At 35.9% G+C, this 72,089-nt stretch overlaps 1 long non-coding RNA gene across 1 annotated transcript; it reads right to left on the bottom strand.

The window, feature by feature from the left end:
- Positions 1–21,234: 21,234 nt before the first annotated feature.
- Positions 21,235–22,586, bottom strand: LOC144367735 (uncharacterized). The gene is made up of 2 exons (XR_013427261.1): positions 22,448–22,586; positions 21,235–22,038 (listed from the first exon to the last, which is right to left on the bottom strand). It is a non-coding gene; the product is annotated as an uncharacterized LOC144367735 (long non-coding RNA).
- Positions 22,587–72,089: the final 49,503 nt, after the last annotated feature.

Consider the following 72,089-nt stretch of genomic DNA (forward strand, 5'->3'; position numbering starts at 1 on the left):
TTCTTGACGACATTAAAAAACAGATCTCTTTACTACCACTTAGGTCTTTGACTTAATAATCGATAAGCTGACCAACTGTTAAGTGCTTAGCAAATGTGTGTCTTTTGAATCTGTTATGGGAATGCCAGATCTCTCAACCTGTAGTCTCTAATGACCCCAGATACGTTTATTCTCTGTATGCCAAAGGTTCTCCTAAAATCCTGGAGTCAGAAGGTAATACTGTGTTCTTAAGGCCGGTCAAAAACCCTACACGTTCAAGAAAAGTAATTCCACTTTTAACCAACCTACATTTCCATACACACTGCACATTTCAGTCACCTCAAACTGTTCTTGGTTCCCAAACAACTCCGTGAACTTTGACCAGACTGTGCCTGTGTTCAGACTGGCTTTTCCAGGAAACCACATCTCTGTCCTTCACATGTTTTGAAATCCAAATCATCCTAATTGCTTAAGGAACAGTTCCATTAGTCTGCTATGGCCTTATAATTTTTCAATATTACTTTGATTGAGTCTGAATTGATTGATCCCTCTTTTGCACTCCCTAAGGAATATGTTTTTCTCATTTTTATGTCCCATAGTATAAGGGCCTCCTCATATACAGCAGACATTCAGAAAACATTTAGTGAACTAGTATTGCCTAGTGATCTAACCCTATAGATGCATTTGGGTTTAACAATTCTTTCACATCTCTAAGTCAGCTAGTTTTAATGAATGATGTCTGAACTCCAAGGTGCTTTTGAAAGGAACTGTAATACCACAAATGAAGAAAAATTTTGAATCTGTGTTTTCTCTCTCTCTCTCTCTCTCTCTCTCTCTCTCTCTCTCTCTCACACACACACACACACACACACACACACACACATCTTTAAAAAAAAAAACAACTAATGCATGGGCCAGGGTTATGGTTCAGTAGTAGAGTGCTTGCCTAGTATGTGTGAGGCACTGGGTTGGATCCTTGGCATCACATAAAAATAAACAAATAAAATAAAGGTATTGTGTCCATCTACAACTAAAAAAAAAATAGTTTTAAAGACTAATGCATATTGACATATCGAATGACTACTGAGTAATTTCTCTCAAAACTAATGATCTCTGAAGGGTTTGAAAATATTTTTGCTATTATCTATAAACTTTATTTCTTTTAATGTTGTTGATATTAATAATTTGCTGGCAAACATTTTAATACATTGAAATAGTTATAAATTCCCCCAAATTGAGATTGACTCAATGATCACCTATTGTGCTTGAGATGGGAGTCCCAGGTGTGGATAGCAGTGACACACAAGCACACACATGTGCACACTCACACAGATATCCTTGCCTCATGGAGCTCACCTCGAATTGGGGAGTCAAACAACATAAAAATTAAGTCAAATATGTAGAGTTTTAGGAAGTTACAAGGACTGTGAGGAAAAATAAAACAATGAGGAGTTTAGAAGCAAATCAATCCAAATAATCTAAACTTGAATGTATGTTTCATTTTACAATTCCTTATTTATCTTCCTCTCTTGTATCATTCCAGACACATTAAGTTATAAGACAGAGCATCATTTAGAGTATATGAAGCTTATTGATATCCCACGAATATATGTTTGAATGCATCTATACAGTCAAGAGTGCTTGAAGAGTTTGGAGAAATAGTGAGGAATGTAGCACATGTATCTAAGTAAGCAAATTCATGAAGTTCATTGAAGTCAATAAAGTAGTAGCAAAAATGTTCACATCAGGATTTTTTTCTTCCTTATAGGACAAAATTAAACATTTTAGAAATAATATTTGGGTCCAGTTCCATAAGACACTTTATTACAGTATGCCTGAAATTAAATGGTACTGAAATACATTAGTTTCTCAAAGAATTTTTTTTTTTAATAATGACTATGCAAAGAGTGTTTCTTTTTCCCTTAAACCATGAATCTGTCCTGTTAATGGTGGGTATTACCTATAAGGCATGTAGAGGCACCCTAAATTTTAGAGTGAGGCTGCCACTTAAAAGTCTTTTTGGGTAAATGGTGAATTCCTGAGAAATATAATCCCGACTTTAGATCAGGCATTTCTGAGGTGAGAAAACAGTGGAGGAAGATAAAAAAAAAGGACAGAGAGAAGGAGGAAGAGAGAAAGAAGGAAAAAGAAGTGGAGAAGTGGAGAGGGACAGAAAATCAAGGAGCAAGCAAGAAAGAAAAAGAGATAGAGCCAGAAAATAAAGAGATTATCTTGTGGGATAGTGCTCCTAGTTATACCTAATCAGGATTCAGTGACCTCATCTGCCTGAGGAGGTTTGGATTCTATGAGTTTCCTCTGCCCCTTCCATCAACAGACTTCTGGTGTGTCTGACCCAGATAGGTGAGGAGACACGCTACCATTCTTGTGCCCAGCACTGAACCCTGATTAGGTATAGCTAGGAACACCATCCCACAAAATAATCTATTTTCCAGCTTTCTATCTTTTAACCACTTCATTATTTTAGGTTTTGACAGCTTTACAATTTGAGATTTCTGTTTCTTAGGAATGATACAGATTATAATCCTTTGATGCAGTAATTTTGCCACCACTTACTTGATTCCAAGAAAGCTTTTTTTTTTTTTTTTTTGAAGAAAACCTATGGATAGGTTTGAAGAAACCTATTTGAAGGAAACCTATGGATATCAATAAATTCCATGCAACTCATTTATTTCATTTCCAAGTTAATTGGTGATCGACCCATTTGATAATTGAATGTGAATTAATACTACTTGTTTGCTGTTTAATGATACTTTGTTCTGACTTTTTAACATGTTTTCACAATGGAACTGTGTCATATTACACCCAATTAGCTTTATTATTTCCATACTTAGATATAAATTATGACAAAGTGGACCTCATGTAAGAATGTGTCATTGGCCAATCTTTTCTTCTGCTAAATCCCAGCCCAGCAGGAGGCCAAAAACATGTATTAAACACATTGGATGATTGAATGAATAAATGAATACACTCATTAGTCCAGTCAAGTTTTGCTGGAGTACAGCATGATGTTGTTTATCCAGTCTTTACCCACCCCCATAATTTATTCAGACATCCCCTAAACAATTAAATTCTACAAAAAGACTTCTTCACCATTTCTACCACTTATTTATGAATACTATACAGGACCTCTTATCTGGTCCTAGCCTTATTCCTTTCTAGGAGGTGTCAAGTGTGCAAGGTGCTATTTAAAGCACCATTGAACCCCACCTGCTCCTTTGCTCCCCTTTTCTCACTGTCCTCTCACCAGTCCTCCTGGTCTGCCTTACATGCTGAGTTCTCGTGGTCATTTATTACTTTGTGCACTAACCCCCTAACTCCATTCTTTTGCTAGTATAAATTCTCTGTAAATTCTCTCATGTTGATGAGAATTTTCATAGACAAATCCACACCAATCAAATCAATCTGGGACTGCTTCTGCTTTTCTGTGGCCTCCACCCAGACAGCCTCATCCCAGAGGCAACAAGATGGAGGTTATGTGGTGATGTTTCTTAAGTGGAAACATCTTCAGTAATTAAAAAATAAAGATGTCCACTTCCTTTTCCCAGAAAAACTCGAAAACTTGAGGACATCACCTAAATGCAATATATTAATGTGTTTTATTTTTTTGAATTGTGCTTTTCCCCAACTGATGTGAGCATAAAATATCTCCCAAACTCCTGCAGAACTAGGACTAGTAGGGTTAATTTCAATTTGATTAAAAAATTTAACATGCATGTGAAAAAGCACCGAAGCTGAAATAATTGGCTTACTTCTTTGTAAAGCCCTTCTCTGCATTTGTGAATTCCTCCGAACAAAAACATGAGAATTTTCTATCCGTGTTTTTCTCCTATGTAGTTAGCTATATAGAACCATTCCTAAGCCATCAAAGAACTCTGTGGGTCCGAATTTTCTGGTAGGTTTATAAAGATTCTCCCCTAAATATCTTGAGGTGGCATTTTCCTAACACATTTTTGGATTTACAGATTTAAGTTCTGATGTCATTTTATGTCTAGAATCAGGTCTTCCCTGTTATCCCTGAGAGTAACATTTTGCAGCTCCAAACCCCATAGCATCCTGTTTATATATCTCTAATGGTACTTATCACATTGTATCTTGAATTGCATTTGTTTTCATTTATTTTATCTTGATGGCATTTCAGGGCAAACCACTACCACCTGTCAGCAAAATGCGAGGGTAATGAAGCTGAAAATCAGGGGAGGGTCAGGAGCTGGATACTGAACAATTTGATTATCAAAATGCAAAGCTACATTCATGCTCTTTTGGTGGGAGCAGGGTTGAAGATGTGGCTAATGGAACAAGAAACATTAAATCCATATGGTACATGTGAGAATGGAAGTCCATGGGGGAAAAAAAACGAGGTCGCCGTGAGAAGGTAATAAAAAGGGAAACATGGGAAGCGCTGGTGATACTCACTTGTTCTATTCAGCCTTATTTTCATGCATGGACTCCCATTGCCATTTTCAGTTCTCTTCTGAAGGCCCAGAGCCTCTCATATCATTGTCAGTCTTCAGGCAGCATCTACAAGCATGACAACTGAAGAATCCGGTTTCCATGCTATTGTAACTCCACTAACCATTGTTACATTTTTTTTTTCCACTCCATAGCATTTGACACTTACACTAGGAAGGGTTCCATCAAATTTGGATGAATAAAATATATTCACATTTTTCACCTTTAAGGGTTAATTAAATTGTTTAACAGACACTGTGTTTGGTTTTGCATACTAGTATAATTTTCTGTGGTTGAGGTAGCAAGTTCTCCAATTGTACTTTCTATTGCCTCATTAGTCTTCACCTATTAGCAAGTAAGTTTTCCTTAATGGGGTATTTAGGATCATTTTACTGATGGTCATTTATAATAAAAAGAAAAGACTACAGTAAACTCATACACTGAGCTCTAATGTATTGTTTAATTCGACTCCATCTGCAAGTGTTTATTTTCTTTTATTAACTGCATTAGAAGAGGCTAATTTGTATAGCGTTTACATGTTATTTCTCTCAGTGAGGTGTCTGCTGTCATGCTTCTATGGCTCTATTATGCCAGAAAATGATACCACATTGCTTTCAATTGCTTTAATATAAAAATCAATAAAATGAATTATATGGGGGGGTGTGTCCTTATCACAAAAAATATGTAATAAACAGGAATCTGAGTAAAATAAAAATCTTGAACATGACTGGTCAAACATTTTTTCTCTTTTCTTCTTAAAAATAAGAAGTCGATGTGTGTATATCTCGGGGGTACAAAACTGTATTATGCATGTGCCACTGCTGCATTATTTGTCGTGGTCACTGTGTGACTGTCATTTTGCACAGTGCAGTGTAGGAGAGGACCCAGCAGAAAAAGTCTGCAGCATAATTAAGAAACACTCTGCTGCTCTCCATTATCTTTTCTCCTCACCTTGCTCTGTGTTTTTCTTCTTGATGAAATGGTAGTAGTTTTCAGTCTTGGTGAGAAAATAACAATTCAGCTGACATCAAATGATAGGAAAACCTGTGCACTGAGTCACAGGTACATGGCCCGAGTAAGGGATCTAGCCTAGTCATTTCAGCCCAAATGTGAGACTGACAAAGCAGAAATAGAAATATGATACAGGTCAGAAATTGCTAGCCGAATTTGTTAAGGAAACTGTATGCTGTGGATTATTCGTCAGAGGCTCTTTAGCCCAAAAGGGTTTGTGTGTGTGTGTGTGTGTGTGTGTGTGTGTGTTTTGTTTTTTTGTTTTCCCCTTCTGCTGTTGATTTTTTCCTACTGTCATAAGAGATTTTTTTCTTCATAAGCCAAACTTTTGGTAATGCATTTTGAGTAGAGCAGTTTTGGGGGAAATATCCCTACCAAATAGTCATGATTCAAAGTAAGAACTGACCTCATCCAAACACACTTTTAAGAAACACTTCTTTGCCTAGATACATAGATACATAGATAGATGGGGGAGGAATAGGCTTACAGTTACATAGTATAACCGGTTTGAAAAATTGCTTCATGAGTTAGGATTTATCATATAAAGATGTCTTATAAAGGAATTCAAAGCATGCATGCACCTCCAAAATACTATCTTATTCTGATTCTAGATTTTATATTTAAAATAAATCTTGCAATTATAATTCACAAAGTATTAGTATATATACTTATTATATATATATATATATGCTTATATATATATACATGGATGTATAATCACAAAGATTCTTAAGGCATATGTGACTTAATAAATAAAGATTATGAGCTAAAATCAGATACTGGCAATAACTTTATAAATTATAATGTAGAAAGAATACAAGGTATTCATAATATATTTTGAAGTTTGCAATGGGACAGACATTTGTGATGTTTTCTTCCCTTAATCTCTGTTTATCAAAGCGGACTCTTTTTTTATTATTATTCATGGTTCCTAATAAATAGAATCATTTTAAAAGACAGATTTGAGAGAAGGCATTAGAAAGATTTTGTCTTGTTCAAAATAGGGCTAAAATTTGTGTTTGTTTTTTTAAAAATCAGGTTATCTTTAAAAAAAAAAAGTGGGGGAGGGAGCTTGTGCTAGGCCATTTGGGAGCCATTCATGTGGGTGGTGGCCATTTCCTCTTCAATAAAACATGACTACTTACCATAGCAACCAGAGTGGTGAACAGCACATGTGCTGCCCGAGATACAGTACTTTAATAAAGAAATACTTGCAGTGAAGAATGAGCAAACACATCGGCACTTTTTTACAATCTCATAATAGAAAACAATATCTTTTTCAAAAGCATTTATATTTTCCCCATTTTTAATACCCAGCTACTGTGTGATAATCAATACAATACGCTACAAGCCATTTGTCTTTCTTTGTGACTGGCTTGCCTTTGAAAGTGATGATTTTTATTTGGGTGCTTGTTTCAACAGGATGAGAGTTGCATTTCAGAAGGCACTAAGTTGCAATGGGAGATGGTAGTCTTTCCTCTTTAGAAAGGGGAGAATGCAATGATCAGGTGTCCCCCCTGAGGCAGCACACAGGTCCAGGAGGTTCTCTGAGGTCTTCCCAGGTACACAGCTCACATATCATCTCCTGATTTCTTGCAAGTTTCACCCGGGGAGAAGGCACACAATGGGTTTAGTAAATGTATGAGCTAAGTCCCGGTGGTCTGCTGAGGATGCTGCTGCTCACTGCTTTCAGCTGCAAATGAGATCCCCCATGCTTTTTCTAAGCTCATTTATATACTTTGGCTGCAAGTTTAGAGTTTACAACACCCTGAGCTTTGCATCTGAGAGTCTTGAATTATCTTGTTATAATACTGCTCCCTGTGAGTGGTTTCAAAATTTTACAATAATGTTTATTTTGCATGAGTGGGATTATCTATGTATAATTACTACAAGTAGGTATATTCCATATGTTATAAAAGTTAAATTTTTACTTAGAAATCATAGCCAAGGAATACTTTTTTTTTCCAATGAAAGTAATTTAAATTGAAGTAAGACCCTCTAATACCACCATCTGTACAAGTAAATTACTTTCAGAGTAATTAAATATGCATATCTGAGCCATGTACTGTACAGATGAACCAAGTTTTATTGAAGCAATATGCTTATAAATCCCCTAGGTATTAAAGATGAAGAACCAATGGCATTTTATATTCATGCAGATATAAATAAGCACAAAGATATTTGAGCAGTTTCATCTTTTTCAAAAATACACTTTATCAACTTTTCCTAGTTAATTAATAGTTTTCACCAAATAGGGTGATCATCATTTTTACTCGTCTAATGTTCTGCATTGACTTAAAGCTTCACCAGCTATTTTCATGTTGTTTGTATGCCTGGATTTATGATCGGTACCCACTCACTTATCTTCCTCGGTTCCCAGGGAGCAGAGCAATGCAGTGAAACTGGAATCATTAACTTGTCTGAATTCATAACAGTTAGACCTGCCCCTCCATGAAATAGCCCTGCACAGCCAATTGGAATTCATGGCCACGGCCCTTTATTGCATCATCATGGTTTATAGTCCAGAACAAATACAAACACAGAACTGAGCCATAACAATGTGATGCTTCTGACCTGCCAGCCCACCTTCTGGGACTTTGCCTGATGAGTTTACCTGAGCACTGCATGGGGTAAAAGCAAAGGGAACCCTCTCTGTAGTTCTCCCTTGTAAGGCCTGACCTCAAGTCCCTAGTCCATATCTTTGACCTTGTCATCACCACAGTAGGCGGCCCATCTCAACCAGGAAAAACAGTCATTTATGTAAGGTCTCCCAGAAACTCGGTCTGGTGAGGGCTCGTTGGTGTCAGTTTAAAAGTGGTTTCCCGCTGTGGTGAGACACCTCAGTTGCTTTTATAAAACATTACCGTCTTCCTTACATGAGCCCACAAGTGGGCTGGACCCTGGAAATGGTCTAATAAATTGAAGGCTACCAAAAGAAGGCTTGTTGTCAGGGAAGTTTTCATTCCAGATGGGATGTCTTTCTCTCAGATTGTTTGTAATCCTGGGGAATTTGGTAATAAATTTTCATTTCCTTCACATCGATAGTTCCCATTAAAGTCAAATTAAATGCTTATCAGAAGGTGTGGGCTTTTTCTTATTTTTAGTATCCTCTCATCTCTGTAACTATGTTCAAAGTGTATAAAACCTGCAAGGATAAGGAACATTTTCTAATTTACTCTTACCTATCCTTCAGCAAACAGACCAAGTGAATAAATGCTGTCTTAAACCAAATAAATTTCAATTGCTTTTGGAATAGAGAAACAACAGGGGATCCACTACATATTTTGCCATATTGTCTTTTTTTTTTTTTTAAGACGGGGGTGAGGGGGAAACATTTGACTTTTTTGTTTATAATAAGTTAAATGGGACACAAAAATGCAACACCTTTAAGAGTCGGATTAAAGTTCCACATAATACCATTGAGAATGCATGTAAAGCTCTGATAGAAATAGGCTGTGTTGTTCTCTATATGCAAAGGAGTCTTCTTCTCTCTTCGGGAAGAAGTCGTATTAAAACCTCTTGTTCACTGTGTTCTCATTGCAAAAGTGATTTTCAAGGAGTGTCTTTTCGCCAGTCAGAGTTTAAATGCACACTGCATCATTGGCAAAGTATGAAACAAGGGCAGGTTATATAACTTCTCTGTGCCCCAGTATTCACACCTTAAAATAGGAATAATAAAATTACCCACTTTCTAGAGTTGCTGTAGGGGTCAAATTATATACATGAAACATGCTGAAAAGGGTGGTTGACACATTGTATGTATTTTCCTAACTGATGACCATAAGGAGGATGACCATGTCTTTTCCTTCACAGTTTGTTTTAAAATAAACCAAATTAGAGTCCTTTTTGTACTTGTAAGTTTAATGATAGCATTATTTGTACCTATAGCTTTACATATCTTGTGTGTGTGTGTGTCTGGTTGATACTAATCCCCAACCAAACTCTAAAGTCATCAGGAAAGGGACTCTTCAGCCACAGCCCCAGATTGTAGCATAGCACCTGTTGGAGAGCAGACTTTCAGTAAGTACTTTCTGAATCAATAAAGTTGTATTTATTTAACATAATGACATGCAGAATATAAAGAGTTGGCAATGCTGCATCGACCTCCGTATTTCCTAAAGTTTTCCTAGGAATGAAGTCTGAACAGTTTGGGAAGCTTAGAAGCTTCCACCATTGCCTTCAGAGGTTCGTTTAACTGTTGTACTCCTTAATCACAAGCCTTTTCTTTTTAATTTAAACCCTTTCTACTATAATAGATGTTCCTTTTTGTTTCAATAAAGAAGGGGAAAGCTGTTTACTATGCTTCACAGTAACGTTCTCGCAGAGATAACTAGCATGATGTTTTGGTCTCTACAGATAAATTGAAATGTTATCCAAAACTCACTATAGATTCCAAAGACAATTGATAATATGAAGCAGGTCCAGTATATCTTGGAGAAGTTTAACCATATATCTTATTTTAAAAAATGTGTATAAAATTTGATTACCTTACTCTCATGTAGTCTGGATAATTTTTTCCCCTCCCTTTCTTTTTCTCAAGACATGTGCTTAAGGTTGTAGACACTGCTTGCAGACACTGTTTGCAGGGGTAAAGTGTGGCTTCATTGGGGATTTTCAATGAGGTTCCAAGTCCACTTAATCTGAAATTCTGACTTTAGTATCTGTGCTGCTAAAGTGAACACTCTGAAGCTCTGAATTCTCTCAGGCCTGCTAACCCAGTGCAGAAATTCCCTAAAATCTGCAATGCTCTATGAGAAAAATACCTGAGTATAATCTGTGTACTATTGACCTTGATTGGAAACCATTGTTTAGAAGGGGAGCAAGAGGTGGCTCTGGCTTTTGTTTTCCTCATTTTCTGCAATGGTTATACATGGCCTTTCTTAGGTAAAAACATTTGATAGTTCTTAAAATAGTTGACTTTGGCTTCAGGACCATCTGTGGTAAAGTTTTAGAACTCTTAGTATACCATCATACAAACAAACAACTCTCCCTAAACCTCCTAAAGGCATGACATAATTATAGTGACAATCATTTTAATTATATGCCGCGTGTGCCTCACACAGAGTTGACGTTGTGAGCTGTTGAGCTTCGAAGGTCTGGGAGGATTAGTAGGGACTGGTGAGGGGAACAGGATGGAGAATTTGCTAGAAGAGATTAAAAGCCAAACTATTACAGGAGAGTCAAGGTAGTTGAAAGAAGCAGCAGATAAGTAGCTCTCTTTAAAATGTTTGCTTTCTCCAGGCATTTCAACCAAATATGAAAGCAGCTCATATTACCTTTAGTCTCTAAATACAGAGAAGTAAGAGAATGAACATATCTCTAGTTTGCACATTTTCTCCCATCAAATTTCAAAATACCTTTCAATGAAAACCCAAGTAGTAGAAAGTTTACCCGAAAACTTGGCTCTTAAGAAAGTGCATATTTTCTTATCTTGGATTTCAAAATGTATGGTTTTGAATACACTGTGAAGTCATCTTCCAATTCTTTATGCTACTCTAAATTATGGACCCTCCAACACAATGCACTTTTGTATATTCACAGATATAAGCCTATATTTGTTTTGAATACATCTCTCACTCTCTACCATCCATCATCTAAAATTGTAGGTAAAGTCAAAAATTCATTAGTAATCAACATTATTATGAAACTTTAAAACATTTCCATGCGAGGAAAAATTTATAATTCAATGAGGAAAATGGTTTCAAAGTTTGAGCTGCTTACTTTTTAGTATTTTCTACTTTAGTTTTTTTTTTCATCTGTTTTTGTCATTATTGTATGTCTTTTTTTGTTCTATTAATGATGATAATGATTTGATGATGTTTTTACTGGGATCCTTCTGGACCATGGCTTATTATTACCAAAGGGACCCAGAAGTGGGTCCATGAATCCAGGGACTGAATCCATGAGCATATGACCCCTTAAAGAAAATGTGCTTAAGGTACCAACTCCAAGAAGCATCCAACAGCATTTGTTCTAATCTTCTGATACAAATAAGGTTTCACCACTTTGCTTCTGAGCATTATTGATCTAATTTGTGTATTTTCAATTTTGTTCAACTCCTGGAAATGAACACTATTTGATATGCATTATTTCTCAGGCTCAGAGGAACAAGGTGAGGTGTGGGGGAGATTGAAAGCTTTTTCTTATACTACAATGGGTATGTTTATGCTTGCTTGTGACCTTTGAGAGCAAAACTATGTGCACTTTCTAAAATTATTTCAAGTTCTAAAATAAAGTAGGCTTCAAAAGCAATACTTTGTAAATGCTGAGGAAAATAACAGACTGTTCTTATGTTTACAATTCTTCCCTGTTATATGGATTGAATTTTAAGATAGATTTTTGTCTATGAAATATCATAGTCATTTAAATTGTACTAGCCTGCGATTATGCCACAAGATGGTGTCTTCTATTTAAAATAGTTATTTTGTCTCCTAGGATGTTTATTTGAAAGAGTTACACTAAATTAGAGTTTCTACTAGAGAAGGATTGAAACTCCAGAATTCATTTTAAAAATTGACATGCTTCAAGACAAAGAAAACTTATACATTTTGGGGACTAGCAGAGGCAGCATCTCATGACATACTGAGGCACCATTTGGTGCTTAAAATCCAGCACCAGCTATGAACTTGGCATTAGCTTTGAGAACTCTGGAAGGATATAATGAAGAACAAATTGTAAAGTAGCATCTCACTTAACTATTTTCTCATTCTGGAAATTAAGAAATAAAATAAGAGCTACTTGTATGACAATATATGTATATTCAATTAAAAGAGAAGCTAGCGTATGTATAAAATAAACACTATTTAACTTCACTAGAGAAAGGCCTTATCAAGCTTAATCACAAATCCACTTAGAAAAAGAGAAAGTTCTGATGAAAACACATTAGGATTTCCGAGCTGAAATTAACCTCTTGTGTTAATTACCTATCTGAACCTAACCCCAAACTATGGCTGGGGAAAGGAGACTATTTCCAAATTGTCTGTGAAGCAACATTAATCAAAACAAAAATTAATATAAAACTATACCAGGTGGTCTTTCACTTCTGGTCACAAGGGAGTAACAGATCTAAACCTCTCCTCAGCAGCTAGAAACTGGAAAACAATATATGCAATACCACTATTTAGAAAGTAGACACTCTGCATCACAGGACTGTGATTCCTAAGGAGGTGGGGGGAGATGAGTCCATGACCACACCAGGTTTCTGCCTAGAGACAGTTTCCAGACCAGGGTCCAGGGAGGGTGAACCCAAACAGAATGCAGATGCTCTTCAAAATGAGAAGGCATGGGTCCTTTCTCCTGGAGGTTATAGAGGCTAGAGTTTTCAAGAAATGAGGGAGTACATATATATATATATATACAGAAAGGCTTCAGAAGTCTGTATAAAGTCTCTCAATTTTTCTAGGAAAAATATTTTTAAAATCTCAGAAATATGAGACAGGGCTCTAACACACATCTAAGTCACTTAAATAAAAAAAATTTTAAAAAGAGGGGCTGGGGCATAGCACCTACCTTGCACGTGGGAAGCACTGGGTTTGATCCTCAGCACCACATAAAAATAAATAAATAAATATATTGTGTCCATTTACAACTAAAAAAATTTTTTTTAAAAAAGAGGATGTGGTAACAGGGATTAAAAAAATGGAGAAATAATTGCCCCAAATTTTCCAGATTTAATTAGAGCATAAACCTCCAGCAGATCCAAGAAGTATGTTAAACTCCAAGAAAGATGAGTACAAATACCTTAAAACCACTCAAAGAGAAAAACTCTTAAAAATTATTAACACAAATGCACACTTCTTATCAGAATATTAGCATTATAGGGGCTGGGGTTGTGACTCAATAAAACTCTAGGTTCGATCCTCAGCAACACATAAAAATAAATGAATAAAATAAAGATAATGTATCCATCTAAAACTAAAATGTTTTTTAATTTAAAAAATGAGCTTCATAAAAGACAATAGAATGCCATCTTTTAAGATGCTGTAGAAAAAAATAACCTGTCCATCTTACATTCAATATCAGTGTAAGTATTTCAGAAATAAGGAAGCAATAAAGTTTTTTTTTTTTCCAGAGAAGCAAAAGCTGAGAGAATCAATTGCCAGCAAATCTCTACTTTAGGAACTTTCATAGGAGTTTCTTCAGACAGAAAGAAAATATTAGCAGATGGAAACTTGGAGCTTCACAGTGGAATAAAGAGTGAAAGAAATGGTAAATATGTGGATGTAAACACAGAAGACTCCTACTTCCTCATTTTACAAATTTCTTCAAAGAAAATTGGTTATTTAAAGCAAAAAAAAAGTTTTATTTTTAATTTGTAGCTCACAGAAGAAAATGTATGACAACGTTATGGTCTGGCTATCCAGTGTTTCCCCAAAGTTCCTGTATTTCTGCAGAAAAATTCAGAGGCGAAATGATTAGATTAGGAGACCCATAACATGATCAGTCCATCCTAGTTTGAATGGACTGACTGGTGGTAACTGTAGGCAGGTGGGGTCTGGTAGGAGGAAGTGGGAGAAAGTTGCATCATCCCTATAGCCCCTTGTTCCTCCCTCTCTCTGCTTCATGACCCTGTCATGAGAAAGATCCTTCCCCCATAATGTGCTGCCTCACCTTGGGCCCAGAGCAAAGGAGTCAGTCATCTATTTTCTCTGAAAATGTGAATCCCAAATAAACTTTCTTTCTTCTTAGTTGTTCTCAACTGGTATTTTGGTCACAATAATGAAAAGCTGACCAAAACAAACAATATAAAAGATATGCAATTATAAACTCTCCTAAGATTCCTATATCCCACGTAATAAGGAATTATATTTGAAGTAGACTATAGTAATTTAAAACACACCATTTAAGTCCCAGAGAAAGCAAAAGTATAAAACAAAGACAGATAATTGATACGCCAATAGTGGAAACAAAAGAGTCTTATAAACATACTCAATCCGAAAGGCAGGAAAAAATGAAAACAGAAACAAATTAGTTAGAACACAGAGAAAAGACATAGAAGGATTATAGATTCAAACTCAGTTATACCAATCATATTGCTACTAAATGTAAATGGACAAATGAGTTCAGTTAAAAGAAAAAGATTCTCAGACTATATAAAAGAAAGCAAAACTCAGCTGTAGGGTATCGCTAAGAAACTTTAAGTACAAATATACACATAGATATAAATGTGAAAAACTATACTCTGCACATCCTCATTATGAGAAAGCTAAGGTGACTATGTTAGTATCAGACAACATAATTTTCAGAAAGAGAAATAGTATCAGCAACAGAAATATTTCATAATGATAAAGAAGGTATTATAATTCTAAAAATGTATGCAATAAAATAAAATAAACCCTGAAGAAAAACTTGAAAAAAATTGAAGCAAAACTTAAAACATCAATTTCATGATGAGAAAAACATCATAAGAATTCCCATGGAAAGGCTTCCTGCATAGTACTTGACTAATTCATGTCAAAATTATTAAGGGAATCAAAAAACAAAGGAAAATAATATCTGAGAACTATCATAACTGACAGAAGCTTAAATGGTATAATGGGTAAATGTAATATGATATCCTAGGTAACAATCTTACAAAAAGAAAAGGAACATGAGATAAGAAAATCTGAATAAATCTTGATCTTTACTTAATAAAATGTATATAACTAGTTCATTGGTTGTGAAAATTACAAAAATAGCAATATAACATATCAATAAAAGAAGAAACAAAGTATGGGGTATATAGGAATTTTCTGTACTATAGCCTTAGTCTGTTCAGACTGATGTAAGAAAATGTCACGAATTGGGTGACTTATAAACAAAAAATTATTTTGTACAGTTCTGGAGGCTGGAACACCAAGATCAAGATCAAGGCACTGCAGATTTGTTGTCTGGTGAGGGCCATTTCCTGGTTCACACCTTCTTACTGTATCCTCATATAGTGTAAAAGGGACAAGGCAGTTTTCTGGAGCCTCAAAATTTTAAGAGGCACTAATCCCATTCATGAGGGCAGAGCCCTCAGGACCCAATCACTTCCCCAAAGCTCCACCTTCCAATGCCATCACATTTATGGTTAGGGTTTAGCATATGAATTTGAGAGGATCTCAAACATTCAGACAATAGTAACTAACTTTGCATTTTTTTTTTTAGTTGTACATGGACAAATACCTTTAGTTTATTTATTTATTTTTATGTGGTGCTGAGGATTGAACCCAGTGCCTCACACATATGAGGCAAGCGTTGTACCACTGAGCCATAACCCCAGACCTAACTTTGCAAGTTTTGTTTGAAAATCTAAAACTGTTCTAATGTAAAATTTTTCCTTAAAAAGAGAACATAGTCATAGTCTGGGAGAAAATTTTTGCAATGTTGATAACTGATAAAGATTTGCACACAGAATATAGCAAACATGACATCAAATCAATAAGAAAAAAAATCATATAATTCTAAGGAAAAAATGGCAAGGAATATGAACCATCAATTAACAAGACAGACAACCCTAATGACCATAAACATATGAAAAGAAATACAACTTTACAATTCATAAGGGGAATATAAATTTAATTTACAATATGATTTAAATACCATATGATTTTTAAAATCTTAAATATGATTATGTAGGAGAGGAAGTATAACAATGGTACTTCTCATGCTCTAATTATAGAGTGAAAATGGGTCAAACATTCTGGAAACCTATTTAATATTTAATAGAATTGAGGATGCACCATGAGTCAGCCTCAAAGTAAATATGAGAGAGAAATTTTATTCCTACTGGTATATTCATATAAGTAAGCTGATATCTACTGATATTCTAGGGCCCCAAATGGCATAATTTTAAGGGAATCATCTGTCAGATCTTTAAACTTGAAGGTACTCTTTGTAAAATGGAGTCATTAGAAGACAAATTGGTTTATTCTCCCATCTTACCTAAACCCAGCTTCAAAATCATCCTTTTTGAAAAGAAAGATACTTCCCTTTCTCCTTTGCACCTTACCACCATGCATTGCCCTGAGTCTAAAAATCTCCACTCGCCAAAAAAGCATTTCCAGAATGCATAGCTCATGAGAGCCCTGGGACTGCAGGCACTAATCTTGGTGGGGAAACATTGAAGGGGGCAGTGCCTTATTACATCCAAGAGACAAGAACAAGACAAAGCCCACATGCTCTTATCTATCGTTTTATCTACCCTTCTTTCTTTCTATCTTAGAAATAGAATTCTAAAGCGAGATGGTTGTCATAGAGATGAGTATGAAAGCACATTTATTTGAATTGAAAAATGAAGTCATATATTTCTGACAGAAAATAAGTCTGATAGCTGTTTGTTTTGACAATGAAGACTGGATATGACATTTAAGTTAAATGATAGACATTTTCCACAAATCGGATTACGGAAATCTACTCCAACATTTTGGCCCAAATAAGTTTAAAGCATGAATACAATATATGATGTGCTGAAACAAGTGTCTTTTATAATTCTTAAATTTGGACTTTAGAAGTAAATGTTAAGTTTAAAACATACAGGGTGATACCTAACTTTCAAAAAAGCTGAATGTCTTAAAAGGATGAAGGAATTCTGATATATTCATACAATGCAATAATATGCACAGTTAACAAATAGATTTGTATGTATATTCAAGAGCCTCAAAAATGTTGAGTTGATGAAACCAAACAAGCTGTAGAATACATTCTTTGAATCTCATATCAATAGTATCCACTGAGAAGCTATTACAAGTGAGTATTATTTAAGGTGCTTGAGAAAATACTAATCAACAAAACAGAAAACTCTGCTCTTAGGGAGGCTCATATCCCATTGGAATAGGAAGACAAAAAAAGATAAAGAAAACCTAATAACAAACAAACAAACAAAATATCAACAAGTACATAATGATTAGAATTATCAAATGATGGTTAAGAATGGAAAGAAGAAGAGGATGTGCCACTATAGGCAGAGTGGGGTGAGGCACCATTGGAGTTGCAGTCTTAAATAGGGTAGTCAAATTTGTCCTCACAGAAAAGATGACAATTAAGACAAGGTCTGAAATACATGAGCTCATGATCCATGTGGTCATGCGTAGAAAGGGAGATTCAAACAAAAAAAATAGGAGAACATTGAGGAGTCCAGGTGGCTCAGGCAGAGTAAGCAAAGGAGGAGCATAATCAAGGGTGTCACAGCAGAAAGAGCATCTAGATTATGAAAGACCTAAGAGTCAATGTAGGGCCAGGAAATTAATCCATTCCAGTTATAAAATGATCACTAAACATAAGTTTAAAAAAAAAAAAACTTTACAAGTAAAGAGCAAGAGTGCCTTTCTGATTTTGTCCAGAATGGAATGTGGACAAAATCCTTCTTTCTTTCTTTTTTTGGGGGGCAAGGGGGGTTTACTGGTGATTGAACCCAGAAGTGCTTTACCACTGAGCCACTTCCCCAACCCTTTTAAAATTTGCAACAGGATCTTGCCAAGCAGCTTATTTCTCACTAAGTTGCTGCAGCTGGTCTCAAACTTGCTATCCTCCTGCTTCAGCTTCCCAAATTGCTGGGATTACATGCATGCACCAACATGCCTGGCTTCAACAAAACTCTTCTTATGCTCAAGATTTATTCACATTCATTGATTTCTACTAGTCTGGGGAGAAAAACTGAGGTGGGTGTGAGAAGGTAGATAGATACACAGTGTCAACTACATCAACACTGAAGTTTGTAACCACATCAAGTCAACTATGCATGTTTGCCAGAGGGCAAGAGAAGACAGATTTTATAAAGAATATCAAACAGCACAGTTGACATAAATTCTTCCAGAAAATAGAAATACACCCCAGATCATTGTAATGAAACAAATAACCTTGATATGCTATTAAAAGAACAGAAAACACAGGCTACTCTCTCCAATAAAATTCTTGTGGAAAATTCTTATGCAAAATATTAACAAACCAAATCTAGTGGTATATTAAAAAGATCATATGTTACAGCAAAGGATGTGTGAATTTAATATTTAAAATCCATAAATGTAATTCACGTTAAGAGGACAGAAAGTTATGAACATCTTAATAGATGTAGAAAAAGTATTTTATAATAATATCCATTTGTAGTAAAAAAAGGAATTATGAACATCTTCATAGATGTAGAAAAAAGTATTTGATAATAATATCTATTTGTAGTAAAAAAAAGAAATAACAGCTTTGCAAATTAGAAATAGAATGGGCCTCTCTTAATTTAATCAATAGCATCTACAAAAAGTACTATAGAAAACAACATATTCAATGAATTTTTGCAAACTTTCCCCTTGAAAACAGTCACAAGCCAAAGATGAGCGTGCAGGCTTTGCTAAAAGTCATTAAGCTGCATGCCTATAATCTCTGGACTTTTCTATAGGTAATGCATAAGTATGTAACCACGAAAATCGTTTTCTTGAGGAAATGGAGAAAAATTAGAAGGATAAACTAGGTTTTGTTTTTAAAATTGAACCTTTAATTAATTAAAAATAAATGATAGATTAAAAAGAAAAATGTTAAACAAATTTAATGGAAGAGCCCCAAACACAAATCTCATTAAGAAGAGTTGTAACAGGGCAATGTTACAGAGCATGAATGTGCCACAGAGCTGAGGGAGCCACAGCAGGCCTTTACACCAGTTCTTGTGAAGCACCAGAAAGATTTCAGACATGTGTCTTAGAAGAGCAGACATGAGTTTACTAGAAGAGACAAGAAAAGGAAAATGGGGACACTCTCAAAAGAGAGAATAGGTCCTCTCAGAGAGAAGGATGGGGTATCCCTCTATCTCTCGAGTTTCTTGGAAATTTCTTGGGAAATTTCCAGAGAGTCCCATATAGGTCCACCTCTTGACTTGACTGACAGCAGCATGCCATTGAACTTTCAAGTTTCCACTATACATGACAATTCTAGGTTACATTGAACCATAATGACCAATTCTCATTTGAACTTATTCTAAGAGATTTTATGTTTAGGGGGAATTAACATTATGTGCCTGAGCTGTGGAACCTGGTCTGTGAAAGGTTACAATATTCCCCACTTCAGAGTAACTTGTGTTCTTCCTTGCAGTATTTCAGGCCTGCATTTCTCCTTGCAGATAGCAGATTGTTTGCTAAAGAATGTAGCATATCCCAATAACTTAAGTCAGACAGGGCTATAGGTAAATTGCTTTTCTAAAAGAAAGCATGTGAGAGACAGCACAGGGTATCTAGTTTATAGAATTATTTCCTTCATCTCATTTTACAGCTTAGATATGAAGTGTCCCCCCAAAAGTTCTTGCATAAGATAATGCAACCCAGAGGTGAAATGATTACATTATGAGAGTTGCAGCCTAAATAGTGGATTAACCCACTGATGTGGATTAACTAGATGGTGACTTCAGGCTGGTAGAGTATGGCTAAGAAAGTAAGTCACTGAGGGTGTGCCTTTGGGATTTATATTTTGTCACTGGTTAGTGGAGCTCTCTCTGCCTCCTTATGGGCGTGTCCTGTTTGCTGGGCTTTTCTACCATGATGCTATGGCCCATCTCAGGGTCAGAGCTTCAGAATCAGCTGAGCATGGAATGAACCTCTGAAACTGTGAGCCAAATAGACTTTTCCCTCTCTGTGCAGTTCTTGTCAGGTCTTTGGTCACAACTATGAAAAGCTGACTAAAACACTCATGTTCCTACTGCTCACATCTGCCTGTTACCTATCAAAAGGAATTAGTACAAAAAGCCAGAAGAGATCCAAGTCTTAATTATGAACAGTGAGTAAAACCCAGAGTAGCAGTTATAAAGCAACCTGTTATAACTCCATAGGTGTGAAATACCCTGGTGCAGGTCTCTTTCTGGTCACTATGATGAAATACCACACTGGGTGGCTTAAACAATAGGAATTTATTTCTCTCAGGTCAGGAGGCCGGAGACCCATTATCAACTTGTTTAGTAAGGTTGGTTTCTCTAAGGTCTGTCTCCCTGGTGTGCAGATGACTGCTTCCTCCATGTGTTGTCTATGTGTACTCATCCCTGGTGGCTTTCTGAGTCCCTCAATTTCCTTTTGTAATTAGTACACCAGTCAGATTGGAGCAATGCCCACCCTACAGGCCTCATATCAGCTTAATCATCTCTTTAGAGACCTTATCTCCAAATACAGACACATTCTGAGATAATGAGAGTGGACATCAACATATATATTTTGGAATGAGACACAATTCAATCTAGTAACACCCACCAAAGTTGAAAGTTAACCAATAATGGGAATAAAAATAGGTTCTGCTGCATGCAGTTGGGGTTCCAGGTACATTATGCCATGGGACTTCCTTCTGAGCCTAATAAATGCAAGGAAAACATTCCCTCCACCCCTTTGAAAGTGACTTTGCCACTGTAATGGTTCTGTGAGAAGTGAAAGCATCACCCATCAGCAGTGATCATGGTAACCTGACCTCATGACCACAAGAAAGTTTAAGAGGACAAAAGGACTGTTGGAAACTGTTCTCCAAGGCACATGAATCCTGAATGATGTATGGAAAAGTAAGGGAAAGTTGGATTGGCTAAGGATAGAAAGGAGAATATTATAGGATATAGTGAAAGTAGCAAGGTAAATAGAGAAGCCTAAGTAAAAGCTGTAGCTTTACTATGGTTCTCTGGACATTGAAAAAAAAATGTTTATGGGGCTTAAAGATTTTCCTTCTATGATATTCTGCACAACGTTTTTACTAGTATACTAAATATTTGTTGAATGATGAATATTCGTTAAATAAGTGAACTGAGCCATGAACATGGTAGTAATTAATTTTTTGTGGCCAAAGTATCTGGGATAATTCTCAAGCTGTCATTTATGTTACTTTATTGGAAATAAGTCAAGAAATCATTATTTTTCTGTCCCAATGAAAGAGCTGTAAATAGGGGACGACCAGCTCTTCCTTACCAAAGAGAGAGTCAATAAGATCAGCAAGTACTTCTAGAAAATGAACTGCAAGGAACCCAGGAGCCAGCCAGATCCATTCACAGAAGAGTAAGAATTGCCCCCAGGAGCGATCATTCCTTTTTCAGTGCCTGCTCTTTTGTGGCCATCTTTATTCTTTCTTCTATTTCTACTTCTTTCTCATCTGTATCTGCCATTTTCTTTCTTCTAATGTCTCCTGATGGGTGTCCCCCTTGACTGTGGGTAAATTTCTTTTCTTTCTGTTCATCTCCTCTTCTTTCTGCCTCTCTTCCTTTTTTTTTTAAATTGTTCTGACAGTCTTTTTCTAGTTCACCTTTTTTCAGCAATCTACATCTTTTGCATTTAAATCAGTCATGACATAGAAATCAACTTTATAGCATTCATTATAGAAAACTACTTTTTAATATGAAGACCAGTCCAAACTTCATTTTATATGGCTCTAAGGGAAAATATAAGTCGTTTTTTTTCCAAGGATTGTCTCCTCAGTGTCACAGGGTACACGGAACTTCCTCAGGAAACTGATTCTTGGATTAAGTTAACATTCTCTCTTTGCTTAGCATGTCATAAGAGACTTGATAAAAATCAGCCATCGTTGCTTTCATTGTATTCCATGAGCCTTTCTGCTGACTGTCTAAAGTCTGTGAAGCCAGAGATCCCGTCAAGTGTTGTCCACCCCGTAAGCCCAAGCCTAGAACAATTATTACAAAATGAATGAATGAAGTGATGAGTTAAAAAAATTTTTTCAATCCATCCCTGTTTACATCTTTTCAGAAACAGACCTCTTTTCTCACTTATCATAACTCATCTAAAACTTCCTATTCATTCCACAGTTCCCTAAGAATGTGAAGACCAGAAATGGACCGTGGCAAAGTGATAATGAAGACATGCCCATGGGCAGCAGGTCCTAAGATAAATTCCGTAAATGTTAAAAATTTCGTGCTGTGAGCTCCTCTTTAAACTATAATGTGCTTTCTTCCCCTTTCTCTCTTTCTCCTCTACCTCTTAATGCTCCAGAAATATCTTTCCTAACATTGCTCTCCGCACCAGAGTAGCCTATACTGTCTCCCCATTAACCCCAATGAGCCTCTTTTACTTACAGTTCGATGCAGAACAGTGATTCCTATTCCCATCCCGCACTGCGTATTTTTTTTTTTCCCCTGAAAGGATAAAACACCGATAAATGAAGATAAATTGTTGGCTTTGTTCCAAGACAAGCTTGTTGTTCTAGGACCCCAAACTGTCTCAAACATCATTAAGAAGCAGCAGGCCACCCAAGGTTGTGCATCAATTAGCAATTAGGTCACACATTGGTTGGTTGGAGGCACTCAGCCTTTGGCCTTGTTCCTCACAGCACACCCAAGCAGGGCACTGGTATCCAAACAATGCCCACCCTGTTGTATCTTGTTCCTTAATTGGGATAACATCGAGATGCTAATGCGCGCAGGCCGGCTCTGTCACTCCAATTAGACCTCATTAGTGGCTCTGCCAGTGGTGACCACTGGAAAGTGATATTTGCTCTTGGGAAGGCTTTGTGAGGAGCTCCAAGTCCCTGAAAGTAAGATATAAGAATTGTATTATTTGCAGCAGCTAACTCTTTCCACAATTGTCTACCATGGTTGTCAATCAGTCTAGCGTTACTTTCCAAGGCTCAATTATTATACTATGATTCCTGCTACCTGGGGTGGTAGGTGGACTTTCCTACATGTGGCCACACTATATTATATGAGACTATTAATTGTCCTCTTTTATGGACAATTTCCTGGGTCCCCACATACAATTTCACTTGAAATACAGATGTGTTCAGAAACAGTCCTATGCACCCAAACTAACACCATCACTCTGAATCCAAAGATGCCCTATAGGTCATTTTTCAATGGATTAAAAAGCAAGAAATTGAAGACAATAAATTTGAGAAATACACAGAGAATTATGTGATTTGTTTTTTGTTTGTTTGTTTTTAATTTTTAAGCATGTACCAAGGGTATTTCAAAAGTTTAATTGTGAGAATGTTGCTGTTTACTTGTCACAGTGAGAAACTGATTGTTGGTGTGGCCAAATTTGGCAAGAGACACACACAGACATAGACACCACTTCTTGCTTTCTTTCTCTCTTTCTTTATTTTATTTTATTAGTTTTAGTTTTAGATGGACACAATACCTTTATTTTACTTATTCTTTTTATTTATTTATTTTGTGGCACTGGGATTGAACCCAGTATGTCACACACACACTAGACAAGCATTCACCACTGAGCCACAACTGCAGCTTTACAGATACCATTTCTGAAGATATTACAGTCCATGAACACTTAGTTTTAGAGGAGACACAATGTCATGTGTTATTAGGGTCACCGGCAAAATTCCTTCTGGATTATACCATGGTTAGACTTTACCCCACAATCCATGTGGACAGTTCTATTAGGTCAGGCTGGCATGGACATGCTTCCTCCACTGGGTTAGGGCAGGACTAAGAGGGGACATGGCTAGAGTCTCTTGCTATTATCCTTTGGTTCACTCAAAGGTGATTATCATTCTTGCTTTGATAGTTTTATTTTTATTTTTTCCTTAAGGATGAGAGCAATTTAAATAAGTGCCCTTTAATAAATAAGACTGGAGACAAATAGGTGATCAATACTAGGGGACATTCAAAAATGGCAGATCTGAGTATCTTGCTTGCAATTAATTGTTGCTAAAGAAGTATTTTTGAAAATTTATTTTTAACCATCTGTATTCCAACAGCTGCCTACACTACTGTCACCGTAGTATGTATCAAGATATTTGCCATCTAAAGAGCCTTTGGGAGAATAATAAGGTAAGGCTTTCCTAGTGGCCATTTCCATCATGCGATTTTCCCCTTAGTAACTTGCATCCTTCTTCCTGCCCCCTTGACTTGTGTGAGCAGTTGCTGCAGAGATGGCAGGATGTCAATGCCCCCAAAATTGAACCTGTGATTTGTTTTTCTTTGATTTATGTGCTTGTAGTCAATAAACTTTATAAAGGAAAGTATCAGACTGAACAATCAATCAAAGATAAACAGATTCCTGTCCTTTAAAAGCATTTCAGCCCAGTAGGTGAGTGTCTCATTCATCTTTTGCAGGCACGCTTTCGGCCTTTCCACTGAGACACAACCGACCGCTCACTACAGGCAGCTTTTCTACCAAAGGGCTGCTGCAGTTGAGCTGAGATTTATCAATTTCATGGCACCAGTGGTCCTAACATGGTATCATTTTCAGGATCTAAATGGTTAAGCATGGTGTTTGCATCCTGTGACCTGGGTTTTCCATTTACCTGAAGAGGGAGAAGGATGACTAGTTTTAAATGCTCTAGACTGTACTGTTCTATAAAAATTCATATTGTGCACTTTTTTCCCCCTATTCTAAAAAATCAAATCCCTTCCCAGCAAACGAGAATTCCCCCTTCGTTCTATTAGTGGTTTCTGAATCTTCCTTCAAATAAGGCAAATGTCATCCTGCATGTTTTGCTTCTCTGCAGCACAGATGGTGTGCATATGCAGATTGGTGATTTTCTAATCAATACAGTGGCACTTGGGAATATCTGTAAGTATTGTAATAATGCATTAGTCAGGAGTGATGTTGTAACACACTGAGATCATACACATAAATCTAAGACACCATGTCTAGACACTCCAGGGAAGATAGTATGGCATGGGTTAGAGCAGGCATTAAGGGAGGGCAATATTTCAAATATGATGGGAAAATAATGCAATTTACAGACTTTAATAAAACCATTGGGGAATTAATTTCAGTAGGGGTACATTCTCTCCCCAAACATTCGTGTTCTTATGTTTGCTTCATGGACACTTGTAATGAGATACGTTTCACCTGTTATCTCAGGCATAAACAGAGAATGGGATCTGTGAATTGAGCTAGATTTTTAATGTGCTGAATATGAAAATAATCCCTTTATAGGTAATGCTTTAGCTGTACAAAAGTGCATTATGCAAACAACACATAGACAGAATAAACCTTGGAGATTCAGAGTTAGAAGAGCTTATAAATTAATCTCCTAAGCACACCTTGAGCATGCTTAGAGAGTGCATTCAATCATAAAACTTGACCAACTGAACCTGCAAAGTTTTAATAGGGATGCGTTCGATGATGAAAAATGAAAATGATGTTAAATGTATGCCCATTTTTACACTACCCCAAAATTGCAGGCTGGCTTTACTGCAGCTTTCTCTGATGCCATTTGACCTTGAATCTTTCATTTTAATCAACCGACACTTTAAATTCTGCAGGCTGATAACTGTCCCAAACTCAGATACTTACTGTGACACAAATGATTTGATAAACGTGTTCAATTAAACTTAGAAGGGAAACCAGTGTTTTAGAGCAGAAAACAGATACAAATCCCTGCCGTCGACTTTTCCTGTAAGGGTCCAGCAGCAGCTCTTGGTGGCACAGACTACTTACTTCCTCTGCCTTCCTGTTGTCATTTGGAGCCATTGCTGCCTAAGTGAGAAGTCTCCTTAAGTCTCAGGCCAGCTCTGTGCTTCTAACACTCTGGAGGCTTTTCAATTAAAATGCGAGAGAAGCAAAGGCTAGATGAAATCAACCCAATTATCTCTGTAGCCATAGAAATGCACATGACAAATGAACTCCAACCTTTTTCTTTCTGATGACAACTTGGGCTCTGAATAGAAGTGTGATTTTTTTTTCCTTTCTTTCTTTTTCTTTTTTTTTTTTTTTTCTTGGTGAGTATGAGGAAGAATGTGGTTTTTCTTCAGTGTAGAGTGAAAGCCACTTATTTGGCAGGATACCTCAAGGCAAAATGCTTCCAGCACCTGTACAATTTGGTTCCATGCAGCCTTAAGCTTAGATTTTTTTTTTTTTTTTTCTCAGACTACCATCCAGGGAGAAAATTCGTCACAGCATCTCATTTGTAAAAAGTCTTTTCTTGCAACTTTGGCGATTCATTTCCTTATTTCTGACTATATTGGTCTGCATCTTTCTTTCAAATATTGGTTTTGATGGAGGAATAAAAACACACATAAGAATGTATTCATCTGTTTTATTTCCTAAGCACTTGAACCTCTTCCTTCTTGATGGAAGGCCATTTGATCACTAATACTGGACAGACACTTTACAGAAATGGTAGAAGCTCAGCAAGAGTGAGATCAATTTACAGTTTTCTATATTGATTATTATAATGATTTTTAGATCATTGACACACCCAGTGCTCACTTAGTAAATGTTGCTTGGTTCAGAGAATAACCATGGACGTCCTCAAAAATATCCTAGTGAACAGGTAAATAGTGTCCACTCAGAATGGGAAATATTGCCCTCCCTTTCAAATTGAAGAAACATATAAGATTCATTTCCTTCTTCTTCCACAGGTTTTATTCTACTCCATGATTTTCTTTTTAACCTCAGCAATTTTCCTGCCAAACGCAGTAGGCATGAGTCTATGTGTTCTTTTGCTTCATTGGTCTTTCTACAGTTTGCAATATTGCTGGAGATTATCCCAATTCAATTCTTCGTCATACAATAATCAAAACTTAAACCATAATGTTCTTTTCACATTTTTGCCTCTGCCCTATTCTAGGGCTGTTTCAATGCCCTAGTTATACATGTAAACATTTTATGACGGCTATAATCAAAATACATAAATGTTTAAGAATACATCTTGGCAAACACTAACAAATCCTCTCATTTGACTTGCATTTTATAATCCATTCCACCAAAATCTGATTACCCAATGTCAGTGTCTCTTGGCCCCAGATGAATTTGAGAAGGTGATTATGTGCATTCACTTTTGTTTAACATTTCATAGTTTACAAAGTGCTTTGGGAATGTGAAAAAAATAGTGGTCTTGGTCAGGATAAAGGGCAAGTGGAGCATTTATGCTATTTATGGTTATCAAACAGCATTTATGCATGATCCTTCTCCTGGGATTAGGCTCTGGGCATCAGCCTGGAGATGGAGGATGATCTTGGTGAAGAAATAGGTTATCAAAAGGAAGAGATATGGATAGAGACACTGCCTCTCAAAGAGGGATGAGCAAGGGAATGGTGACTACTTAAATAGAAAAAAAAAATTAAAGGGTTCCTCACATCAAGGCCAAACATAAATAAAATTATTTTGTGGGAGACAAAATTCATTTGTTCAGCCATAAGTGGATCTATCATTCTGGATATTTGATTTCTAAAACCTATCAAATCTGCTAGACTTATGTATGGACAACTTTTAGACAACTTTTAAGGATGACGCTTAACTATCTTGCCCATGGGAATATCAGTGTGACAGAAGTACACAGGGAAGATGTCCCTAAAAAAAAACGTTTGTTACCAGACAAAACAAAAAATCCCTGATTTGTTGGGCTTAAGTCTTTGTCTTGTTAAATTTCAAATGTTCCTGCAGAAGATAGCATTTTGTTAGTCATTTACACTTCAGAATTAATGACAATTTCAGATCCTTACCTGACAACAGATTTTTAACCCACAGCTTCAATGGCGGGGAGTGCCTCAGAAGAATGAAGGAATGTGTCACCAAATTGGGGCACTAGGGGTGCCAGAAGAGATGGGGAGGAAGTTAAAACAGGAAGCCAGGAAACAGAAAATTCACTTCTTTATTTACCACTAATGCCTTGAGCTATTCCTGCTGTTGTCATTGTATTCCCTGAAGTTGAAACCACACAACAGGTATTGCTAAGATAAGCCTTTCTTTGTATATTCTCAGCACTTAATTCAGAACTGAATGAAGAACCATTAGCTGCTCCTCTCCTGTGGGACAACAAGCCCCGAAGGTTTGAGCACCTGGTGAAATGCAGTTTTTCTTTTTTCTTTTTTTTATATAATTTTATTTTTTTATTGGTTGTTCACAACATTACAAAGCTCTTGACATATCATATTTCATACATTAGATTGAAGTGGGTTATGAACTCCCAATTTTACCCCAAATACAGATTGCAGAATCACGTCGGTTACACATCCACAATTTTACATAATGCCCAATTAGTAATTGTTGTATTCTGCTACCTTTCCTATCCCCTACTATCCCCCCTCCCCTCCCCTCCCATCTTCTCTCTCTACCCCATCTACTGTAATTCATTACTCTCCTTGTTTATTTTCCCATTCCCCTCAAAACCTCTTATATGTAATTTTGTATAGCAATGAGGGTCTCCCTCCATTTCCATGCAATTTGCCTTTTCTCTCCCTTTCCCTCCCATCTCATGTCTCTGTTTAATGTTAATCTTTTCTTCCTGCTCTTCCTCCCTGCTCTGTTCATAGTTGCTTTCATTATATCAAACAAGACATTTGGTATTTGTTTTTTAGGGATTGGCTAGCTTCACTAAGCATAATCTGCTCTAGTGCTGTCCATTTCCCTGCAAATTCTATGATTTTGTCATTTTTTATTGCTGCATAGTATTCCATTGTGTATAGATGCCACATTTTTTTTTTTTATCCATTCATCTTTTGAAGGGCATCTGGGTTGGTTCCACAGTCTAGCTATTGTGAATTGTGCTGCTATGAACATCGATGTGGCAGTATCCTTGTAGCATGATCTTTTAAGGTCTTCAGGGAATAGTCCGAGAAGGGGAATAGCTGGGTCAAATGGTGGTTCCATTCCCAGCTTTCCCAGGAATCTCCATACTGCTTTCCAAATTGGCCACACCAGTTTGCAGTCCCGCCAGCAATGTACAAGAGTACCCTTTTCCCCACATCCTCTCCAGCACTTGTTGTTTGACTTCATAATGGCTGCCAATCTTACTGGAGTGAGATGGTATCTTAGGGTGGTTTTGATTTGCATTTCTCTGACTGCTAGAGATGGTGAGCATTTTTTCATGTACTTGTTGATTGATTGTATGTCCTCCTCTGTGAAGTGTCTGTTCAGGTCCTTGGCCCATTTGTTGATTGGGTTATTTGTTTTCTTATTGTCTAATTTTTTGAGTTCTTTGTATACTCTGGATATTAGGGCTCTATCTGAAGTGTGAGGAGTAAAAATTTGTTCCCAGGATGTAGGCTCCCTATTTACCTCTCTTATTGTTTCTCTTGCTGAGAAAAACCTTTTTAGTTTGAAATGCAGTTTTTCCGGAAAGCGGTGTTTAACAGCGATGCTGGGTCCTTTCTGTCTTCTAGTTCTCAGTGTCCTTCTATTTTCTGGTTCAGGTAGATTTATTGTCAGATGGCAGGTTACTGATGAGCCTCAGACTCAAGAGTATCCAGAGTGCTTGAGAGACACATTGTGCCCTTCCAGAGTCCATAGGTGTCTCTCTCTCTCTCTCTCTCTCCTCATCCCACAACCATTTGAGGCAACTGAGAACATCAAATGTCTATTCAGAACAATGCCAAATTCACTTGAATTAGTCACAAAATAATTGTGTATAATAAGAAGACTATTTCTCTCTCTCTCTCTCTCTCTCTCTCTCTCTTTCTCTCTCTCTCTCTCTCTGGTAATATTATTGGTAAGAATAATGAGTATGAAATATTCATGTTAATAATGCCATGCAAAAATTAAATATCATTTTAATGTATGTGCTTTGAATTAAAAGGCTAGAAAAGCCTGGTAAAGTAGATGAGCATTGGACTTGAAAATCAAAAAAGACCCAATATAAGTTCTGTTCCACCTAAGCACGTCCCATGTTTTACTAGAGCCCAGGATTCTTCCCTATAAGGGGTTAGGCATTGGGGTCTCTACTCAGACCAATAATTAGTGACTGTATGAACTCTTATGTGAGGAAGGGTGTGATTCTCAGTTCTGACGGAAAAAAGAACTTCCCAAGGCCAGGCAGTGGGAGGTAGAAAGCCCTGGGCCAGATTCAGCCACCCTGGAACTACATAAACTTAAAATGCTGCTCCTTAAATTACTTTAGGAACCTTTATTCTCGGAATACAAGATAATTTGAATATGTTATAAAAACATGCATACACATATAAAGCCAAAATTTTTCAATTTTACACTTTAAACAAAGCTAGAAATTATCAATACTTTGTATATTTAAACTAGAATGAGTTTTTAATATTGAGGTGAAGAAGCTTTATTGTGGCCTGCAGCACATAGTTGGTTTTCATATGTATTTCAATGTCTTCAAGCTTTTCCCCATCATTTCAAATATTTTATCAATCTTTGTTGCTTAAAAGCAAATGCCACATATTTTATTTCACCTTCATAGGACTAATGTCAGTGTGATAAAATAATTTCACCTTTAAAAAATACACACACCCACACACACAAGATTTTTGAAATTTTATGTGTTTTCAGATAATCATATGTTTTGCCAATACGTTCACACTAGTAGTCAGGAACTGTGACAGCTGGTGTCTAAGTTTCATTTTATGTCACCAGATTCAATATTAAAGAGCTACCATTGTGTGGTTAGCATTGAGTTAGGAAATCCCATGTGATCACACCATATCACAAGTTGGGAATGAACTTTGTGGTTGAGGAACTTATCATTTTGTGTTTTTAAAAAAAGAAAAAAAAAGTATGTTTTCCATTAATTGGCAATATACCCTGTAAATAATGTTGTTCTTTTTACACTGAAAACCATTTAATTCCCTATTATCTCACTTCATTAGCCAAATGTCCTGTTTAGGTAAGCTCTGAATATGAAGCACATTATACTGTTGCAGGAAAATAATATTTAGAAACAGCCTTGAACTGAAAAGAAAACCTAGCAAAAAAAAAAGTCTGTGCCAATGAAATGTATTTATTGTATTCAGGGCTTTTTCCGGGATCTGATTCTATGATGATTGACCTTGGAAATGAAATGGGAGCAATGTACTAAGTAAACAATGACTTCTGGGACAGACAAAGGACATGTTTGCAATTAGTTTTTCAGGAAAGAGTTTGAATATATGTAAGACCTTGGGCCAAATGAGGAATGTTTTGGGGACCAGAAAAATTTGATGTCCAACCATCCCATCTCTCTGCTCACCACTGCCCTCTCCCCTGCAGACATGTCTTCTGAAATGTAGTGAATACAAACAAGGAATGCCTTTAATGGGAAAAACAGTTGCAAAGAAGAGTCTGCTAATATGCATGAAGAAGGATGCTCACCCTGAGAAGGAGGTGTTGGGGAGGCCGGAGGCAAGGGACACAGGAAAAATCCAGGAGAAACCCAAATCTACAGTGCTTAATTCCATATATAAAATTGCATAGTGTTTAAATATAAACTACATACATGTACCATATACTTGCAATAATTTATATATTAATATTACCTGATACTATGTAAACAGTTGTGATCTGTATTGCTTAGGGAATAATGATTAAAAAAAAAAACTACACATTTTGGTACAGTATTTCTTTTCTTTTCCTCTAAAAACTTTCAGTCTCTGGTTTCCTGTAACAGAAAATACAGAACCTACAGACACAGAGGGTTGACATTAGTAGATGGCATTATGATCATAATGTTGCAGCTCCTTGATAAGTCTGTCTCTAGGGGAAGATGATACCTCTTACCCCATTGATATCAGTCCTCTGTTTGGCCAATGAGACATAAGTAAAAGTGTCATGTGCCACTTTTTGTAAAAAAGATTTAAAAGCCTTCAGGAAGTCACATCATTTTCTCTTTTTTCTTCTTTCATGAATCTAATGGCATTACACAGTTAAAGTGACATCAAATAAACACCATATTTTTTGCATAATTATATCCCAAATATTGCATAGGACATATTTATGCTGAAAACATCATTGTTTATTTATCTTAAATTCAAATTTAATTTGCATTTTGTGCTTCTGCTTGTTAAATTTGGTGACTCTCATTTGGCAGGATACCAGATAATAACTGTTCCCCTGGCCTGTGTTCAGAATAAAGACCAGAGGTGGACAGGGCCTCCTCAGACTTATAACCAACCTTAAAATCAAGTTTTGCCATTTTTGGCAACAAGGACAGCCAAGACTTTCATAAGGTATAGGGGAAGATGTCAGCCTCCTAGGCAGGAAACATGGCCAAAGAACCTCGTTGAGAAAGAACAGGTAGAAATTTGGTAGAAAAGAAAAATAGTATGGGTGGCTTGTGAGAGGCCATGGACAGAAGGCTCAAGAGTTTGTTCTCTAGTAATAATGAGATAGAAGTAAAAGTTTTGAACCAAATAACAACATGATGACCTCTAATTTGCTCCAAAATAGTTCTGACATTTGTTGCCTTCACTTTTATAGGATAAAATATAAACTTAATGTTGGCAGAGTTGTCAACATCTGTGTGTGTGTGTGTGTGTGTGTTTGTGTGTGTGTGTGTGTATGGGCACACATGTACAATTGTATGCTCAGAGCAGGGTGGCTATTTAACCATTCATGGATCTTCAAATAGTTTGTACTCAAAACAACATTTTTATTTCATGGATTTGCAGAAGGAAGAATGTTTTCATGGCATATATATTAATTGTGGATGGCACAAACCCAGCTTGAAATGATTACAAAAATATGATTTATTGGGAGAAGAACAGGATGTCTCACAGAATCAAAGAAAATTTAAGCTAGGGAAATATCAAGATGTGCAGTTGGGTTGAGGAACTACCAAAGCTATCATGGGACTTACAGTCAGTGTTATGGTTTAGATAGGAGATGTCTTCCAAAAGCTCGTGTGTGAAATGATATCAGAGAGTTCAGAGGTGAACTGATTGGATCATGACAGCTTTAACATAATCAGTGCACTAATTCACTTGGACAGATTAACTGGATGCTAACTGTAGGTGAGTAGGGTATGGCTGAAGGAGGTGGGCCCCCAGGGCCTTATTTTTGGGTTATATATTTTGTCCCTATGAATTTCTCTCTCTGCTTCTGAGTGTTGTGTCCTGAACTGTTTTACCGTGAGCCCCAAATAAACTTTTCCTCCTTAAAAATTGTTCTTTTTAGGTCTTTTGGTCACAGTGGCCAAAAGCTGACTAAAACAGTCAGGATTCCCTTTAACTCTAATCAATGCGTCTTTTCATTGATCTGTTCCATTTTTTTTTTTAATCTTTGTATAAACCAATTGACTCCATTCTATGTCATGAAATCATCTGAGGAGCTCTGGATTAATTTATATTTGAAATTTTTAGATATAAGACAGAGTGCCAAAACTCTTACTCTAAAGGTCACATTTCAGGAAAGGGGTTTCAGTGAACCCATCTTGATTCAGGTTCTAAGCCCTGAGCCCATCGATTGTGATCCAGGTGCAGTGATATTGTATACAATTGTTATTCCTGGGCTAAAAGTGCCAGGAGAAGATGTCTCTAAAAATGTTGAGGATGGATCACTCTAATAATGTGTCTATGACCCAGAGTGACAACCTCAACAGATAGAGAGAATGCATAACTTTAAGTAAAATTGCTAAATCATCATCTAAGCTTAGACCAGACTGACTCAGTTCTTACAGGGCATCAGAGCCTCACAGTCTCCCATCTTTCTGTCCTGCCATCCCACATTTAAGGGTCTGTATTCCATCCTAATATGAAGAAACAGGAAGGGAGGGAGAAACGGAGGGAGGGAGGGAGAAAAGGACAAAGGGAGAGGAAAAGAAGTCCAGATTAAGTGATTAAAATAGTACTGAATATATATTGGTCTGGGACAGTGATTTCTGCAGAAGTAGAAGGTTTTTCTCAAAATTCCCTAGCCATCTGCTCATTAGTCAGTCTGTTTCATACAATTGTTTCTTCAACTGAAAGCAAGCAAAGAGCAAGATGGTGGCATCAGCTACTGTTGCACATTGATGTTACCATTGCAAAATTTGTTCCTGCAATAAGAACACATGAAAAAGAACAAACTATTGATGTTATCACAAAAGGAGGATTATAAAGGTTAATACACATGGACAGTTATTTCTTTTCAAGCTATCAGTAAGATTCATCTTTGAACTAGAAATCAGAAAGGATAAATCATCTCAGGAATTTGAAATGGCAAATGTCAAGTTTCCATATTTACCTATTTGTGTGCCTATGTGCTCTTGCATTAAGCATTTTAGTTGACTGTAGGATAGATTTAAAATGAAATAAAAACTTGTAGAAGCAGAACCTGCTCTAAAACTTCTTCTCTCCCTACAACCCATCCTACCACTTTCATCCATTCTTTCTGCCCAGAATATTGCCTGGACCCAGGAATTTTCAAGGAAGTTTTATTTATTGATAGATTTGTGATATCAATATTATGTTAAGAATCTTTAGGTGATTCTTCACAAAGTAGGCTGAGTAGTAGATGGAGAAAAGACTAAATATGGTGAAATAAAGTTGGCCTAGCTTATGGATCTAGATACATACTGATAGGGATCTCTACAGTGTAATGGTAGTGGATATGTAAAAAAAAATTATTGCTTTTCATAAGGACTATAAAGAAATGGCATCGATAGGATTTAGAAATGGTTTAGATATTCTGTGTACAGAAAAGAAATAAATAAAAGGCAACATGAGTTTTTAATCTAGGAGAATTACAGAGAAAAGTGGAAGGAGATTCAAAGGAACAATACATTTTATGAGATAAAAATATATTTAAATGAAAGTACCTGAGAATATTCTATTACTTAATGCCCAAACATCTTCCAAAAGAAAGTGACAAGGAGCTTTAAAATGGATTTCAAGTTGAACATGTGTAGTACTAAAGACCAAGTCTAGGCAAATTAATTCTGAAATGTTAATCAATGCTGCAGGTCTTTTGCTTAATTTTGAAGTACATTTTATCTCTACTATTCCCATCTTTTAAATTTAAATATATGTCTAAGACAAAAAGAAATTCCATGTGTAAATTGTAATCTACTTTAGTGAATAGAACTACAATTTGGTATAGAGAAAAAACTTTGGATTTGGGAGTTTGATGTTTGGTACTCTTTTCTTGTCTCTTGCCATTAATGAACTATGTGATGTTGGACAAGTCACATACTCTGGCTAAATTCTGTGTCTGTTTGAAAAAAGAAAATGTGTGCATAAAAGTTCTCCAAATTTCTTTCCTGCTCTAAAATTCTCAGATTCTAATCCTTATATGAACTCTGGATTTGGCTTTTAAGAACTGGGTATTTTGTCTTTTCACTTACTAGAAGGCTGATAATTTTGTTTGACACCTAAAGATCTTATCGAACAAGGACTTGATTCATCAGTGGAACAAATAACATTGGAGGGATGGGTTAGTAATTGTCTTTATTAATTTTAGCTTATGGTAATCCAAACTAGCCATCAGTCTTGTCAGTCTGTCATGATAGTTACATAGATACATATAGATGTTTAGTGAGTAGATGATTCTGCAATATCTCTCAATGTTTTACTTATGTGTATCACACAAAGTCTATCTTGGCATGATGTTTCTAATCCTAGTGAACTTTTGGTAACACATGGAGACATTCCTGGTAGGCACAACTGGGAGAGGAGTACTAATGGTATCCTGTAGGGCAGAGAGCAGGAATTCTACCAAACATCCTGTATGCATAGCCCCTCTCTCTTCTAACAAAGAATTATTCACCCAAAGAATCAAGTATGCCAGATATGATGGCACATGCCTGTAGTCCCAGCGGCTTGGGAGGGTGAGGTAGGAGGATCACAAATTCAAAACCAGCCTCAGCAAAAGCAAAGTGCTAAGCAACTCAGTGAGATCCTGTTTCTCAATAAAATACAAAACAGGGATGTGGGATGTGGCTGGGGATGTGGCTCAGTGGTTAAGTGTCCCTGAGTTTAATCCCAGTACAAAAAATAAAAAATCAATTGATCAATTGTACTAGATTTGTGAAAGCATTTCTCATTTTTATCTCTCATAACTCCTTTACAAATTAACCTTTCAAGCATCATACAATATAGCTGTTTCATGGATACTCTGTTTATATAAACTCTCACATGTCCATCCTTGCCAAGTTGAATGGCAGGGTGCACAATGCTACAGTTTAGACCTGGGAAGTCCCCCAAAGGCCCATCTGTTAAAAGTTTAGTTGGATCTTTCTTGAGAGTAGTGGAAACTTGAAGAGGTGGGGCCTAGTGGGAGGATCATACTCTTTGAGGGTATCGTGGGACACCAGAACCTTCCTCTCTTTCAGTTTCCAAGGATGAGGAGTGGCATTTTGTTCAAACATATGCTCCTGCCATGATATGCTACCACATGTCCCCAGCGTTGAGGCCAACTGATCATGGACTGAAACTTTTAAAATTGTGAACCTAAATAAACCTTTTTTCATTACAAATTGATTATCTCCTGTTTTTGTATTTGTTATAGAAACAGGCTGAGTAAAGCATATAATCATTGTTTTTTTCTGATTCCTGAGAAAGAATTGAGAGCTGAACCTGCAAAATGGCCTTAGACTTTTACCCAAAGTCACAAACTCAGTGAAGAAATTAACTTTGCAAAAGGAGTTTGAAGTCAGCAAAACAATAGCCCTCCTTTTTTCCTCTACTTTATTTTTCACTTTTGAAAAGGTTATTTTGGCAAATAAAACTAAGACTTGTAGCAGAAGTTAATGCATTCATTCAGGAAACACAATGTGAAATTAGTGGTACCATTTTAAAAAATTAGCTCTCTTAGGCAAAGCTTGTAAAAGTTGATTAACAAGCAAGTAGCAGCCATTGAAAGAATAATGCTTTCACATCTTTTAGAAAACCTTCCTAAATTATTCTAAAAATTATATATAAATTTGGGATTAAAACAGTTTATGACTTAAGTGTTCTTTCTCCCCTAATATTCAGTTTTCAGTTTCTTCAAATTTGATTCACACTTGTACCATCTGGAAGAAAGAACCACAGAGCAGCCAACTTGGTCTGGTGACAAAGAGAACGTCATCACCTGGTTCCATTCGTCTTTTTCTTTCTTTCCTTTTTGTTATTATTTATTGGCATTTTGCCTGCTGCAAGAAGTAAGATTTCAATGTGGATTTTAAGATGCTTGCGAATCAATCCAGAGAAAGCAAAGTATTTTAAGGGCAGCATGAAATAGAGGCATCCCTGACTGTTAATTTTAAGCATTTTAACATAGGTCTGGGATAGAGGCTTGTTTATTGAATTTGAAAAATTAATTCCTAACAGCCTGGAGTATAGTTTGCTTTGCCTAACCTGGGTTTGTACATATTGGTGTTTTCTGTTTTTTCTTTTTAATATTTCAAAAGGTAAGGCTGTCGAGTAGGCCAGTGATGCTGTTTCACACCTTGAGGTCTTCTAGAACCAGGACTGCATTCGTCAGGGGAACAAACAACTTTTGGAGATGCTTTAATAATTGCCTTTGGTGGACTTGTCTTACATTCATTAAAGACTTTAGGCCAGACCTGCTTCCTTGAACCTCATTTCTTTTCCGTTTCCAAGCAAGCAAACAAACAAACAAATAAGAAATCATTTTCCCTGAAGCTGCTTAGTCATCTAACCTAGAATTTCTTTGGTTAGACTGGAAGTTGCACACCTCGGATATCTCAACATTTAAATATTAGAACTTGGCAGACATGTGGGTATTTGCAAGATTGTGTGACTAGAGTTGACTACAGTCTGTTCTTGCGTTTAAAAAGCATTGGAAATAATCTAGAATATTAACCTTTTTTAAAAAAAACGCATTAAGTCTTTACTGTTAAAAATGATTCCTGTGTTCTTCCTTTGTTGATAAAAAAAAAATCCTGTTGCCTAATTATTTTTGATGTTGGAAATGTCCAGAGAATAGTTAATATGAAAGATCACCATTTTATTATTTAAGAAATTACAACATAACCCTAAGCCTCTGTCTAGTGTATAACTATGGATTTTGGAAGCAATCTTTTTTTTCCTTATTTAGTTTTATAATTAGATTTGAATTTAGACTTATAAAAGTGACATTGTACATGAAGTCCACAGACATGCATCTTGTATAGAAAATAGACAATGAGCATTCACTTTTCCTTGTCAAGAGAATGCCCATAAGAATTGTTGGTAGGCTTCTAAATGTGGAGGTAAGTAATAAGCAGGTATTGACTTCTGTTGAGATCAATATCAAGATTTGTTGACCCAAAGAGGTTAAAATTGACTGAAGAGTGGGACAATAAATCTTGTTATTGACTAGGAAGCAGAAGTCAATATATGTATTATTATAAGCATTTTTCTTTTGGTATAGATGATAGGGGTGGAGTCATTTTTAAGACTTTAGATGCATATAGCCACATGTTTACATCATGGTGGGGGCCAACACAGGCTCTCAGGTTTATTACAAATGTGGCTAGTTTCATGATATCAATAACATACCTGATTCATTTCTCAAAATGTCAACTATCCTTTTCCCTGTATTTTGTGCTCTCTTATTTTGTGTGTTTTGAAATTGAAATGTGGAATTCACAAGTTTATATGATAAAAATTTGTTTAAAAAGAAAAAAATCAGGAAAGAAGATGTTCAGATTTTTTTCTCTAGAATGTAGTTCGCATGCATGCTCACTCTTGTATTATATGTATCTACTCAACAGTTTTATATTTTCATGCAATGGAAAGACTTTCTTCTAGGCAACCCATTACTATCATGAGTTTGCCCTTCACATGAATTATGATATTTACAAGGTAACCTAAAAACTGTCAAGATTGACACTTTTGAAATAAGTATTTAAAATGAGCTTTCTAAGGAAAAAAAAAAAACCTCTAAATATACACAAGATGGGAATTACTAGGTCATTTCTGAGTTTTTCTATTCACCACCATCTACCCACTCATACAAAAGCCAAATAGACATTTTATTTTTCCACAGTGGAGAAAAGTAGAAATGGAAAACAATTTTCCATTGTTCTAAATAGCTCTCATGTTGATAAGAAATCAAACTTTGTACATCCAAACTGAACACAGCGTGCTGGATAACAAGTTTCTGTTTGTCCAATAGCTTTGCCTGCACTGAGGTTTGTACAGGAGCATCACAGATACACGAAATCCTGGAGGAATATTCAGCAGGGACATTGATGTTTCCAATTACTGGCACAAAATTTTCTCATGCCATACGAATCCACCCTCTTATCTCCATTCCCAGTCTCATGGTAATAATGAAGGAAAAACACAGAGGGTTTCTTTACCTACTACCACCTCTCCAAATTTGGTATTTTTTTTTTTTTTAAAGAGAGAGTGAGAGAGGAGAGAGAGAGAGAGAGAATGAATTTTTAATATTTATTTCTTAATTCTCGGCAGACACAACATTTTTGTTGGTATGTGGTGCTGAGGATCGAACCCGGGCCGCACGCATGCCAGACGAGCGCGCTACCGCCTGAGCCACATTCCCAGCCCCCAAATTTGGTATTTTATAAGGAATATTCAGTTCTGTAAATGCTCAGAAATCTGCAAGTCAGGGAGGAAACATGAGGGATGCTTTGAATGCCTTCCACTATGGGGTGTCTCCAATTCCTTAACACACTCCATTGTGCCTCATGGCTGGAAAAACATTCCACAACCCATTTCCTCCTTTAACTGTGAATTTCCTTGCTTCTATGGGTTTAGATTTTAATGGTTGAATTACATTTATATCTACTCGTGCAATGGCCATTAGCAGCCAAAAGTCTTCACTAACTTTGAGAACAAACTTTCTCATAAACAACCTATTTTGTGTATCTAAAATAAATTCATAGAGCAACTTTTAACTCTCAGAAGCTCTAGAGATGTCCTATACTAAAGGGCAGATCTTTCTGGCTCTCTTTACTGGTTGTAAGTACCTTACAATGAGTCACAGCTCAAGACAAATCACTGATGAGGCTGCAACAATTCCAAAGCCATTAGAATTGTGGCAAAATCTTGGTTAGCCCGAGGCATTGATCAGTTAAGTTCTAGAATGTGTGGTCATTATAGAGTTCTATGATGAACATACCCAAAGGGTGCTGAGGGGCTATCTAATCATATGACAGTCCATAGGTAATATTGTAGAAATACATGCAGGTTCATATAATAAAACTGAACTTTCACTATAATCATGGGAAGGTACAACAGGTAAGTGTAGACCTTACCTCTAGCTAGAGGAGGTCTCTGAGATACATCCACTCACACACAAAAAAGAAGTTTTTAATCTTACCAACCTTTTTATACCAATCATACTTATCTATCTATCCATCTACTTGTGTGTTTATGTAATCTATTTCCATATATGGCTAGAAAAGTGCGAAAACTAATAAATTTTAGTTGGATTCCTTTTAATTACCACCAAAACATATAATCCTGCCTTTGTTTTATACATATTCTGTATGTAAAGAACAGAAAAGGACATAATTCAAGCCCTTGATCTTCTTGTAGTGACAAGCTTGGTGAAGTCATCTGCCCTACCTTGCTTGCTGCATCTGGACAGTCTGCCAGGTCCCTGGTGGAGGGACTCCCAGCATTGCAAGAGCTGCAGGAGGCAGAAGAGGACCAGGATCTGAACCATGCCACAGACAAGAAAATCTCTAACTTATGGAAATTCATACAACTCACATCACGCCCCTCTGAAACTACACCCAATCAACAGAAAGGCATTTCTTAAGACATAAACCCCAGATGGGGATGATCTGGAGAGGAGATAACAGTCACAGTTTGGAAGCAGGGAAACAAGTGTGTGACTGGTAAAGGAGTACATGAACCTGAAAAAAAACCAGAATCATAAGCCAGTAGCAGAGAAAGCTGAAGTCCAGTGTGGTCTTTATTATCACAGAATTCCCCAAAGGCTTAGCCCCTGGAGAAATAGGGAAGGAGGGGAGGAAATCTCTAACAAGGAAGGCTGATAAAAAATCCAATAGCCAGATCTCTTGTCGCTGGTTATCTGCTCCTCTCACCATAGCAAAAGACTCAAGTTTTGCAAAGCAAAGGGTCTCCATACAGAGAGAAAGGGTTGAGGTCAGGGATTTTATACACTAGAAATAGAAAGCTTATGCAAATGTCTGTAGGTGACCCCAAAATCTCTGACCCAATTTCCCCTTGTGGCTTCAGAACATGGGCAGCAGGACTTCACCTGAGGGTATCCCACCCTGAGGAATCAGACTGTCATCCAAGAAAGACAAAGACTATGACATTTATCCTTTCCTGCCATATACTTGACGGTTGACCAATCTCACACTATGAACATCCAACTAGTCCTTTTAAAAACAGTCCTTTTAAAAACAGTCGTTCTTAAATATGAACCTTCAAAGGTCAGACAGTGGAAAACTAGATAGAAAAAGATAGAGTCAAAACAAACAAAACAGAAAACTCTTTGGAGGAAACAGAGATGATGAAAGCAGAAAAGAACTTGAAGAGAAAAAAAAATATCACCATAGTTATTAGTCATTAACAATGTAAGGAAACGACTCCTACCATGAAACAAGAACAGGAATGATCCTTTTAAAAAAAAAAAAAAAAGTGTTCAAAGAGGAAAGATAAGCCTCTAGAAAGTAAACTTATAATAGAAGAAATTAAAAACTCAATGGAAGAGTTGAAAGATGAAGATGAGGAAATTTCCGGAAGATATAGAAAAGAAATATAATGTAAGAAATGAAAGTAAAGGTAAATATGAAACATTAGGCCAGGGGGCCTAGTGTTCAAGTAAGAGATGCTACAGAAGTAACTACATATATAAATCAGATGGAAGGAGGGAGGAAGGGAAGAACCAAGTAAGTAGTTTATATAATATTTTCTTTCTATATGTTCCCTGGCCAGTTCCTATGACAATATTAAGTACTTTGTTCTTAGTGCTTTGTCTGTTGACCTGAAGGTAGGCATTCATTCACAGGCTTTTCACAGGCTGAGAATTCTTCACCAAGGAAACAGTTTATCGACTCAGATGCCAGTTTAAATTGAAATTTATGATTATCATGAAATAATACTTTGATTTATATAATGCTTTAATTTTGATTTTTCTAAGTATTTGTTTTTACATTTATCTTTATTAGAATAATTTTTAAAAGAGCTCTTTCTTTGAGATATAATTGATATACAACCAATTGCATGTATTTATTTTAATGTATGTGCTTTAATGTATTTAAAGATACTCTTTGATCCCTTTTGACATATATATAGGCCCAGGAAATCATCACAACAAGATAATGATCGTATTCATCACCCCCAAAACTTTCTTTTTCCCTCTTGTGCTCCTTCCCATCCCCTCCTCATTCCTTTCTTCCAGGCAACCATTGATCTGCTTTCCATCACTGTAAATAAGCTCATTTATTTTCTAGAGTTTTATGTTAAATAAACCCATACAGTGTATTTTTTTTGGGGGGGATCTGTGTTCTTTCATTCAACACAGTTATTTTGAGATTCACCCCCATTGCTGTCACCATCAATAGTTCTTTCTTTTTACTGCTGAGTTGCTTTCCACTGTGTGGATATTAAAATCTGGTTATGTGTTCACCTGTTGAGTGACATTTGAGTTGTTTCCAATTGGGCTTATTTTAAATAAGGGTATTGTGAATACGTTTATGTGAGTATTTGTACCATTATATGTGTTTGTTTCTATTTAAGTAACTACAAAGGGAATGACAAGCTGGTATCAGGTATTTATTTAAGTTTTTAAGAAATTTCCATATTATTTCTTAGAGTGGTTGTTTCATTTCACATTCCTACTGGCAGTTTATGGGACTGACTGGAACTCCATATCCTTGTGACACTTGGTATGAGCTGGATTTTTGATAATGGCCATTTGTCAGATTAAATTTAAAAAAAAATTGCCAAAGAGATGTGTTTTTCTTATAACATGCACAACCATTGATGGTCTACTTAACAGTGACTTCCTGTACATCCTCACCCCAATGACCCCAGAAAATGAAGTCTATGGGAGAACTTCTGGGAAGTTTCTGAGAAAGGTTTCACTCTCTTTAAAATAGTAATAGTAGTAGTAGTAGTAGTAGTAGTAGTAGTAGTAATAATAATAATAATAATAATAGAGACTTTCCTTCTTGTAACTGGAAGTGATTACCTGAGGGCACAACACTCCAGCATGACTGCTATGCTGGAGATCCTGTGTAACTCTCTGGGTAATCTCTCTCCTTCTCCCTTCTGCTCTTTGAGAAGGCTGGTTTATATGAGCAAGCTGAAGGGTGCCATTGCTCTTTGACTTCACATTGGGTTTAACCATTGAGGAGTTCAGGCTGAGGATTAAAAGAGGACAGGCTAGTGAGGTAAGAAGTGATTCTTCTATCTCCTGCCCTCCCTGCAGGGTCTCCCCAGATGGCTGTGTAGTTGTACAGAAGGTTATAAATCTTCTCTACAAGCCTTCTCCTTCCTGATTCTGGTAGTCCCTTGCCTCATGGTGCCTGGATTAGTGGCAATCTGGCTATTACTGACTGTCTGAGTTTGTTTCCTGTTGCTAATAACACAATACCACAAACTGGGGAAGTTATTAAAAAAAAAAAGAGATTTGTTTTGACTCCTGGTTCTGGTCCAAGGTTCAGGGAATGCGTCTGGTGATGGCTTTCTTGCTGGCAGAATCCCCAGGTGGTACATGGCCCCACATAGTGAGAGAGAGAAGAGAGAGAGAGAGAGTGTGTGTGTGTGTGTGTGTGTGTGTGTGTGTGTGTGTGTGTTTGTGTCCTCTGGTCTCTCTCTTATAAATCCACTAGTCTCCATTCATGAAGGCTCCACCTTGATGACAGTATCAAGTCTTAATCACCCCCAGAAGTCCCACCTGTAAACACCACCCTCTTAATACTTCATTATGGGAATTAGACTTCAACATGAATTTCAGAGGGACAAATCCTATTTAAGCCATAGCCTATAGTACTACCCTTTGTGACTTCTGCTGCCTGCACTTTTATAATAGTCTTGAGGTATGCTAATGCATGGGTCATCTTGCTGAGGACTCTTATAAACTTAGCACTCAAAAACAAATGCTGAATGTTTTCTCTGATATAATGGGGTTGACTCATAGTGGGGTAGGGAGGGAGAGCATGGGAGGAATAGATTCATTCTATATAGGGGAGTGGGTTGGGAGGGAAAAGGAGGGGGAAGGGGATTAGCAAGGATGGTGGAATGTGATCCTCATCATCCTACAAAGTACATGTATGAAGACTTGAATTGGGTGTCGACATACCTTATATACAAACAGAGATATGAAAAATTGTGGTATCTATGTGTATTAAGAATTGTAATGCAAAAAAAGTAGATGTATAATGGCATAACTTGACGTAAGCACACTTTATATACAAAGATACAAAAAATTGTGCTCTATATGTGTAATAAGGATTGTAATGCGTTCCACTGTTGTCGTGCATTTAAAAAAATTATAAAATCAATTTTTAAAAAAACCACACACACACACACACACACACACACAAAAGACAATGAGGAAGAAGATTAAGCATAAAGGCCAACAATGAATGAGAAAAAGTTAGAAGACTGTTGAGCTGTTGAAGTTGTTAAATGTACCAAATTTGGAACATCTTAAGACCCAACTATTTGTCTGTTATATAATAAATATCTTTATGCAAAAATAGTTAATTGCCTTAATAAACACCAACCATCTGACAGTGAAAAGTTAACCCATGATCTTTGTAAATTTTATTAGTAATAATTTTATCTTAATTTTATCACTCTTCCAAGTAGCCCATTGTCAGAAAAATAAGACTGAACTGGATCTGATCTTGTTTTAGCATATGTAGTTCCCAGAAAAGAAAAATATTAAACAATTCAGGATTCTCTCAAGCTGAAAAGTCTACAGACCTAGATGAAAAGATATGTAAATAACTTCATATTGAAAGATACACAAAGTCATTCAAATGAGGTATCAACTTAGGTAGGGTAACAAGTTCCTTGAGGAGATCAAGGTCAAAAAACTTATGAGACTAAACATTTTTTTAAGTGTTGGTGTTTATAATGTATGAATAGGTCTCTTCCTATCCCACTGGGATAGAAATAATTCATTCAGCAGAAAAGCCCATATCTCTTGATATTCACTCTTGACTAAGAAAATGTCACCCAACATTGCTTAAGATAATAGAATTTCTTTCTTAGGAGATAAATGTTTTTTTTAACATGGAAACTCAGAATTAATTATATAAATATTTAAGAGAATCAAATGCAATATTAATATGTATCTGTTAAGGCTTTGGGGTATTTATAATATTGGAAGCATGAAAGTCTTTTAAAAAGTAGGTAAAATTAGTGACTTAATTTAAAAGTGTAAATAAGTAATTGACTTAAGCCTATGAATTTAAGCAAAGATTTTGTTTAGTTTATGTAGTAATTATAGTTAGATTATGGAGTAAAACATTTTGAAGAACTTAAAGTTCACAATATTTCTAGATCTAATTTATTAGAGGGAATAGAGATATTTTAAAATATCCTGGAAAGTTTGCTTTTAAATCATGTATTTGAAGTACCTAAATAAGAAATCAAATATATTTAATTTATAAATTTAGTTTAAAATATTTAAAGGAGTTTAATTAACTTAGTTTGTAAATGGAACTAAATGCTAATCAAAAGCCTCATAAAAGTGATTGCTAAATTTTCTAGACTTATAAATACAAGATTATGGAAGAGCTAAGCTTTCAATTTTTTAAGGCTAATAATTCAAATATATTTTTAGCTAAACAAATTTCTGAATAATATTTCCTGCACTCAAAATCTGTCTTGGAAAATATCAATATTGACAAACAACATTGACAGAAGATAAGGAAGCATTAAATTATTGTGATAGTAAAGACCTCCTACAATTATTACATATAACAAATATCTTCAAGTACTCTCAACTTTCATCAAGTTTAATTGTATTAGTACTAAGAAGCTGGACAGTTTAGTTTGCAAATTCAGGCCCTCGAGTCAATTGTTCCACATCTTAACTGTGGGAATGGGTAAGTGTTAACTTTATGGGATTCATGTTCCTTGTTTGAAAAATGAAGATATTAATAGTTAATATACATTGCTGAGAGACTTGAATATGATAATTACAGAAGGCCCAGCGGATTACCCACCACAAAAGTTAAAGTTAAACAAATATTAGTTGGTATGCATTGGAGCAGGAATCTTCCTCTACTAGAAAATATCTCAGCCTGTTTTTCATATGGCTGCCCTTAAAACCAAAACATGACAATTACAAATTCAATAAATTCCTTAATTGAAAGTTTTGCACCTGGTAGTAAACAGAGAGAGGGTAGGTTAGTTTTAGTTTCTGGTGATTTGAAACCACAAAAAAAAAAAATCCAAAAGGATAAAGAAGAGCATGGTTTATTAACAATAAGCTCCTTGAAATTGTCTTCTGATAAAAATAAATATGTATTCACACCCCAAAAGAACTATGGTTTTATAGGTGCACCCCAAGTTCTTATGACTTATTTAGTTTAGCCCTTGTCCAAATGTACTATTAGAAAGTAAAATGAGAAAAGAATGATCACATTAAGTTCCTAAAATTGTACATTTTATAATATTTAATGTTGTAATTCTTATAATAATAAAAAAGAAAACAAATTTTCATTTTAATTATATTAATGTATTAAAACATGATTAAAAACCTATAAAAGGGTATACTATTCATTTTCTAAATTAACTAAGCTCATTTATATATGTATTATCAGGGAAATTATTTACAATATATTGATTAAGGAATTTTAAAATTAAATTTCAAATATCTATAGTATATTATAAATAATATTATACACTTTAAACATTAAATAAAATAAATTTATTATAATGATAATTTATATATAATTGTGAAAAAAATTTAAATCAATATGTCAGTATATAATATCATGTATAACATATGTTATATAATATATACACACCTATCAGTAAATTTGATTGCTATAAAAGAGGGAGGATATACTTTGATTTCACTTATACGTACCAGATGGATCTATAGAATAAATAAATACAAAAAAACTAGATATTTATATATGGTTTTATATACTATTGACAAAAATTTTACTATTCATGTCTGTTATGTATATTTCTCATACATGATTTGGTAATAAAGAAACTGCTACCACTAATCAGAAAAGTAATGTGATAGCAAGTTTCAACTGAAATACTTAATTAGAAATCCTGCTTTTGAGGAAAAATTAATGAATAAATAAATAAATATGCTAAGAATAAATAGATAGATGGATGGATAGATTTCTCTCCTTTCTCTACTTATATGTTGATGAACCCTTATAAGTTGAAAATGCAATTAATACACCTACCCTAACACTTAGCAGCACAGGGAGCTGTGGAGTGTTGGTTGTTTATGTTTGTGATCACATGGCTGACTGGATACTGTGGCTTGCTGCAGCTACCCAGCATTTTGAGAAGATTGTACAATACTGATAGGCTAGGAAATGATCAAACTTCAAAGAATGGTTTCTGCTGTATGTGCTTTCATACCACCATACAGTTAAAAAGTGAAAGTTGAACCATAATAAGTCAGGGACTGTCAGTATACATATATCTAAGCCTCATTTTGTTCAGCTAAAAAAGAATCATTACGATGCTTGTTACCTATATTATAGAAATGATGCTGTGAAATTTCCCAGAATAAGTGATAGAAGACGCTGATTCTTCCTCGTTGTTCTCTATGGTATCACTCACCCGGAGGGAAGCCACTTGCCATGTTTGTGCAGATACTCAAGCATTTCAGATGTCAGTATGCCAAGCCATGGCTCCTTCCAACAGCGAGCAGCCATGTGAATGCTCCATGTTGGGAGCAGATCCTTGAGCCCCAGTCAAGCTTTTGGACAATGAATGCCTTGACTGCAACCTCATGAGATCCTAAGCCAGAACCACCTGATTAAGCTTCTTCCAGACTCTTGACAATCAGAAATTGGGAAATAATATTTGTTGTTTTAAGCCACCACAAAAATTGTGTATACTCACATAATCAAAAATATACTGATATTGAAAAATGATTTAAATACATACATATGATTTCATGTTTCTATGTATAAATTTAACCATAATATTATAAAAGATATGATTACAGAATGATGCATATATTAGAATTCAGCTTTTGTTTAAAAAAAATCCAAAATTATCATTTGTTTATGCATATTTGCCAGAGTATAGAGAAATGTGTCGAAAGATTCATACCAAACTGCTAAGACTGTTCACATCAATAGACTTGGAAAAGGAAGATGATAAATTGTTTCTGATCAACTAGTACAAAGCACGAGAACTAGGCAAACCAGTACCTCAGTGCTATTCGATCATATGAACATGATGTGCTACTTTTACAATTTAAAAAAATAAATTAAATTTTGGGTAAATGTTAACAATATAGTTGAGTGCTAAAACTTTGAATTTTTTTTAAAAAAAATACTTTTTCTTTCTTTTTGTTTTTAATGTTTGCAATAACTGTAAGTAAATTATGTAATTTAGTTTAAAATCATTAAAATACATTTTTTAAATGGAAAGTATGCTCTAGAAGAAGGTTTTTAATATAAACAAGGAACTGTTTGTTCTCACTCCCCAACATGATCATAGACTCTTCACAGTAATGCTTAAAATGTGAAGCTTGTACTCAGACTTTTCATCAGAGGAGTACAGAACATTTTTAGCCTCTGAAATGATTGATACTTAAAGCATACTTCATGTTTGGGAAGGGTGAGTTGAGGAATATGGTCAGTGCTATTCTGGGGAAATGGAGTCATAGAAAGGCAAAAAGACTCCTACAGTATTCCTTTGAGTCTGCAGGTAACTGGCAATTGGGTTATCTCTATAATTTGACACCAGTCAGTTGGCATCATAGTCTAGAAAGGATGATTGGTAGGATTGAAAGAAATGTGTACATTTGAAATACACCTCAGTTGATACAAACAACCACATACCAAACCTCACTGCTTTATCCCTTTATATCAGCCATAAAATGCAAAAGATCCAATGAACACCCTTTTGCAACAGATTAATGAACCAAGATTTTGCTTTTGCTTAAATTCCACTGTCAAACTTTAGCTTTTCCCTAACAAACCTCATAGCAGGGCTTACTAGTTCCATGTTTCTATTTTATCCCTGCCTTGACAAAATTAGATTCCTCAGGTCAACTTAGTGCACCAAAGAGAACTACGAAAAATGTAAGTATCCCTGCATTTCTTAAATAAAAAGGAAAAAAAATGAGAAAGGAGAAAAGGAATCGTTAACCTTGATCCTGTCTCTTGACCCAGATGTCTGAATACTAGGAGTAGCCATTAAATGAGAAGAAAGACATAAATGAGAAAGAAACATGTGCTTCTCAATCCCATTGTCCCTAACAGAAAAACAAACCCTTAATGAATTTTTAGAATTTATTTATTTTTCCTAAAATTGTAGGAAAAAAATATGCTTTCTTTTTAACTTCTAAACTCTTCATTTATTGCTTGAACTGACTCAAACTCATTCTTCTTAGGCTTCAGTTGGCAATGTCCTACGTGACTTAGATGACATATCAGTTACATTTTTGTGATCTCTTTAGTTCGCACAACAATAATTTAAGGTCAGTATTTATCTACTTTAACAGAGGCAACGGATTATAAAGAAACAGAGGGACTCATTCAGTCATTCAGCAGTGTAGACAGGACTGCAAGCTAGAACCCTTCTCTAAATTCTGTGCACTTTCATCTCCTCTGCACATACCTCTATATTTCTGCCTCTTTTGTTGCCTCACATGAATACTTCAGTCCCACTTCACCTCTGAATACCACCCCCCAAAAGCCTAAAATGGAAAAGCAAACACATCAGAATTAGTGATTCAAATGAATCTTGAGCTATGGCGCCAATTATTGGCAACCTGCCGGTACCTTTGAGATGTGAGTGATTGTTCAGTCCCCACCCATGACCTATGAGAGGAGCCCCTGGGAACCTGGTGACTCATTCCATGACAAGTCTGGGCAAATAGAAAGACCCAGGAGGCGCCTGCATATAATAATCAGGAGGTATTGACTTCTGTTGGGGTCAGGAGTAAGATTTATTAACCTAAGAGATAAATATTGACTGAAAATTTGGACAGTTCCTCTTTTTCTTCCCAGAGACCTAGTAAATTACTCAGAGTGCCACTCAGACACTTGAAAACTTAGACATTTTCTCTGGTTTTTATGGCCATTTTTAGTTATAGACCTCCCGAGGGAGCAGAATCTTTGTGCTATATTTTAGAGGGATACTTAAAATCCTGCTAATTATTGCTTCGTTTTTATCTATTCAAAGACTCACTGGCCAGCAGCCTTTTATTACAGAGTAATAGGCTTGCATATCCTTGGGGCTTTTTTTCTATAGTCTTCGGTGTCTGGCTGTGAGTCCCAATTTTGATTCAGCTCATGTGATGGCTTCTATTCTTTCCCCCTCAAGTTTTCTCTTGTCCTTAAGAAGTGGTTTACCTCCTGTGGAAACACCTCCTAGGCCTGCAAATCACTGCAAATTGTACAAGTGATGCTTGGAAAGTTTGTTCCAAAAGCTTCTTGTTGTGCTATGCTGATCACTAAATCATATGTTTTTGTTAGCTTTCCCTTGCCCTGATCAAAATAGGTGACAAGAACAGCTTAGAGGAGGGGAAGTTTATTTAGGGGTCACAGTTTCAGAGGTTTCAGCTCATTAATGGCTGACTCCATTACTCTGGGCCTGAGATGAGGCCGCACACCATGGGGGAAAGGTCCAGCCAAAGAAAACTGCTCAGCTCCTGACAGGGTCAAGAAGCAGAGAGAAGAAGGGGAAGGGCCCTAACTGTAGATGCACCCTTCCAGGGCATGCCCCCAGGGATCCACCATCTCCAATCAGACCCCACCTGCCTACAGTCACCCCCAAGTTAGTCCATTTAAACTTGGATTGATCAGGTTATAACTCTCATAATCAAATCATTTCACTTCTGAATATTGCTGCATTAACAGGAGATTTGGGGGGATACCTTGCATCCAAACCCCAATATCATAGTTGTTGGGGATGCAAATCATGTCAAGATGGCACCTGGCACTTTGCCAGGAGGAGTGGTTTGTGAAGCAACGCCAGCGATCCATTAAGATGATGAGAATTCCTTATTGGCTGACTGCTGTATCTAGATGATGTTAATTAAGTTAAGCTGTGTGTAATTAGTTAAGTATATATACCTCTTCTCTCTGGCTCCTGCTACTTTGGGTGCCCGCTACTTTGAGTTTTCCCTCAGTTCCTGCTGAGTTCATTCCAATAAAGTAGTTCCCACTTCAACCTTCAAGTTGCTTGTCATCTCCCGGTTATTTGCCCAGCCAGACTTCGGCACATAGTAATCCTTTTCTCCTCAAGTAAGTTATTTACAGACATCCCAATCAAGAGGGATTAACTTGGATGGCCAAACATTCAGGTCCCTGCCCCTCTGCCTTGTGTTTAGAAGTGGTTTAAATTTGTCTTCAGATGTTGGTATGATTTATTCTCTTTTCTTTCTTGATGACAGGAAACAGTCACCTCAGATAACCTGCTTTCCTTTTCAGACATCTGATCTTGATATTTCTTTTCTCGGAGTTCATCCCCTTTCTGTAAATTTGGAGGTATATCCCCACATTGTATTAAAAGCTTCACAGTGGCAAGTCTGTGAGGCTTCAAAAAGGTGCTCTCTTCATTTAAATATACTTCCCCTTCATCAGAAAAATCAACACCTTCCACAGCCTGTTCTTGCTCAGAATGAGTGTGGTTGATTCCAATAAATTACTAAAAGTACTCATTCCAGTTACTTTGAAACATCTTAGAAACATTTCTCGTGTTAACACCGTATATTGCAACTTTTGAAGTTTTATTACTTCACAGTTCTTTTTCATTGTATATTTTAAGCTCTAAATCCCTTTCTTTTCTTGACATGATTGTGTTTGCCAAAGACCTGTGTGGAAGAAGTTTGCCTTTCTCTACAAGCATTTCCTTCCCCAGATTCATTCTTTTTGAGGCTGTTATGGATTTCTAATTGCAGAAGATTAGTACTGAATTTCAATTAGTACTGAATTTCCCGGACTGAATTTTCTAATTCTTTTTGAGAGGTGTCATCATGCTTTGACTATGTAAGGCATTGAGTCCAGCATGTGGCCTCCGTTGCAGATGGGAAGACTTGATGGAAAGGCTTAATTGTGATTTCAGCTAGACCCACTTTCTAGTTGCAACACATTTTCCCAGCAAGTAACACTGGAGTGTGTGACAACTACAAAGTGTCCTAAATCAGGTTTTAGTCTGCGTTTAGATGAAGTTTGCACAGCATTCCTTCTTGCTTCAGTACATTACAGTGTGCTTTTTGGCCACCAAGTTTGGAGGAGTGGAGCTGATGGAAATGGGCTGGTATTGGTCGTCAGGGATGGTGTGCTTAATGTGCCATGCAAAACTTGTGAATGGAGAACATCCCTAGAAATGAAAAGAGACTGATTCTCAGGGCTGAATCCTGGCCTCAGGAATGAACTAGAGATATAATCGACATTAAGAAAGCCCTTGAAATTCACCAACAGAGATCCAAAGCGGCTGAAAAGCAACCAGCTGCCACAAGGTGGCGAAATCACATTGATGTCCTATTGCTCTGTTTCTCCACCAAAACCTTTTCATGTCAACTGGCTGAGGACAAAGGTATCATTTCTACATTTAAATAAAAACCACTTATCACCACGATTTACAAGCCATTTCAGTGCATACATATAGCTGAATATAGTGCATAAACAAGTTAGGTTGAGGTCGCTGAATAAAAAGCAAAATGTACAATGTATTTTCTTGTAGCTACCTGAGAGGACCAGTCCTCTCCCCATTTTTTGATGTCCACTTTATTTTGGGGCACAATTGGCTGCATATGCCATACCATCCCTTAACATGTCGTTTAAAGATGAAGAAAGAAAGAATTTAGGACATATTTAAAAAGCATGCTGTGGAAATTTTATGAAGTTCAGTTTACTTTAGGCATGAACAAGGATGCAGATGATACAGAAAGAGTTTTAAGTAGCATCACTAGAGAAAAGAGGCAAAGTCTGGGTGCATTTGTGCCCATGTTTCCTGGTGCTGCTGCTCATGGGGGGCATGGGCTCTGCTCCAACTGGTGTTTCCAAACACATCTACTTGTGTTTCTGGGGATTTCACTAAACTGTGCATCTGTAGCCTGTGTGAAAGTATTTGAAAACAATAGTCAAAGCACTGTGTGGTGGATGGAATGAGTGAACTCACATAACATATAGCCACTACTAGCCCAAGTACATTGCAGAGATTAGATAAACGTGCCCCTCACAGTGCACATGTCTTTTCTTTAGGGTGCACAGTATGGCAAGTACAACCTCTTCACCCCTTACTTCCCATCCTTATGCAGAAAATACCCATGCCTAGGTTCTGCATGTGAAGCATGAAAAATGAGACATGGCACAAGTAAGGTAAGCCCTCAAAATCATCCTCATCATCATTATCATCCTCCTCATCATCATCGCCATCTCTTTGGGAGTATTCTCATTATAGCCTTAGTATGTCTAGTTTATTCTACAGATGTGTCAGAAATACACATATAAAATGTGGGAGGGTGGAGAAACAATACTTATTAAATAACTTTAAAAATAGGTTGAAACAAGGGTTAAAAACTATGAGGAGAAATTGGGAGCAGTATGGAAGAAAGACCCATTCAGAGATAGAGAAGTTGTGCAGGGTAGGAGCTTTTAAAATTTAAATTTCTCAACCCATTCCCAGAGCAGCCTTCTTTCAGCCCAGCCTTGCTTAGCCCAAACCTCATTTCAAATGGTATGCAGACTTGGCTACACTTTAAAAATAAGACTTTGTTTTATTTATTTTTATTTTTGCAGACCCCAGGCCTCCAGACTCAACACCACCATATGACTTCTGAGACCTGGTCTTTTTTTTTCGGGGTTTTCATGTGTCAACTCTCCCATTCATTCATTAAGAATGTCTCTGGCACTTACCGGTGGATATCATGGCCTCCCTGCCTGTCATTAGTGAGGACATAAAGAAATCCGACCAAGAAACCAGTTAGCAGCACTGAGCTGTGACCAGCCACAGGGTTTCAAGGTACCTTTTTTTTTTTTTTTTTTTTTTTTAGACCACAGCATTAGGAGCAGCAGCCATGATTTGTGTTAGAGCAAAGTACATAATATAGACTAGATGGCTGTCCAGGGATCTTTCAGTCTAAATAAAACCAAGATTAACATAGTCAAGTTGAAGAAGAAAACAAACTGGCTCCTGTAGTTTACATCTTGTTCAGAAGTCCTCAAATCACTGTCCAGAAGAGGAACATTCATGCTGTAGCATGGGCCAGAATTTTCAGAATACAGTGGGTGACAGGCATGTTTACCTTGGAAAAAGAATATTTCCAAACTATGAGTAGAACTTTGAATGGGGGAGGAGGCATGAATATCCTGTTTTAATGAAAAAGCAATTAAGTCACTTTTATTGTTTTAGAACAGCAGGTTTTCTACTCACTCAAAGGAGATGGGAGACTTTGTTTCCTAAAGTAAAAATTTTCAAACCATCAGGTTTTACACTCTAGGCCACGAGCTCTTTTGACATCAACTTTTGGTGAGACACTTTTGAAGTAAATGTGTTATTAGTCCAAGAAAACCACGACTATTGTAAGCAAACAATAACTACTAGATTTTTCCGTGTTTGTTTGACACATGGTGATGGAGCTATCGTACTATTAAGCCACTTGAAAAGTCATTGATCCAAAGCACAGCATTTTCAGGGCAGCTCTTGTAAATTCTTCCATAACAGAGTCATACTGGGTAGTTTATGACAAGCTCTGAAGCAGTCGCTAGCAAATAACCTGGAAAGGTTCACAGAGACAGAGGAGGAACAATCACATGAGCTCCAGCAGAAGGCAGAGGCCCATTCACAGGGACCGGTTGAGATTGACAGGATGCAGCCAGCCACAGGCACTCTGGCATCGGTGTGTCAGCCTGGGAACAGCTGGGCATCAGTGACTTTACGGGAGATGACAAGGTTTTAAATTGGGGTGGGAAGTCCCAGGATGTGTACCTCAACAGCAGAGCACATGTGATCATCTGTTTTACACATTGGGCTTCTAAGCAAGACCATCTGTGTTTAAGAATGGGCCCCACTACCTTCAAAACAATACTTTAAAAGAAGTGCTACGATAGAGAAAGGAAGACGAAGAGAGAATGAATGAAGAGAGTCAAAGCAAGAGAGCTGATTAATGCCACACACTTGGGGCATCATGCCTGAGGATGGCAGGAGATAGAGGTGGAGTAACCAAGTCAGAGCACGCTGACGGCTTTGCTGTGACGTAAGATGGGATTAATTTGGATGATGAGGGGTCAGAATGGGAAAAACAAAAACAGAATGTGTGAAACTCTTTCCTACACGGAACAATTAATTCTAGACATACCAAACTATAAACGTGGATTATTTATTTTTTTTCTTCACAAAAACATTTCATTTATTCCAGTTTCCATGGTTAATCCTGTGAGCCAAATTTGCTAGATGATGACACCCAGTGTTTGATCACACACTTATCTCAATGTTACTCTGAAGGTATTTCTGTAGACGGGATCAAATCTGTTTGGGTTGATGATAAGTAAAATAAATCACCTCCTCCCATGATGTAGGTGACTTTTCATCCAAGTAGTTGAAGACTAATATTTCCAGAAGAAGAAATTTTTCCTCCTAGTATAATGTAGAAACTTTGCCTGAGCTTCCATTCTGATGATCTGTTCTACTCAGTTCAGACTTAAGAGAGCAAAATCAACTGTTTGTCTGAATTTGCAGCCTTAAGTTCCACCTTTATGTACAAATATTACACTTCTCATCCCCTATATTTGGTGTTCCAATTCCTTAGACTAAATCTCTCAACAGATAGATAGATAGATCAATCAATTCATCCATTCACCCTTCCTATTAGTTCTGTTTCTCTGGAGATCCCTGGCTGACACATTGGTCACCGCAGACAGATCCTAATCATATCCACACATTGTACTAAAAGAAAGGACATGGCTTCAGGGACCACCTGGCCTTTGAACCCAGGACTCTTGCTCTGATTACTAATGAACCTCTGTGTAAATCATTCAATCTCCCTGAGCCTTAATTTCCTCAACTATGAAAGGGGAGTAATGTTAGATACTTTCTGGAATTGGTCTGTATGAGAATTAGGTGGGAAAGTATGCACAAAAGTATAGAGTATAAGAAGTGGCACATACTAGGTAATTGACAAATAAAAAAGGGTGTTGATTATTTTATCTTTTGTGCTAAAGAACATTCAGAATGTTTTACCAGCATTTCAGGTCTATAAATGACAACCTTATCTCACATACTATTTCTACATATAGATAATTAAAAATATCCTCTGTGAGTATAAAAATTTCCTAATATTAATTCATGAAGCATTAGTGCCATGAAATTATTGAAGAAATAAAGAGCCCTAGTTTGGAATAAGGATGACAGTCTGCCTTCGAGAATATCACTTAGGAGATTTTCATTCTCCATTCGTATACTAGAAGATAGAGAAGTTCTTCAGTCTGGTTACCTTTGAGTAATCTAGTTATGGTAGTCATTTGGTCTACTTAAAAATACTCAAGTTTTCCTCTCCTTTTCCAGGCATATTTTAAATTTTACTTTCTCAGCGTTTCAAGTTATATGTGGACATATGACTTTTTTGGACAAAAGAAAAAAAATCGTGAATAGAGTGGTATGATGTTTCTGGGTGGGGTCATTAAGTGCGGTTTCCCTTTTCCTCCTGTGGACATTGCAGAAGCTTGGGTTTAGATGAAGTTTTTATCAGTCTGGGTTTCTGAATGACAACAATGAGCAGAATGTCCCATGCTGACCTGCATGGGGCATGGTACACATGATTGAGAAACCAGTTGGTGGTTGTTCTAAGCCAGATTTTGAGCCTCTTTGTTACTATAGCAAAACTTAGCCTATTTTGCATCATATGTAAGACCCTGTTGTAAGAAAATCATATGTGTGTGTGTGTGTGTGTATACATATATGTGTATATATATATATATATATATATATATATCTCATGTGGTCAGTAATTAAAATTCATTTTGAGGAAATTGCTAATAGAGCATGAAAGGATAACATAGTGTTTTGCAATATAAAAATTTACATGACCATTAAATCATTTTTCCTGTAAACCTTATTTATTAACCAACATTCTTTGGAAAATGCTAATCCAGAATGTTCTCTGTGGCACTTTATTTTTTCTTTACATGTGAATTGTTACCGAAAGATATAAATAAGTAAAAATTGTCATAAAAGATCATACAGATGGGAAATGGTTACCCATGATTTCCTTCGTACACTGTTCCGTTAGTTGTCTGCCTCCTGCTACTGCTCACACTTCAGTGCCTTCCCTCTCCCCTAGTCCCCTTCACCCGACTCTGAACTTATAGTTTAGTTAAAATGGTCCCTCCTCAATAAAGCTGTACCAGATATAACCAATTTTGATTAATTGTCCACTCCCATTAATTTTGACTTGTACCTCATTTCTAGCATTTCCCATCCTATGCTTAATAACATGATTGGTTTACATGTATTTCAACCCTGTCAGATTCTAATCTCCTTTCAATTTGGAACAATAGCTATTCATCTTAAAACCTCCTACAGGGTTTAACGCAGGATGTTAAATTTAGATTAAACTCAGTGAATGTTCACTGAATGATATTATGGCTAAGAGATAAGTTAAAAAAATATAATTATTAATAACAACAATAATAACTAAATTTTAAAGCACTTACAGTGTGTCAGAGACTGAAACAACAGGTTTATCTGATTTTATTTCTCCTACTATACCTGTATGGTAGGTACTGTCATCCCCTCTTTATAGACCAGAATTCTGATGCTGAGGGAGGTAAAGCAAGCTAAGTTGACAAAGCTGATAAGAAGCTGCCATATTGGGTAAATATAAGTTTAGATTTTGGTCTCAGGTGCAGAAATATAGATATTCATGATTATGCATATGCTATTGACATGTGCTTTACTTCTCTTTTTCCATTTTCCAACCCCATGGCAGATTTGGCTTGGAATACACAAAATAGGATTTAGGCTAGCAGAAGAAGAAGGAAGGAAACTGTAAAAGGCAGAAAGAGTTTTCGTTGGTGGAAATAGATAATAAGGCCTTAACAGTCACCCTCGCCCTTCCCTTCTCATAAATAAGGAGAAGTGACAAAGAGCAACAGAAGGAATGGAGGACGAGGGAAAAAAAGTGGGTTGCTGAGTGCGCCATGCATTTCGTGGGGCCAGATATGAGCATGAAGCTCAGTGATGTCCTGGCTTCAGAAGCTTTGGGTTGCTAGTGGACAAAGTATTCAAATGGCATCACTGGATACTAGAAGAGCTAAGATAAGCTGCAGATTACTTTCTAATAAAAGTAGCTTTGGAAGTTGTCTTTGTCTCTTATCCTTCTTATTTACTCTATTTGTTGGAAACCCTACTGTTATCATTAATTGAAAGAAAGCACCTTGGATGATTAAACCTTCGTCAGGGGAGAAAGACTCTTCCAGATCAAAAAGTCAACACTATGATCTGATGAAAAAATAATCCTATTTCTATGAGTCCCCACAATTGATTTCTTTCTGGCAATCCCATTCACATGACAGCTGATGTTCAACGTAACTGTGGCTCAATGTGTGCTGAATGAACATCTGAGATGTGTGCTAGCAGAGAATAAAAGGACCAAAGACAAAAATACCTCTTCCTTCCAAGAGCATGCACACAGGAAATGCAAGTGCCTCACATGTTTGAGTCAGTTTTGTAGCATCGGATAGAGATGGAACGTCAGAAGATATCAGAGTAAGGTGATCCAAAGTAGATAATAGCAGTACATACTACATAGTGTTAATTTGAGGGTTAAGTGAGTTAATAAGTGTACCACACTTAGCACTGTGACTGGCAGATGATCAGTATTATATAAGTGTTAGATTTTATTGTTCTCCTGATATCTTAAAGAAGCCAGTCAGGACAATGTATTGCCACCTTCTTACCATGAGGCAAAATGTTATAATCATAGGTTTTTCAAATCATGGTTTAAGATTCAAGCCAAAGACTATATTCATTATTGAGAAGGGTCATTTCCTCCATAGTTAAAATTATAGGAGAGGCAAAATGTCTAATCTTTTGTTCCATTCTGTTTGTCCATGCCTTTCTGTGTTTTTTGGCAAGACATCTTATATGCCTAGATTTTTTTTCATCAGTCATAAAAAGGGAAATTTGCATATGATTTTAACTGGCTCCTAACGCCTAACATTTTTTTTTTTATACTGGGAATTGAACCCAAGGTGCTTTATCACTGAGCCTCATCCCCAAACCTTTTTTAATTTTTAATTTTGAGACAGGGTCTTGCTAAGTTGCTGAAGGTTTCATTAAATAGCTGAGGTCAAACCTGTGATCCTCCTGCCTTAGCCTCCTGATTCCCTGGGATTACAGGCACACACCCACTATGCACAGCTCTAACTGCTGACTTTTGATAAATCCTGATAGAAATGTTCTGCCCAATTTTATTCCAATGACTCATGGGAAAGGGTGAGTCTTCCTATTGCCAGAGTGAAATGGGTTGTTAAGAGTAACCAAGAACTTAAAGTAATTTGTCAAAACCAACTTGACTTAAAAACAATTTTCTCCAAGTCAATTTGCTTAGAGAATAAGTTGGTCAAAAATTATTATCTGACACGGATTTCTCATTTTAGTAATTGTGATGCACTTGAAATTTTGTGAACTTTCATGAGTCATTAAACCTTTTGTCCATTTTTTTTTTCAAAAAATTTTTTTTGGGGAAAAGTTCCTTTTCTTCCTTACTTCTAACTCATGTAGTCAATTACATCTGTTCTGCTTATTTGTCTGAAAATTAATTATGCTAAAATCAGTGTTTCCAACCACCAGTTAACATTAAAACTTTTGGAAACTTGGTATACTTTTCATAATCTTTATCTGAATTGTTATAATAATCTTACTTCTTGCTGTGTAATTTTGCTTTTTAAAATGTTTAGAGTCATTTTTAGCCCTCAAGGTTAACTTCCTTTACTTAACCCTACTTTGTGTTTCATTTTGATTGCACATTTTTTACCCATTTCAACTAATTTCACAGAGTAGCATTTTTTACTTCTCAAGATTGCTGTCAGATCAAAGTTAAAATGAAAAAAACCCGTGTGATCTCAGTTTTTAAGCTTAAGCGTCTTCTTGGATAGCTATAAGCTTAGACTAAAACCCGCTGGCTGACAAATGTATAAAATGGTGCCTCAATTGAACTCAGGACAGCAGACAGCCCTGAGCTGCTGGCATCTCACTGAAGGAAAGCTAGTTTCCCTGTCTCGGTTCGGTGTTCTAAAGTTTGCAGCTGAGGGACCTCAAGACTGAAACGTAGAATGTTGTAGGTGAACATGGTGATTAATACAGCTTCTGAGATGTCCAGTGGCTTCACTTTTTACCATCACCTTTGACCTCAGCACATCTTTAACTCTGCTGGTTTCTTAGAGCACACCAAAGTTGCAAAAGAATTTGAATTCTTGGTTAAAAACAGATTTTACACTAGTGTAGTTCCAGCAGCATGTCACAAACTCAGAACGTATTGCTAAATAATAAAATCAAACATGATTGGATAAAAGTGCAACATAAATTTAAAATACTAGAGAAAATTTTCCAAAACTCTGAAAAAAAAAGGAGAAAACAAAGCATTAAAATTCTAAACACCTTCCACAGTGTTTCAGCATTAATAATACATGAATAGCCAATTACAAAAGAATAGTCATGTTTGATTATTTTTTACCAGTTTGGTTTTAGGCAAATTGTCTCAGACCAAATTGGCTGTTAACAAATAGAAGCAGTGATCTGAGCCAAGACCCTTTAAGTGTGGCTAGGATTAGTTGATGGTGCTGCTGTAAACAAGGCAGAATTTGATCTTGGTTTATTGATAGAACTTACCTCAAATATTTCACTTCTTGCTGTCTGGTTCATAGAATATCTTTTCAGTTCTGACTCCTCAACATGTGTCTGATATCAAAATTTCCATTCCAAGCCTCTGCCATAATTTACATGTAGTGAGAACTATTCCAGGTACTTAGATTTTCTGCTTTCACCCCTAATTTTGACCATTAACTATGTTTCCTTTCTTTAAGACCACAATGGTTGAGGATGCTCACCATATCATCCCCTCCTGGCTATTTCTAGTGAGTACCCTCATTGGAGGCTGCTATCCTGGGGTTCCCACAGTCCCTCTGGCTCCTGGACCTCCACATAGTGGTCTGCAAGATCTGTCTCCTGGCACCCTATAGGCCAGACATTCTGACCTCTTCCTTCAGATCCACCAGGGTGAGTCCATGAGCAGTTTCTATTAGGTGCAACCCCTTTCTAATTGTACCATATTAAAACAGAAGGAAACATCTGAGAAAACTCAGTAAGATTCCTTTTTCTAGGGTGTGGAAGCATTCACAGGGACTGGAATACAGAACGTAAAGTTAGAGGCTGCAGATGGGAGAACATTTTGCAACAGGTCAACCAGCAAGTCAGTGAAAGCCGCTTGGTGTTCTTTTAATTTCCAAAACATTTTATTTTTTTTATTAAGCAATATCCCTTCACAAACAATCAATGTTGAACAGTTTGACTTCCATTGCTACCCATCTGAGGCCCATTCTCATTGAATGTTTGCAGTGTTAATTCCCAACTTAGTTGTCACTCAGTGAATCCATTTACACATTTATGAACACATTCAATTCCTACTTAATTACTTTAAAAATCATAGTAAAATGCACCTAAAATTTAAGATGTTAACCATTTTAAGTGTAAAGTTTAGTAGAACTACCTACTTCATATTGTTATGCAATTTATTACAAAAGTTCTTTTTTCCATTTGGCCCAACTAAAACCTTTGTACCATAAAATGGCTTTTCATTCCTTCCTTCTTCTGTTCCTAGAAACCACCATTCTACTTTCTTTCTGTATAAATTTGACCACTCTAGACACACCATATAAACGGAATGATACTATTTGTCTTTCATGATTGGCTTATTTCACTTCACCTAATATTATCATAGACTATTCACGTTGTACCCCATAGGTCAAAATAGCCTTTCCTTTTCTGGTTAAGTAATATTCCATTGTGTGGATATAACACACTTTGTATATCCGTACCAACACTGATGGACATGGATTGCTTCTGCTTTTTGGCTAATGTGAATAATGCTTCTATGAACATAAAAGCTAGTTTTTAAATGAACAGGAAAAGAAAATGATACTGAGAGAAAACTAGAGAAAATAAACAAGAGACTACTGATGTCATTCTTATGCCTGTTTCTCATCATCTGTTGAGGGCCATCTCTGCTTCTCTGCTCCTAAATTCTGAGAGTCACCTCTGCATTTTATACAATAAATTATCTATTTTTACTTAGGATGGCTTAAGCTCTTTTCTGTTATTTACAACAAAAGAGCCTTGACTAATATATGGTAAGAGAAAATCTCTGCAAATAAAGACAAGTTCAAGTCATGACAAATATCCATTTTATTCTGCAAATAAGAAATATGATAAAACTTTAGTACCAAGAAATTAAAAACTCTCCAGTACCAACGGAGGCTGAAACATCTGTGACCTTCCAGACCTTCAGTAAACAGCTGAGAAAAGGAGGAAACATTTCTAAATGAAACCCAAGAAGGAAGGTCAATGACATTTTACATTTGGTTATTAGTTTTTGTTCTATTTTTGCTTTAATATTTCACAGTTCCTCTTCAAAGCCAGAACTATCCAATGGGAATGGAATCTTCTCAGGGCTGTTTGCCTTTCATGAGATTCACTGACAAAATTAATCACCAAGGGAAAAATAAAATGATTTCATCATTTTTGCAAGTTCAAAAATCTCACTCCCAAGTATCCATGGGATGCTTTTCTTTCTTAATCCCTTAGCTGAATCTATTTTGAAATTCCTGCTGTAAAAGATAAGATAATGCACATTTCTAACATCCATGGTATACAAACAGAAAAACGTCTCTCATCCCACATCTCACAGAAACAGTGGAAATAAAAACAAACAAACCCCAACATGGACTCTCTCTTATTCTTGTCGTGCGATTTTCATAAGGGTGTTAGCTTGGAAGTTTGATCAAGTCTGAAAAATACTGAGTGATCTTCTCTTCAACTAAACAGCAGTAAGTGTTTCTCTTCAAAAAAAAATTAATTTCTGTATTTATCTGGCCCAGTCTTCTATCTTTTTTCTCCAAAGTAATTTTGGTACTCAGACCTTGACTGTCAATACCAACAAAATTCTTTGTGCTTCTGCCTCGTCCTTTCCCATCATTTCTCTCACTAATTTTCTCAGATGACCTGCTTCTTTTTCTCATCATAATTTGACCTTGTATTTTTCTTTAGCCTGTCTCCCTCTCCCTCCCTATTTTTAAACTGTCTTGATAGTTTCCTTTTAAAATTTTTATTTCTAAGGGATGTACTAAAGCAAGTACATATGACAGAGATGGGGGAAGAGCCATGTTTTTAAATGTTGGTAAATGCTCATGCTGGTATTATCCTTCTGAGCTGAGCAAGAGCAGCCTGCATTTACAGCATACTCAGGGTTTTGTATTGGGAAGCTATAAAGACCGATGAAAAATCCTCCCAAAAGCCACCTGAAGAAATCTGCACATGTTGGCATAATTGAATGATGCAAGCAGCCAATTCATGCATTAGGAGAGACATTAGCAGTTAAATAATCCACACATCCAAGAGGACTGGGTTCTTGTAGACTTTCTTCAAGTTGGAAGTGTTGTCTGTCTAAATTTTCCATATTAAATCAATGTAAGAAAATGCAACATAGGAACAAATAACTTCTTGAAAGTGATTCCCCCTAAAAACACTCACTAAGGAATTATTTAAGATTTAAATACTTGCATCTGCTTTTGGCTATAAACAACTTACTTTCATTCAATACTAAAATGTTCTAGTTAGTTATATTTTCACATACATTTATACCCTCTGAAGACCCATCAAAAAGCAAAAGTTTTATGTATTTTTTTTACCTTAAACTTTAGAAGATTCTATTACTTACATATCCAGGAACAATATGAAAAAATGTTTTTTTTCCCTAACATCTTCATCAAAGGTAGGTATTCAGACTTCTTTTTCACATTTCCTAGGAAGATGAAACAGCTATTGGTATTAATGTCTGAGCAAGATTATATATCTGTTTTCACAATTATTTGTCATCCAGATGGTTCTCCTCTATGACTTACCCCTTAATATGTCTTCTGCATTTGCTTTATGGATTTATAAGAGGTTTATACAGAATAGGAACAACAACTTTTTTATGAGTTATATACATGGCCAATGTTGTCCCTAATTTGTTTCCTTTTCTTCTTCTTCTTCTTCTTTTTTAATGTAGACATTTAAAAAGGCATATATGTAAAGATGAAAATCTCTGATTGAATTTTTATTAAACTATTCCATATCTTCAATGGATGACACATTGTTTAGTCAAAATTCCCATTTAGTATGATTAGGTAAAAGCAGAAATTGAATTTCAGCCATCACAGCTTTTACCAAAGTTAAAATGCATAGTAAGCCCACGAAACTCATTATTCAATCAAGTTTTTATCAATGGCCTACTTCATGCACTATAACTAGAAACTGGTAGGAAGGGATCCAAGTTAACACATAGGCAACTTCTTTTAAGGGACACAAGTCTAGTTTGAGAGACGGAACATAAAACAAACAAAAACATTATTAAAAATAAAACATATAATGTTATAAGAGTAGAAATATCAATGAAAATTTGACAAAAAAAATAGAACCAAAATTCCTACAGAGTTTCAGACAAGGTAAAGAATCACTACCAGGAGAGACTCCATGTGAGGTAAAATTTAACATAGAAAAGTTTGTAGGGATCAGAAAGGGGAAAACCTAGGGCAGTGTTTTCCAGATGCTCAGCTGTGGGATGGTTAATATGGTCAAAGATGAAAGCACAATCATCCCCAACCTGTTTGGGAGGCAGGAAATAGTGATGTGTCTAGACAGAAGAATTTTTAAGAGAAAGAAAGAAATTTGTCTGACTTCTCCAGTGAGAGTGAAAAAGCTTTTTCAACAAGGGAACTAGCTGAGGAGAAAGTAGAGCTCCAACTTGATTCTGTTTCATACAGTAAATGAACCAGTTAGCCACCTGATTAAAGCAATCTTAATGTCATCCAACAAATATGTCAAAACATGAATGGTCACATTTTCTTAGTTGATGAGAGAAATTAAGCAAAAATTAAAAAATAAAATAAATATCTTTGTAGGTTGTCTGTAGATTATTTTATTCAAGGAAATATACATATGTTAAATATGTTTTCTTGAATACACATGCACACATAAATACAAACACACATACTTCTATATGCATAGGTCAAGTTAAAAATAAGTGAAGATTATATTGCTTATGTTTTCTTTGTTTTTTTTTAAAGCTCAAAATTGAGATTTGTGAGCAGAACTTTAAAATTGAAAAATCAAGAAGCAAAATTTAATCAGTGAGAAAGTTGAAAAATACTTCCTGGGCACCTTCATTAAAGATTAGGCATAAGGCTGCCCTTACAGAGCATAAAGAAGACTATTTCCTTGGCCTGATGCACTTTATTCTCATAGAGATCTCCTCAGATTGGATTATGTGTATACCTAAGGGTATGTGGTTGTGTGCTGGCACACAATACCATGAGATAAATGCAGCACATCTTCCCAGAGTAACCATTTTATCTGATGATTAGGAAATAGGGCAAGTTAAGTAATTTAATAGTAAGTAATTGAAGACATAGTTTTATATTAAAGCACATACAGAAAAATTATAGTGCATAATGCAAAATGCTCCTGAAATTTCCTGAGAAAATATGAGACCTCAAATAAATTTCCCTCATGGATGGTTATGTAAGCTATTTCCCCACAAAGCAGAAGGAACAAGGAAAACCACTTAAAGGAGTTTAGAGCAAGTTTACTCTCCTTAAAAATATTGAGGAAAAATTTTTACCATATTATTTTCTACTAGATGATTTCTTCCATACCTATGCATCTTAGTTTTTACTTAATCTTGTTATTGGAAGAGTAAAAAGATGGTCACGTAAGGTGGTGTTCCAGGTTTTAAGGACAGGTTTAGTAGCCCATTGTAACTTTTAGCAAGAGCCTTTAGTTCTTTTTGCCGGGCCTCTTTGACTTGAAGCTGGTGACAATACCTCCAATCCCATCTCCATCCTGTTGAGTTGGTCCTGGGTCCCAAACAATGTTCCCTAGGGCTGTGGGTAATGCCAGACAATCAGTTCAGTCTGCACCATTAACCTCTAGGGATTAGTAGCTCTCTGTGCAATTGAATGTTCCCAGATTAGTCCCTGTGGTGAGCCACCTGCCAGGACTCAGCACATCACAGGCAAGCTAAGAAGCTAGCAAAAGATTTAAAGCTCAAACTTGAGCTGAGCAATCAGGATATTTTTCTTCTACAATTTACAGCTACAGTAGCATGACCTAATTTCTCATTCCCGGGTTTTTTTTTTTTTTTCCTCCTTGAATTTTGAGTTCCGATTTACCTGATAGAATTTATTTTACAAAAATTTAATGGAATAAATTTCAATTTTCCCATTGTAAAACTGGAAAAATCGATGGAAATCCAATGTATCCTTTAAATTTCAATTAAATTTCATTACTAACACTTTATATTGATTGGAGTAAGAATTGTTGGCCACATGTAAGTTAGGTCTACCTTTCATCTGCGTGGTAGAGACAGGCTGCCAGTTAGAGGAACGTTATCTTGGCAGCCCTTGCTCTGTATGCAAGGAGTGTACACAAATCATAAAATCAAGGCTTGCCTTGCTGTACATTGACATATTGATGTATAAAGTGATATAAGTTTATTAATTTGCTTTTTTTAAAAAGGATATGTTTTTTGTTATCAAACCAAATGGAGCAAGAAGGAACAAATAGAATCTTACTCATGCCTGAAACAACCAAAAATGGAAAAAATATATATATATATATATGAACAGTTTTAACTACTCTTCATATCAAGCTGTGAAAAGTGTCAGGTCTGAGGAGTGGGAAACAAGGGAGGTATGCCCTGGTTTCCCAGCTTAATGTTTTAGGAGTTCAGGGAGACCACAGTGCTTGGACAGGAACCTCAATAAAACCTCTCTGAGTTGAGAGACAGAGCTGGAAATTTGAGGAAAGCAAAGTGGCTAGATTTTGCTATAAAGAGTAGTGGACAAGAGAGCATGCTCAGAGAGAAAATTCTAGAGGGTCCTCCTGTGAGCGTTCTCCTAGAATAGTAATGTGGCCATTAGGGCATATGCATAAGGACACTCTCCATGGCTTAGCAGCAGCATCTCTGAGGATTACAGGGAGCAGACCCAGCATTCACACAGGACCAGGAATGGTGCCTCAATTCATCACCCATTCTGGAAAACCTCACCACTCACAGTGACTGGAGGAAACAATTCAGGAGGGTATTACTTCAGCAGTGGGAAACAGTTACACCTAGACTCTAAGCTAATATACTCCTACACTTACCAGGATTTACATTTAAAAAAAAAATCTTAAATAAGTGGAGCAAACTATTTCTTAGTAGCCAAAAAGAATTCTAGAATAAAATCTCATGAATATTTATAGAAATACAAAAATACCTGGTATTGAACATAGTACTATCCATCACATCTTGCATACAATCATAGACGATGAGTCATACAAAGAAGCAGAAAAAAATTTGATCCATAATGAAAAGAAAAATCAATTAAGACTAACTCTGAACTGACAGAGATACTAGAATTAGCTAACAATGACATTAGAACAGTAACGATGACAGTATTATAGTTGATTAAAAAATGATACAAATTGAACATCTAAGGTAAAGTTACAATACCTATTATAAACAAGAGTCTGAATAGAATTAAAGGTAGTTTGGACAATGCAGAAGAAAAAAATTAATGACATTAAGGACATAGTAATATAAATAATCCAAAATAATACTAGAAAGAAAAATATAAAAGGGCATCCATGGTCTATGCAACAACTTCAAGCAGCCTAATGAATATGTTATTGGAGTTTCCCAAGACACAGTAAAAATATTTGAAGAATTATGGTTAAAATTATTCTGATTGATTTTTTAAAACCACACACCCTTAGATTAATGTGCTCTAAACAAACAAGTAAAGAAGACCATGTCAAAGTACTTCATAAACAAATTATTAAAAAGCTGCTAATAAAGAAAAAATAACCTAATAGCTGTTAGAGAAAATAACACATTAAATATGGAGGAATAAAGATAAGAATATTACTCAGCCATAAAGAAGAATGAAATCATGTTATTTCTGGTAAATGTATGAAACTGGAGACTCTTATGATAAGTGAAATAAGCCAATCCCCAAAACCCAAAAGCTAAATGATCTGTGGTGTGTGCACGCTAACACATAATGGGGACTGGGGGGAGAATCGAAGTTCATTGATTGGATTAGACAAAGAGAAATGAAGGAAAGGGAGTGGAGGAAGTGAATAGGAAAGACAGTAGAATGAATTGGACATAAAGTTTCTATGTTTATATATGAGTACAAAACCAGTGTAACTCCAAAGCATGTACTATCACAAGAAGGGGAAGTTATATTCCATGTAGGTATAATATGTCAAAATACACTCTACTATTTTTTATATCTAAAAAGAACAAATAAAAAGAGATGAAAAAGTGCTATAGATTTCTTCTCCAAAACAATGCAAAAAAAAAAGAGCAGAACAGCACTGTTAAAATGAAAGTGAAAAACAGCTAATCAAGAATTCTACACCTAGAAAATAAATATTTTTTTAAAATCAAAGGTGAAATAAAAAGTTATTTGTTTATTTATTTGTTTATTTATTTATTTATTGGTACTGAGGCTTGAACTCAAGGGTTCTCTACCACTAAGCCACATCCCCAGTCCTATTTTGTATAAGAGATGGGGTCTCACTGAGTTGCTTAGCACCTCGCTTTTACTGAGGCTGGCTTTGACTGTTTGATCCTCCTGCTTCAGCCTCCCTGAGCCACTGGGATCATAGGTGTGCGCTACCATGCCTGACTAAAAAGTGTTTTTCAAACATATAAAGGCTAAAAGAATTTGGATTCATGACAAATGATATTTTAAATAAACACTGTGGGCCAAAGGAAATAACATTTATTGAAATAGTGATACATGGGTGGACCTAAATGGTTTTTTCTTAACATTTCAGTCTTTTAAAAGATTATTTACTGCAGCCATACCACCCTGAATGAACCCAATGTTGTCAGGACTTGGAAGATTATAAGGTTGTACCTGGTCCAGTACTTGAATGGGAGAATTCATCAGTTAACCATTTAGTCTTGCAGTTTTCTTTTCAAAAAGGTTTTAACCACAAGTTGAATATATGCATTACATAAAAGATAACTGATTGAATAAACAAAAATAACAACAATGTAGTAGAGGCTTATAACACATATTAAAAAATACATACAGTAGCATATGGAAAATGTACATATATATCATGAAATACTTAAACAGAAAGTGATAAAATATCTCTTAAAGTTATACTGTGAAAAAAATAAAATGTGTCATAGAAACCACAAAGCATCAACTAAATTAACGAAGAGTTTTGGTTTATAATGCAACAAAAGAGAATGGAAGAAAATATTCATTTAATCCAAAAAAGACTAAAATAGTGAATAAAGAACAGATAAAACAAATAGAAATCAAATAACAAAATGACAGACTTAAACCTAACTATCGTGAAATCACATTAATTTAAATGTTATAACATTCAGGTTAAAAGGTAGAGTTGCTAGACCATAAAACTTGAAAAGGATAGAATACTTCCTAATACCAGACCCAGACCTAGTTGTCAGGGAAAGAAGCTTAAAAGCCAATACTTCTTATGAACAAAATATTAGTAAATCAAATTCTAAAATATATAAAAAGAAATTACAGAATTTTTTCCAGGAAGTCAGGGAGGTTGAATAATAATCAATTTATACAACTCTCCATGACAAAAATTTAAATTGTAAAACTATAAATAATTGCAGAGAGTTTTATATCCTAAAACTATAGGATAATTGCAGAGAAATAGATGCAGATAATACATTTTACAAAATCCATCTATTGTCTGACCAATATGCTTAGCAAACTAAGGCTAGAGGAATACTTAATTAACTTTACAGAGAACCAAAATCTACAATTAACTTTATACCTAGCGGTTAAAGTGAGAATGCTTTCTTTCCCTCTAAAATCAGGGATAAGACAAGGATATTGACTCTTCTATTCAATATAGAACTGGAGGATTTTAACCAAAAATGGAATAGTGCAAGAAAAATAAATAAAAGCATTGGAAAGTAAAATCAGAGCATGAAACTGTCTTTGTTCATAGTGACACACTTACCTTATTGGACAATATAATGAAATAAGCTATTAGATATAACAAGTGAGCAATTTTGTAAGATAAGAAATCAAAATATTATATTGGTTATGTTTATAAGTATCCCTTTGAATCAGAAAGAATTTTTTGGTAAGGCCTGAAAAACTGATTCTATAATTAACATAAAAATACAAGTGGTTATAATAGCCAATTAACTTTTAAAAACACAAATTTGAAGAGCAAGCATTTTGTGACTTCAAGACTTGTTATTAAGTTGCTGTAATCAAGAGAGTGCAGTATCAATGTCACAAGAAACAAACAGATAAATGTAAAAGAATTCAGGTCAGAAGTAGATCCCACATATAAAGGCCACTTATTTATAACAAAAGTACAAAGAAAATTACAAGGAGAAATGATGGTATTTTTTTAAAAAACAGTACTATAATAACTTGTTATCCACAAGCCAAAAAATAAATTTAATTTAAACTTTATATGTAAATTAATTCAAAATGGATCACAGACATAAAACCTAAATTGTAAAACATTTTTAAAGAAAACCTAACCTAAGAGAAAATCAGGGTACCATAAGGTAGGCAAAAATTTCTTTGAATGACACCAAAATTACATTGCAAAAAAAATTGGAAATTGATAAACTGAACTTCATCTAAATTTAAAATTTCTGTTCTTGAAAGATATTGTTAATTCTATGAAATGATAATACTATGTTAGAAAAAAAAATTTGCAAAGATTATACACTTGTACCCAGAGTATATAAAGAAATCTCAAAACTCAAAAATAAAAAAAATAAATAATTGAGCAAAACATTTGAATAAACACTTTTTCAAAGAATGTATAAAGATATAAGATGACAAATGAACACATGAAAAAGAATGTATAAAATTAGTCATTAGGGAAATGCAAAGTAAACCACATGATATATACCATTACATACCTCTTATAATGACCCAAATTAGGAGAATAAAGACATAATGAATATAAAGGCTTGGGGGAAAAGGAACTGTCATATACTACTCGTGGGAATCTTAAGTGATATCACCACTTTGGAAAACTTTGGCTTTTTCCTAAAATGTTAAATTTACTGATGCCATATGGTCTAACTATGCCACTTCTGAGTAGTTATCCAAGAGAAAAAAAAAAAGCATATGTTCTTACAGACACTTGCAAATGAATAAATAACCCAAATGTCCATCAACAGGTGGACAAGCAAAGTATTATATGTATACACACTCACACACACACATACACACACAATAGATTATTATTTACTAATAATTGGAGTGAATGATAGATACCTGAGGAAAATATAATAAAACTGTATATTTTTATATTTACTTAAAACTTTGGAAAATGCAAACTATCAGTGGTTGCCCAAGGCAAGTTGGGGAGAGTGATAGAGGGTGGGGGGATTATGAGGAGCTTGAAAATATTTAGAGGTAAAAGGTATGCTCACTGTCTCTTCACAATGACTTTGATACTGGCTGCATTTCCACACAGACCTTTGGAACAACAGTTATCTTGGATACCTTGGTCTACTCAGTTGACTTCAGGAGCAAAAAACCCAAGCCACCTTTATCTTTTCCAGAGAGCTTCAGAAAAGAACTGAGTGATGCAAATAGGAGTACAATCTGATGAAAAGTGACACAGCCTTGCTCTCCAAAGGAATTTATATGAAAAAGGCTATTTAAAAGATCGATTTTCTCCAGAAGCAGTGGCACATGCCTATAATCTCAGAAGCTTAGGAAGCTGA

The sequence above is a fragment of the Ictidomys tridecemlineatus genome, chromosome 11 (assembly GCF_052094955.1).
Source record: "Ictidomys tridecemlineatus isolate mIctTri1 chromosome 11, mIctTri1.hap1, whole genome shotgun sequence".
NCBI lineage: Eukaryota > Metazoa > Chordata > Mammalia > Rodentia > Sciuridae > Ictidomys > Ictidomys tridecemlineatus.